Source organism: Vigna angularis (assembly GCF_016808095.1).
Source record: "Vigna angularis mitochondrial DNA, complete sequence".
Taxonomy (NCBI): Eukaryota; Viridiplantae; Streptophyta; class Magnoliopsida; order Fabales; family Fabaceae; genus Vigna; species Vigna angularis.
This window is the reverse complement of record NC_021092.1, coordinates 1-62,500: the sequence shown is the minus strand read 5'-3', so window position 1 is coordinate 62,500 and position 62,500 is coordinate 1. Positions and strand designations below refer to the sequence as shown.

At 44.9% G+C, this 62,500-nt stretch overlaps 2 protein-coding genes, 4 non-coding genes and 1 further gene across 6 annotated transcripts in view.

Annotated features, from left to right (window-relative positions):
- Positions 1 to 71, top strand: part of trnE-TTC — a 72-nt gene extending 1 nt beyond the window's left edge. The window contains exon 1 of the tRNA in view: positions 1 to 71. This exon is cut by the window's left edge and continues 1 nt beyond it. This is a non-coding gene — a tRNA (tRNA-Glu).
- Positions 72 to 956: 885 nt separating this feature from the next.
- On the top strand, positions 957 to 1,029 carry trnM-cp. The gene has a single exon. It is a non-coding gene; the product is annotated as a tRNA-Met (tRNA).
- Positions 1,030 to 20,864: 19,835 nt separating this feature from the next.
- On the bottom strand, positions 20,865 to 20,939 carry trnP-TGG. Its single transcript has one exon. It is a non-coding gene; the product is annotated as a tRNA-Pro (tRNA).
- A 258-nt stretch (positions 20,940 to 21,197) lies between these two features.
- trnF-GAA lies at positions 21,198 to 21,271 on the bottom strand. Its single transcript has one exon. It is a non-coding gene; the product is annotated as a tRNA-Phe (tRNA).
- A 23,618-nt stretch (positions 21,272 to 44,889) lies between these two features.
- Positions 44,890 to 45,507, bottom strand: nad6 (NADH dehydrogenase subunit 6). Its single transcript has one exon. It carries the CDS (start codon positions 45,505 to 45,507, stop codon positions 44,890 to 44,892), a length of 618 nt encoding a protein of 205 aa, YP_007889785.1.
- A 3,330-nt stretch (positions 45,508 to 48,837) lies between these two features.
- On the bottom strand, positions 48,838 to 49,224 carry nad1 (NADH dehydrogenase subunit 1; one part of a trans-spliced gene, as the record gives it).
- A 686-nt stretch (positions 49,225 to 49,910) lies between these two features.
- ccmB (cytochrome c biogenesis B) lies at positions 49,911 to 50,531 on the bottom strand. Its single transcript has one exon. The coding sequence runs from the start codon at positions 50,529 to 50,531 to the stop codon at positions 49,911 to 49,913; it is 621 nt and encodes a 206-aa protein (YP_007889784.1).
- Between the last annotated feature and the right edge of the window lie 11,969 nt (positions 50,532 to 62,500).

The window sequence follows — 62,500 nt, the reverse complement described above, 5'->3', positions numbered from 1 at the left end:
TCCCTTTCGTCCAGTGGTTAGGACACCGTCTTTTCATGTCGAAGACACGGGTTCGATTCCCGTAAGGGATGGCTACTCTTTCCCGGCCGCTTTCAGTTAGTGTTCATTGCTGAGTGATCGCTCGCTATCTGGCTGGAAAAGGTGGTCCGGAAGCTTTCTCTCTCCCAGCAAGCAAGACGAGATCACCACTTCTCTCAGTAATGGACTTCCTTTCATTCTTCCTTAGCCTTAGATGTCCTATCATAGATTATCGAACCTCCGACAGACTCCCCATGCATGCGTTCTTTCTCTCCTCCCCTCAGCCATACATCTCTTTTTTTTCTTTTGGCCGTTTTTGTTAGGCATTGAACCCCACCTTAGGTGCTGAGTGGTGTCCTCCCCTCCCTAATACCTAAAAAAAAGTTCCGTCTATGGAGCCTCAAGCTTAAACCATGGCAGTAAGCAGTAAGTTGGCCTAGTCTCTTGCCCAGCCTTCGCCTTCTTCAGTGGCCAAGTTGAAGCGTTCAACGGTTCTTCGGCCTACAACCTTTCTTTTTCAAGGTTGAGCTTGTTCAATTGAAGCTAATGCTATGCTGCCCTTCCCTTGTTCAAGAGAAGGCGAGGACTTTTAGCTACCGGCCCAAACAAAAGAGATTAGCCTCTTGATCGATCGATTGATTGGATTGCAGTACGAAGGGGTTTAAGAAGGAGGCATTGGAGAGAAGTAGGCATGGTGGCCAACCAAGGCAGTGAAATCGAGACAATCAATCGGAAGAGGGTTTAGTTAGGAGTCCGGGTTCCATCCTATAAGTTGAAGGAAGGGGGCAAAGGAAGTTATCTTTGCCCTGAGTCTTGGGTTCAGTGAATAGGGAAATTAGGTTAGTCTTATTCCCTAGCTGAGTGAATAGGCCGATCTCTCGTATAGTGATAACGCTTTCTCTGATAGGGGTCTATTTTATCTGACTTGACTCAGCTTGACCTACTTGACTCAGCGGTTAGAGTATCGCTTTCATACGGCGAGAGTCATTGGTTCAAATCCAATAGTAGGTAAGGCCGAAAGCCCTGCGCCAGCATGACAGCAAGCACGGACTGGCGGAGTAAACTGAATGACCAAAGCATCGGTTGCTTCCACTTGTGGCCTTCTTCGACCGCCTTGACACCTTAATCTCAGGGAACCCCCTCTCCTCTCTTCTTCTCTTCATGTATGTGGGCTGCCTGCCCCGTCCCGAATAGACGAACAGGAACAAGCTCAAGGCGCGAGAGAGAGTTTATACTCAATGCACCTCCCCTCTTCCACAATTAGGTGAAGACCAGGGGGCCGGAAACCCCAACGGGAAACCTTTCACCGCGCCACACGATTCTTTCGCGAAGCGCTCTCTCAGACGCACTCCTGCCTCCGCAAGCAAAGAGGTAAGATACCAGGCGACCAAGTGAAAGTGAACAGCCCCGAGCAAATCTTATAGAGAGCGTACCCGTTGTAGCCAAAAAAAAAGAAATGAACACATCTATAGTTGTGGACAGTCAAAAAAAGAGGTTCTTCGAAGCTGTGCTAATGGTGGTCAAGGATAAGGTACTAGTTTCAGTGGGAGACATTCAGTCTGCATGAGAAATCTGGGAGACTCCACAGAGAATGTATGAGTCAGTGACAATGGTAAACATGAAGTTTATTCGGCAACGGTTTTTTCCAAGCAAGATGCAAGAGGGGACGAGCGTGTCTCAGCACTTAGACAAGATGGAGAATCTTCTCCAAGAATTTTTAGCAGTGAGAGTCAAAATGACTGATCGTGATTAGTGACCGGGAAGTCTGCTGAAGTCGTTTGAGTCTTTGACAACCACTCTCTCCCGTGAAACTCCTCCTTGAACTATGATTGATCTTACCATTTTCTTTAGGCAGAAGCTGAAAAGAGATTTGAACAGCAGTCTGAAAAGAAAAGACTAATGCTGCGCAAAAGAATATGTTTCAAAAGAAGAATCTATTCATCTCCTTCATTCGAAAGACGACAATCAAAGCATCACGACCGATCTAAAAGTGCTTTCCTTCTAGCTTGACTTGTTCTATTAGGTATGTGGCTTTGTTTGAATCGGACCTACCTATCATCCTCTCCCCCTTTCCCTAAGGGGAAGTGTAGGCATCTGAGAGGCCCCGTGCAGTGCTTGCCTTTCTACCTCTCTCCGTATTGCATTCATCCCCACCTTTTATAGATTAAGTCTCTATCTTCTATGTGATTTCCAGATCCGATGGTGCCTGTGGAACTGTTGTGGCGGGGAATGTCCCTAGTTGTGATGCTTGCTGCTCTGGTTCCCTTTCGCCCGTCGACCGTCGTACACGTGATTGAGACTACTCCGCACCTTGCTCGCTTCCTTGTTGGCCGACAGGCATTCCTCCTACTTGACTCGGAAGCAAGTGCGTGTAAACATGCCCCCCGCCTGGGCATTTCCTATACTGGTAGCAGGATCGGCCACCCCGGCCCCAGCATTGCTCTAATTGGAGCTCTGAGCTGGAGCAGTCTTGCTTTGGCTCCCCTGACCGACCTCAGGCCTCCTGATCAAGTGCGCATTCCCATACTGTAGGATGGGCCTTAGTTGAGGGGAAAGCTCATTGAACTTGATACCTTTTTCTTTATCATGAGACTGAGGCCTCCCTTCCATCAAGCTTATGAACTTATCATGGGCCTTTAGTTAGTGTTGACTCGACAATTGGCTTAAGACCCGTGACCGTCTCGTACATTGGGCTGAGAACAGTAGCCACCTGTTGTATCATCCTAAGCATCATATCGTGATTCTCTTTTCCCACTTGTTGCCTAATCATAGCCACCTCTTGGTTGGTAATTCTTGCAGGTGCCACAGCAGGAAGGGGGTTGGCTGGCGGAGCCACGACAGCGAGATTGGCCTCCGCGGCTATATGCGAAGATCCTTCAGCAGGAGGGTGTCTGGTCCCTTCCGCCGTAGTCTCGTGTTTGCCATGAAGAGTACCATCCAAATGGACCTACGGATGAGATCTCAAACCGCTCTTCCTGGACTAACTGCCAGAAAACTACCTGAGAATGAACCTGGGTACTCACTTTAGAGTAGATTCCTTCCGACTCGGGATACTACCCATTCACTCACTGTGCCATTTCGGCACACCCTTGCGGCTGGTTAACGTAGTCATGTCCTTCCCTGCATTAGTTTAGAGCCTCAGAAGGTCTCCCCTAGGGCCGCTCTACTCCCTGTGTTCTTTCAACTGGTTAAACTGCCTTTCAGAACAGAAGCTGAAGCCTCTTTTATTCTCTTTTAGGTACGGGAATTCTATATCATAAATTGGGAACGAATAGGAACCCGCCCTTGGCGTAGAGTAACCCGTCCTCTAGCCAGTACCTCTGTAGAATTACTTCTTTCACTTGGTGAACCAACATGTGAGTCTCTTTGCTTGCTCATTTCTCCCACCGCCCCTCGATTGGAGCGCTATTCGACCCGTTCTCATTTACTGATTAGACGACTTCTCTTCTGAGAATTTGAGTTATTCGCTGCTTCCTTACTCTGATTTTGACTCTGGTTAGCCAAAGGGCGAATACGATGTCGGAGCTTTCCAATCTCTTTCTTTGTAATGTAATAAAGACATCCATACGTAGGGTGTGGTCGAAGATCAGTGACTGCTTCCTTTGCTGATCAGCGATCATGCCCCCTTATTCTAGCGGAGGAACAGCTTCACATCGGATTCATTTCCACAAGATCTAATGGCAAAGAGCAGTATCCACTTGAAACTCGGCATTACTTACTTATCATACAAACCTAGCCCGTTATGGGGCACTTTCAGCCGGTGGTAGGAGTCCCTAACTTGGAGCTTAGGCCACTAGAACGCTTATTTTATCTAGTTCAGGAAGGAAGTCTGGCACTCATCTCAGTCTCAGGGACATGCCCAGAAGAAACTGCTGGTGTCAGGTTTTCGGGAATTGAATCAGGATTGTCTTGTGCCAGAACTGATTGCACTAGGAGAAGAAAGCCAGTTGTTTATTCCCATTCCCTTTCAGTCAGGGATTCGTTGAAAGCCTTTCGCTAGCATTACAACAGAACAGAAAAAATGGCATCAGATTCATTAGCTGCGGACGCATAGGAATTCTTACTGTAGCCACACAGAGAAAAAATGCGATTGAGAATACAAGAGCGGCGAATGAGCGAAGGGCTTCCCTACGAAGATGCTTTTTGCCCAAGTCCCCCCTGGACAAGAAATGGTTATGAACTTACAAGGTCAATGCACCTCCTTCCCCGGAGCACCTTCTTCAAGAGTGATTGCCCTAGGGGGCCCTCCTAAGCACGAAATGAGACTGTTGTTCTTTCGCTTTTTCATGAGGAAAGTGCCTGGAAGACCATCTTTCAGAGATCAAGTTCCTTGCCGAAAGCAATCCAAGGCTCTCTCAACCCAAGACAAAGAGGTAAAGAGGCGGCAAAATCCGCTCACAGACCGACTACCTTAACTCACTCCCTGACAGGGCACACTGAATTGAACTAGAGCTTCTTTTCTTGTCCTTTGAGAAGGGATCTCTCTCTGTAAAGAAAGAAATCCTTGACTCAGAAGCACGAATCTAAAGATTCCCTCTCAAAGCAGCTATCTGAAATGCATAGAAAGCAGTTGGATGCCTAGCTAAGTTGAGTGCTTTCGCACCTTGCGTGCTCAGACTCGCTGGCAGAAGACAGTCCAACTTCCTGCCGGCTATGCTATCAGTCAAACAGACTCGAAACTGGATCGCTGGTAACCCTATCTTCTATATAATCAAAAAAGATTCGTGCTTTGAAATGGTGTCACTGGCCTGGCTTGCGTAAAGCTAACTTGACAAAGATCTGAACTGATCGATGAATTGACCCTAGCTTCTTGTAAGGGGATGTGAGGGCCCTCCCACTATTTGGATTGGAAAGAGCTGGGAAGCTCCTAGACTATGGGGAAGGCAAAAGCTACTTACTTTCGCCTTGCAACTCGGCTCTGAGCCCGATGCCTTTAGCAGCTCTTATGTCTTGCCTAGTCCTTCCGAGATCGGAGTGGAGAGCTTCAGGCAGCACCACAGCCCTAGGAGCACTAGAATAGGTAGCACGGGTCACAGCAAGACTTCAATCTCTCGATCCAGCAATGAGGAAAGAAAGGTCTCTGTCCCGAAAGAAAAGAAGTGGCATTTCCCTTCCGCTTACTACCTATCACAGAGGTACCTAACTCTATTTGCTGTTGGGCTTGCTGGTTAGATAGGAATTGGTAACAACATAGCTCTTCTTTCAATGCTCTGTAGATTGGGCACTTTTGCCCTAAAGCAGGGAGAAGGAAAGTAGGTGCGCGAAGGGAAGGCACTTTCACGAGGTAAACTGATTGTATGAGCTCTATCATGCTTTTGAAGGCAAGGGTCAACATCCTTTGCCCTCAGCTCAGAATCAGAAGAAGGGTATCCAAAATGCTATAGACGCTTTGTTTTCGGAGCGCACCACGGGATGCTTTGTGAACAGCCCCTTCTGTTGAAGACCTATACCTGTCAGATTCCATGAAGAAGAAAACCATCAATGGCGGTACAAGGCAAGGAGGGACTGATGACTTTCCTGCTTAAATGCTGCCGTAAACTGGATCAATCTCATCTCACACATGAAGGACACTCTTCGGGAGGTTTGTGAAAGAGACTACTGACTTCCTTCCCTTAGTCAGCCTTCCGTCTAGTAAGGCCATACTCTGATTGGCAGAGAAAAGAGAGATGGATTTGTAAGGAAAGGACCGGCTAAGCGCAATCTATCCGTCAACCATGGGGGAGTTCGCCCAAACAAACCCCCGCCTACCTTATCTAAGATAGCTAAGTTGGCCAATGGGGATCTTTAGCTAAAAGAATTGCTAGAAGTCTGCTTTGCTGCATTTGATTGATATTACCTTCTTATCTGAGATAGACAATGGTCTTGATAGTCATACTCTTTAGATCTCAATAGTCAAGATCTTTCCTCTTTTTCATCCAGTTTTCCGGATGAAAAGAAGACCGAATCACGTGCGGCAGAGACTGTCAATGGGGACATAGCGAGAGCGACCTTCCTTGCTGCTGTGGATTCCAACATTTCTCACTTTGCGCACTCTCTGCCATCAATCCGATTCTGAACATGTCCTTGAAGGACAATAGAAAAGCGTATCCTAACAAGAAGCCGGGTACGGCTTTGAAGTGGTCAAAGACCCTAGGAAAAATTCATTCTTGTGGTCAGAAGAGCAAGAGCTTCTTTTTGCTATTTTCCCGCGGGGCATGCTTTCATTCAAAGAAAAGAGAGGTGTCAGCAGGCTAGCTTTCCTAAGCTCATTTTCCGGAGATTCATCATTCAGTAGCTCTGAAGCCGTTGAATGTCTAGCTCAAGAAGGGAGCATTGGGTAATGCGCCCGATTGAGCGAGTTACAGTCAGTTCAGTCTAGCTGAAGGCCCTATTGAGAAGGGGAGGATAGGAGTCTTCTTCAGCCTTTGTGGGAGTTGCTGGGGGACAGGAGAGCCAGCCAGGAGAAAGAGGTAGTCAAAGACTACCCTTCTTTTTTTTGGGAGTTGGTTCTGGAATTCCATGGAGAGTTGCCACTCCTCAATATTCGAAATATAGTATAGTCCAGCGATAGAGGACTTGATACTTATCTTCGACAAGCCTCGATCTGTGCTGAAGACAGATTCTCTTATCGGCTGAGGAAATAGGTAGCCGCCCACCCATTCTTCCTTTCCGACCTTAGCTTAGCTGCTCACGCCAATGCTCATGGGTATGGGGCCATAACTGCTGCTACTGTTATACTCCCACACTCTCAGAGAGTCCTACCGTCGGCTCATCTTCTATCTAAGACCTCCTCAATGAGAGGATGCCTTAAAGTCTTTTCTCAGGTCTAGTTGCGGTCCGCTCTTTTCTTTCACTTATTGGTACAGCAGCTTCACTCCTCTCCCAGCAAGAGGATGCGCGAACCATTGTTCCAAAGATCGGAGAATCTAGGGAACCGGAAAAGCGAAACCTTGTCAGGAAGAAAGTGAAGCAGGTTTCTTTGGTGGGCCAACAGGGCAAGGCCCTGAAAAGCAAAGATTTTAGATGATAAGGCAGAGGCAAAGCAGGCACATCAAAAACTTTATTCGGTTAGTTAAAAGTCTGAAAATGACCTGTTGACTATCTTGTTAGTCTTCCGGTAGGAATACCTAAAATCTTTCATGATGAGCGCCAAAGACTCAAAGGCTCACGCGCGATCTACTGATCAAATAGAGCATCATCACGTTCGGAGACAGGCTTTCTCCCAAAAGCATATTATTGCTTGTTCGCCATAGCTGATCACACTGTGACGCTGAGCACTTCGGATAAAGCAAGATTCGAAACTTTAGTTAGGGTCATCGTTTCATCCGCCCTTCCACTTCTTGAGCTGACCCAGCCTGAGTAAAGGCCATTAAGGACCTCGAGCCGACTCTCGTCTGCGAGGTTCGTGTGTCAAGCAAGTTTTGAAAGAGGGTTCCTAGTTGTCTTAGTTTGAAGTGAGAGCCCAAATATACTCTTTTCGCTCACCAACTAAAGGATTTACCTCTTTTTTGTTTAGCTTCAGGGGGGGAAGACTTTCTCTCCTTTATCGATGCTCTTTTTGTCACGTGGGCGCACTTATTAAATGAGACCACCAAGGCCCCTAGGTAAGACGACATACATAAAGTAGAACGAGATGATCTCGAAGTTCTAAATCCATAATAAAAGGAGAATCTTCTTATCCAGATAAGTACGTAGAGTGAAAAAGGAAAAAGCTCTACGTGCTTTGCTTAGAAGGTTGTTCAATTACATGGCTGCCTTTTGGGAGATAGACTTGCACAGAAAGCTATCCGTTCCAGGAGAAAAAGTAGCTCGAGCAGGAGTTTATTAACAGCTGAAAAACGGAAGACTGGGGCCCTTTACAAAAAGTATGGGGCAACCCTCGGGTGAGAAGTGAGAGCTGCTTGAAGTCACTAGTCTTACTAAAAAGAAGGAACTCCGAGTGAAGAAGAAGCTGTTACAGAAGCCACAGCTAGTTTTCTTTAAGCAGAAAAAGGCCAGCCAGTTTTTGCTGTTGTCAGGTTTGAAAGAACCGCAGCGATTGGCGACGAAAAGGCGAAACTCCCAGCTCTCCGTAAACAGCCCTTATACCCGCCCTAAACTCAATATCAACAAAAGAAAGAAGAAGAAAATGACACTAGCTAAGCGGGAAGAGCTAGCCTTAAGCCTTAGTGAAAGGGGTTAACTAAGATCTCTTCCTTCTTCCCACGGACTGACTCAAGCACAAAGACCTACAGCTCTTCCGGCAACCGATGAAATGGCAGCTAGTTCCAGGGAAGTCAATAGAAGTTGGATTGCCTAGTTTTGAGTTCTATTTGAACTAGTTTCCAAGGCTTGATTCTGGGCTTGGGCTAACTTGAATCTTTCTATTTAGCCCGAAACACGGGTTCTTCTATAAATATAAATAAGGTTCCTAACCAGACCCCGTGTACGGATATATAAGTCAAGTCTATTTTTACAAGAGTCTAGCTAACTCTAACCCGGGATCAATCGTGAAGAGGTTTTTCTTCTTAAGTAGAAGATTCGGATAGTGATAAGTACCCCTCTCGCCACTATTTCGATATAGATCCAATTTAATGGAAGGAAAGGCACGAAACAGCTTAACTTGCTTGCAGGCAAGAATAAAGAGCTGGTGGAAGGTGCAGATGAAAGAAAGAAGAATGAATGAGCTCCTGTCGCAATTGCAGAAGAAGAAGCTGCTAGTCTTTTAACCACAGACGCTCTTGAGTCAATATCAGCTGTGGTCCTATCAGCTCAACCAGTTGCCGGTCTTGTTTGCGTAGTAAATGGTTTTGGCGGAATAAGGTATTTGAGAAGGAGCTACGTGTGTTCTTGTTCGAGAATCCGCATCCCGTCGAATCAGCTGTGAGGGTGAAAAGGGCTTACGACGAATAGGCTCTTTGATGGGGCATTACTGGGTCACTATAAATATCATACATAAGAGAAGAAAAAGGGTAAGTAAAAGAAAGGCATTGCGTCCTCATCTCATTCTTCTATTACCGGTGGTGAGAGTGACTTCCTTCTAGAACTGGCTGATGAACGAGTTGCATTACCAATTTACTTCTATAGAAAGCAATGTAACCTAATTTCTATTTTCAGGTTTATCTTTACTTCACACACTTACTTTGATGGAATTGGTTGTTGGATTTCTTTTAGAAGTACAACTCGATCAAGTAGGAACGGAAGGAATTAGGCTGGGGATACCCCAAAAGAAAGCAGGTAAAGGTACGGTTACCCCATCAGATCAGTACCAGTGACACAAAGCTTACTTCTTATTATTAAGATTAACTTGCTTCTACTTCTGGGACAGGCTGCTAAGCCAGTTAGCTATTCATTTCGGTGTCAAACAAAAGAAAGAGGCATGGCATCCTCTAGCTCAGCCAGTAAAGGAAGCAATTCAGTGGAAGAAAGGAACTACCCCACCATATGGTAAATAAGGATTTAGCTGCTTTGCCGACCCGCTATTCCTTCTTTTCTTTTAGGTTGCAGCGAATTTTTTAATGAACTTGTAGATGTAGAAGGTGGTTACTCATTCTTTTCCTATAAGAGTATTGTAACTCTCTATTTCCTTTTTATCCACCCTTGCCAATCCGGGTATTCCTACTGATCTACTTCTTTCCGTCCCTTGCTGCAGAAAATCTACATGATCAGTAAAGAACTAGAGATGGTACCACTACTACTGACTTTCTTACTGTTGATGCCCCATTCAAAAGAAAGGGGTGAAGCTACGGATGCCATTGTTTCCACTATAGCGGATGTAGTTTGTGTACCTGTACTTATACAATAGCTCATGTAGCGAGGGAAGTTCCAGTAGCTGGAGAGGAACTCCCCGATATCCCAGTAGTTAACGCTTCTCCGCTCGGCAATCCGTTCAATGATAAATAGACTAGACTCTTGAAGCAGAGCACCCACAAGCTTTGAAAAGAGAGGAAGCAATGAGTTACGGAGTCACCAGAAGGGTAATTAGGATCTGCTGCTGAACCAGATATCCCGCCCCTTACGACCAGTCATCGATATCCCTCACTGCGAGCCAACAAAGAATGAAAGAAGGAAAGGGGGACGCGAGGAAAAGAAGCGGGAAATTGCGTAGATACAGACGAAGAGGAAAGCAATCCCTCTTATCACGCTCATGCCCCCTTAGCTTCTTAGTCAAGGTCACTTCGCTCCCTCTTTTCATTTAAGACAGCACTGCGCTTTTAGCTTTAGCTTTTTGGGAATTACCCCGCGGGGTTAAAAGGTTATTCAAAGCCCTAGTAGTTGATCCAATAGTTATAAAATAGCGAATGAACAATCATTCACAAATAGACGAGGAATTCGTCGTTGAACAACCATCACGATTGGAACATCTTTCTTCCTGAATCTCATCGGATCAATCGGCCAGGCGGGAACCCAGAAGATGAATTGGAGTTAGTTAGCCAGCTAAATTGTTAGCAGGTAAAGTAGGAGTCCCATAGCATAGATAAGAACCTTTCACCCCTTTCCATCTAGTACGTAGTAGGGAATCGTCAACCAACCCTCTCCCAAGGGGAAAAGATGGAGTTATCGGTGTGGTCTCTGTCCCTCTTTGTTAGAAGCAACTTCAGGATCAACAGCGTTGAACGGACCAACAAAGATGTGGGTCTTTCTAAAAATAGGACATGCGAGCACAAAAAGCATAAACTGAAACCATTCCACGTGCGGCCTTCGCCGAAGACGAAGGAAAGAAAGGCAAGTACTTCAATGAATTGCTAAAAACCGGCTTGAAAGCCCGGGCTAGCGAAGCTGCTTATCCTTTTTGTATCCGTTTGCGTCAGCATTGGCTTCAGGCATAGGAAGGAGTTGACTGATTCTCGATGGTTGCACCGCTTAATCGTGCTTTCTATTCCTATTCATAAGAAGATGATAAGGAAGGTCAAGCCCTATATTCTATTCACTCAATATCACGTCAAAGAAAGCTTCTAAAACAAGGTTCAAACTTCACGGATTTAATCAGGATTAATAGGAAACAATTCAGGGGTCCAAGCCACAAACACGAATTGGATTAGATTAGTCTTCTTCGGACCTCCGTTTTTCTTTGAAAGGCTATCAATTCAATAGCAAGACTCGTCTGGTTCTTCTATTCTTGAATTGATAGGTTCGGTTTTAGTTCACACCAAAAATGGATCCGGTCGGGTCTGTTTTTCGTCTTTCAGAAAGGAAAGAAGTCGATTCATAAGTCTATTTTCCCTTTTGTTATGTTTGGTTTGAACTATTGACTTGACTGATTGGATCAATAAGTGCTTGGATCTGCTTCTAAGCTAGAAGTCAGATTTCCTCTTCGCTTTCTAGTTCTCGAGTTATAAAAGCTCTTCGATCTCTAATCTGACCGGCCTAGTGAAGCAGTTTTCAACTCAAGGCGAACCGTCAGCCCTTGTTCTTTGCCCGGACAAGTTTTGGGAATAGGAGATATCATAGTAATGAATGGCATTTCCGGGATCGGGATCTCCTACCCATAGTCATAGTGACGTATGTGAGTGATACCAATGCAGGTCCAACATTTCATTCTTTCTGTTAGGGATTCGATTGGAATTGTAGAAATGAAAGAGGAATGCGAACCGAACAATCATATAGTCAAGATTTGATCGCATCAAACTATAGCTATCACCTCGTGGGATTGAGTGAGCTTACGAGCTACCTATTTCTTTCCAATAAGCTTGGATACGCAACTTCATTTCCCCTGATCTTACAACACAAAAAAGAAAAAAGACTATATTCCAAGGGTAGAGACGTCTTCTTCATCTGCACCTGCAAACAGCAGTCCTAACTGCGCATTCATTCGAAAACCTTCCATGAAAGATGTTTAGGTCAAATTCTGTCTATTGGGCCTTAAGGCAATACCTCCCCCACTGCCCCTCCTTACCCCTATCCCCTTTATCGGTCTAAGCCTTCCAAAAGTTTCCAATTTCGATTCAATCCACTCTAGCTCAAGGAAACATATCATATAGATAGAAGGGTCGCGAACTCATATTTTACCCTAAAGGTATATGGACATTACTGTGTACAGGCTCTTCTGTCTTACCGCTACGCCCCTTTATTTACTCTTTTCGATCTTGTATTAATTAAGTATACTGAACACCAACCCAATCTCGATGTTTGAAAGATGTTCTGTTCACATACTCGTTTTCACACATAGGAACAGATAGGCAGGAAAAACGACCCTTTCTAGACTAGAAAGAAGGAGCCTTCTTATTTATATACATGAGAAACTAGTCCAAGAACCTCCTCAGCTTCACTCAGAACGACTAACTGGGTCGATGCCTACTCCTCCTTCCTCTTAATCTAATCGACTCATCCTTCCGTTCATTCTTATTCTTACTTACCAAACGCATTTTTAAATGAAAGATGCAAAGGTAGGTATATAGGAGGTTTTTGTGGATTAAAAGACTAGCGATCAACCCCCAACGAGACTAAATATTCCATTAGATATATACGATGAAATCAGAGGCGACCTGCCCCAGAAGCTTGCAGAATACCAAAGATGGACAATCAGTAGACTGCTGGATAGACTGGCTGGCGAGGCCAGGTAGATCTCTGTGGGGTCCCCTTCTCCGCTTCAAATGGGAAGGCCAACATCCTTTTGTCGCCCGTTAGCAAGACCGAAACTAGATGCGTCGAGCTGCCTAAGGTCTTGACCACCTCCTCTTATTTCAAGGATCCAAAGTTGTACCATCAAGTGCAAACTAGACTCCGCATCTAGATCAAGTTACCTTTCAAACAGCGTATTCTCGGCATCAATGCACCAACCCCTGGCAAGATCCGATCGGAAATCACCCTTGAGGAATTAGAAGAGTGGCTTAAAAGCTCCTTTAAGCCATAAAATTTCCCTTCATTTACACGAGATTCATATTTCTTTTTTGGGATTCCACTAATAGACAGATTGGATAAGAATATGACTCCCGCACCGGAACTCTTGCTTCTTGGCCAAGAGAGGCTTCTCGCTGCAATCGATTCCTAACATCTGATCGGCGATTGTGAAAAAAGAATAGGAGTCCTTTAGCCTTCGGTCAATAGGAGTAATTCTTCCCTCTAGTAGGTCAGTCTTTAAATGTGTTCCATAGAATAGAAGAGAAAGAGTCAGTCTTTACTCCTGAGTCTGCCGCTATCTTTCATCCCTTAATTGCCTTAGATTTGATTTTTCTGTTGTAAATGTAAACCGGCCGTTTGTTAGGATCTTCTCGCCGTAACCAGTAATAGGCTTATCTGCCGTTTCATTCGCATTATCGTGAGCGGGTCTGGTGAACTACCCTTTCACTGGTTCTAGCTACTATTGGATTTGAACCAATAAAGTCTTCCAACTCTGCCTTTTAGGGTAAGATACCCTGGCTTTCAGTTGCAGTACTGGTCATTGGCGACCTTGGGACGCATCTCAAGTGTACTGGGCACCCCCTCTTTGCTTATAGACTCAGCACAGAAAAAGCAAGGCTCTCCCTTGAGATAAGGATGTTCTACCGCTTTTCCCAGGGAAGGCATATACTACTGATAGTAGTCCGCTTTGTGAAAGTCCCATAAAAGCTCACTTCGCGGCAACGACATCCATCCAACGAGATATGCTTCGGGTAACATTCCCTGATCTGAAATTTCGTTAGTGAGCTGGTTCGGTCTATCCCTTCACTTAACCGAAAGCGTACACTCGGGAACTTTGATTATCAAATGGGTTGGTTTATTAGCGCACTCACGCCAAGTGCTACCGCCTCATCCTGGTGAGGCATCCCAAGCCCCTGTAACATTTGGCTTTTTGCGTCCTTCTGCCCTGGGATAGTTGGGCCGGGCCTGGTAACTGCCGCTTCGATCAAGCGTTAAACTACTACTTCTGGCTTCGGTCGAGAAAGGTATGGGCCTATGGGTCGGGTTCGTAGTAGCAGACGGACAATTCAAGTACGTGGGGTCTGCTTGGTGAAGCGAAGTAGACGGGTATCCCCTAGATATCGAACGAACTAGCCACTCGTTATTGTAGCAAGGCGCCGTGGGTCTTGCGAGCTTCTGGGCGTATACGAATCTCCTCGATTCCTCTATATGTAAGGAAATAGCTACATCCAAAAGAAAAGGGGCAATGGTCGCCCTGGACTCTCCCAACAGTCTTTCGCCTTTTTCAGGCTAAGGCTTGAATGGCGCTCTTAGAATGGCTTGTGCTTCAATAAAACCTACATGGCTGGAAAAAGGGGCACAGACAGAGAACCACTCTGAGTCTTTATTCCCCGTTATTGAGAGTCCCTTGCGCCCTAGTCTTCTTTCTTTGAAGACATTTTTGAATTCGCACCTTTGGGCTATGACGGTTCTTAGCTTCCCGGGCCGACTCAAGTAGGAACGAGGGGTATAACTATTACTACTATACGAGAAATGCTTTCCGCCCAACCCCCGTACAAGGCGGCTTACCAAGGCTTACCGAATTGATTCAACGGCCTATGTGCTACGATTAGGACTTGCGGCTTTACCGACACTGCCGCTTCTCCTTTCTCCCCAGCCCCGAAATGAGGCTATTTTCCTTCTCTACGACCACAGACTGAAGTTAGAAGATCCACCGGAGATAGTCCTTTCTTTGACCTACCTTTACTTTAGTGGGTCTACGAATCCGCGGAGGGTTTCAATATTCTTAGGCGTGTAACCGGTCCGGTACCTTCGTGGTACTAACATGGTCTACAAAACCTAAGTGAGTTTGCATCCAGTCATGGATGGATGACAGTCATGCAGCTCACACCTTCGGTCATACCAAGGTGCCCTAATAGGGTTCCCACGCAATGATGGGTTGGTGTCGAAGACCAATCTTGTGAAGGACGCAGAGGGCTAATTCCTTCTCGTCGCTCAATCTGGAGTAAGAAAGAAGCCGGCTACCAGCACGAGTGTACACATCTTGGGATGGTACATCTTGTGACCACCAGCATTGCAGGGCACTGAATGAGAGTTTTCATTCTCCATCCTGAAGCCTTGGCTTCGCACCTTATCTAACCCTAACGGGCTTATGGGTACTGGTGGGAAGAGGGCGTAAGCAAAGTTCTTATGAATCGTTTTGCCTCCTTCCCTGATTCGTCTTTCGCCATTACGGCAGTTCTTCGAAGACTTCTCTCGACTCCTAATCTAAAGCTAGTGGAAGTAGTCCTTTTTAAGCTGTTTATGGCCAAAATCCCGAGAGTCCTCTGGACTTAGCTCCACTTCCAGCTACTCACAACTTTAGTGGAGATGCGGGTGAAGAAAATTAAGAAGTTGCATGAGCGAGAAAATTTCTAAGCAAAAAAAATGAGAAGTATCAAGCTCAAGCTAACAAGCATCGCAAGTTTTCTGAGTTCAAAGAAGGTGATCTGGTGTAGGTTCATCTTCGAAAGGAGCGTTTCCCGCGAGGAAAATTTGCTAAGCTCAAGCCTAGAGCTGATGGACCATTCAAAGTTCTCAAACGCATGGGTGAAAATGCCTACAAGATTGAACTACCAGCTGAGTATGAGGTTTCAGAAACATTGAAAGTTTCTGATCTTTTTCCTTATTATGGTGAAGAAAGCACTAACGACTCGGGGGCGAGTCTTCTTCAACTTGACGGGGAAAACTAGAAATAAAGGAAGTCGTTTTGGCTGTAGTTTTTTTGGGGAAATCTCTTTATAAATGTCATAAAAGAGAGGAGCTTTCTTCAGCATGTGAGGGAAATGCCCCGGGTACCGAAGTTAGCGGATAGAGAGGGCGGCGGGTGGAGGGAGCTTCACTTACCGAGAGGGATGAATTCGAGTAGTAGTTAGGGGAGGATCAAATCCGCTACACCCCTTCTTTTTTACCTTTTTGCTTTTATTAACTTCTTCATTGAAGACATCCATGTAGAAGAACGTCGAATCCATTCTCGATCCAATAGAAGTGGGGGATGGATGGCATGTCTCATTAGCTGGCACTGGCTTTGGACACAGGGGGCAGGCTATTTGGCTATAATATTTTGCCTTTCTATCCCTTGATGTGAGGAAAGGGGGAAGGGAGCGTCATGCAAAAACTAGAAGAGGCTCCTCTCAGAGGTGGTCCTTCCTTCTATTGATCGGTTGAGTCGACGAGAGCTTTCCCAGAGATTCTCATAGATCGGATGATCCTGAGACCTATTGTACCTCACTCAGTTGGGGAATCTTCCAGCGACTAAGCTATTTGTCTGGCCAGGCGCTTCTCTGTGGGCTCTTGGGAAACAGTCTCATCTGGTGGATATCTGGGAATTAGCAAAAAACAGTACCAAAGAGGGACTTAGCGGCAAAGAGGCGATTAGACAACATAGGAAATCTGGAACTTTGTTTACTGCACTTTCTCTTAAGCAGTGCGCGGTGTCACTGCAGCAAGCGTATGCAGGTTCCGAATCTCCGAAGACTCTGTTACCTTTTCCTGTCTCGTTGACGAGGTCAGGTTATCCCATGACTTTCTTATGAGTCCTGTGGCATTTAGGTTTCCTATCTACAATTCATTAAACACCAGAAAAGCATTGGAGTCTTTATTTTTTTATGATCTCCGACCCCGCAAGGCACTACTGGGCGGAGCTTCTCAATCCAATTCCTTACCACAGCTGCTTTAAGCTTTCGTTCCTTTCGTATAGTGGAAAAGGGCTGGCTTTCCCTAGACGGAAGAAATAAGAAATAAACTTACTAAATTAAGAAGACCAAAGAAAGCCATAAGCTACAGCTTCCCCTGCCGGAGTTGTGCTTGGTGGAATTCAGGCCTCAAATCATCACTTTCTCACCGACCTTTACCTATGCTAAACGTGTCCCAGTTTACTAACGAACCGGTGACGTAAAGCTTCTATTCTCAATTGATCCTTTTTTCTTCCCCTCTGCAGCCTCACATCTTTTATTGCCCATCGATAAAGGAATGACTCTTGGTGAGCCAATGAGCTCAAATCAAGCTAGAGAACTTCCTGAACCAGATAGTGTGACGGCGGAACTTATTGCTATCTATCAATTCCCAGAGTTTAGTTCAGAACCTCGTAGGCCGGGAATGCCATCAAGAAGCCTTTTCCTCTCGGTGTCAGTGTCAGCCAAGTTAGCATCGGCTTCGCCAAAGCCATCATTTTAAGCTGATGACATTGATGAGTGATCCAACAGTCTTGAGTGGTAGTTCTCAAAGGAGAAGGGATCCGAGGTACTAAGTAGCTATGGAATGAAGGCGAACTAAAAGCTTTCTCCCATTCTCCTTCGATTCGTGACGTGATTAGCCGGAACAGTCGATTGATCTGATCTACTCATATCAGAGTACCGCGCCAATGTCGTTTAAGACAGCGGAGTTTGACAGACTCTGTACGGGAAGAAGGGCGGGGACACTCATTAAATTCTTCTTTTTTTTGAATCACAGGTATGAGTTTGAGGGCCTACGCCTACTATGAGAAGTGCCCATCCTTCTCTCAGGTATTCTTTCGACCGCGTCTAAAAAAAGAAAAAAACTTTACCTTTTTTAAATACATCCCTCGAGCTCCGCAGCTTTAACACCGGATGGAAGTACGGTCAGATGAATAGAACCTATACTATCTCAGCCACTATAGGCCGGTTGACGGCAAAGAAGGAAGTGAGGTTTTCCCCTATCCTGTATTATTTATAAAAGTAGGTCTGTAGGCAGAATAGCTGCCCTAGGCAAAAGACTCCGAAATAAGTGATTCATTAGATAGAGAAGTCGTGAAAAGTTCTCCGCGAGAAAGGAGGACGCGACTCCTCTCTAGCCTAGCACCCTTTCCCTCAAACCTGAAACAGGCATCTCAGAAGGAAAGTTTTTGAACTTTCGGGCGATGTCCTTACTAAAGGACCGGATAAGCAGCTAGATCGATTCCTAACAGATTGGAAAATCTTTCTTTGCTTAAAACACAGGAGAGCTAACTCGATGATCGACCAAGCCATTCAATGGCATCGGTTTTTCCTAGACCTCAAAGACTGGCACTGATATCGAACACTGAACCGAGAACACTGACTGAAATGAATGTGCTTGGTTGGCATGGAATCAGTCCCAAGAGAGGGACTTATGGAGCTCATTCTTTTGATTGAACCGGCAGTTCGGTATGTCAGAGAAGCCAGGATCCGAGAAGCCTAGCGATACATAGAGAATGGAGCTTCCCGGATCAATGCCATCCTTCTTCTCTAACCAATAGGCCTTATCAAGAAGAGGGATTGTTAGCAGCTAATGTTCGGATTGGTTCTCGATATACGGAATCCATACATATCATAGAAAGGGTAGCTTGTTGTTGATCTCATTGTTGCGAATCTCGAAATAAGGCTCTCATTCTTCAGATTCTCATGAGTGGTTTGCGTCTGAGCCCGGAAAAGAAGAAGATGTGGCATCTCGGCAAAGAGAGCCCTTGAGTGACATGAGTTAGATGACGGAAAGCTTGATAAAGAGAAAGATGCAAAAATAAGGTAAGGCGAGCACAAAAGAACTCAAGGAAAAGCCGCTTACCACAAGAAAGCTTACGATAACAAGAATGGGACTGCTTGCAAGGATCAAATGAATTGGACATTAAGTCGAGTCCGCCCTCCATCAAGGATAGGAAGATGCATTCCCCTAAGGGAAGGGGGCTTCTTTCACTTTCGTATTGGAGAGAGCATTGTGGAGCAGCAAAAGGCATAAATAAGGGGAAGCGGCGGATTCCCCGGAAAGGAAAAACGCCTGAAAATAGCGAAGGTTCTGGAGGAGCTTTCCACAAACCGTGATTACTTGGGAAATGTAAATCAGGGGCAAAAGGCGGCCTACGAATTGATTATCGCCGTGCACGATTGGGAATCCAATCAAAGGGACTAGCGGACGTACCATGAGACTTTATCGTCGTTAGTTTGCTTTGGTTTGGCTTGTTTCCGGGGAGAGGTGAGCCGGTTACGCTTTTAGTGAGGAGACAGGAGCTCTCGAGCTTAGAGAAGTTCCCTAGGCCTGAGAGAGGTCTAGGGGGAGTCCGGATAGAGGACTCTTGAAACCGGTGGGCCCGCAGATGTAGGAAGGCTTCAGCTTTCGAACTGCGTAACAAAAGCGACTCCTTGTTGGTGTAAGATAGGTGTAGGTCCGATTCACCAATGTGAGTTCTAACCTGACGGGTCGTTCGTGTGGAGAATCTCTCTCCTTACTCAGGATTTATTGATCTTCGAGCTACCCAACTAACTCTCTCTAAGTAAGAGCTCGCCCTGACTTAGTATTCTCGATAGGAATGAGATAAAAGGTCAGTCCTTCTCCTGTGAGAGACTCCGAAGTGGGCTGCTTTCAAGGGCTAGAATTTCCCTGTTTCGACGTGAGATTGGCTTAGCTTGGTCTTTCTGTGTACCTATAGTAAGTCTGCCCATAGAGCTTAAAAGATTCTGGTCTGGTTCGAGAAGCTAGCCTTCCTTATAAAGTATGATTTTAGGGATCCTTTTTTTAGTAAAGTACCCGTGGGATTCGATTTGCCAACTGATCCGAGTTGGATTGGGTCAGGAACGGAAAAATACTATCTAAGATAAGGAATTTCTTTTATGTTGAGGCCTCAAGTCCATCCGGAGCAGAAGCACGGCATACTATTTGAGTCTCCAAAATATGTTCTCCATAGAAAGTGGAAGCATACTTTATCACTTGTAAAAGGGATAAAAACGTCCCATCCAACCAAAATCCATTCAGAATCAAAGTTCTTTTCCATTTCCACTGTATTACCTCATTGTTGTCAATGTGATGTGATGGTTTGTTATGCCCATCGCTGGTGGAAGTGAGATGATCAATGTATTATGTGTGAGTTAAGAGTTATGGTTGGTGACTTCCGACTCATAGAATGAGATGAATCAATTCTCTACGGTTAGCATTGGGTAGTTTTTTTCTACGGGCAAAATCGCCTTCATGCCCCAATTGATAACAGATGCTTTTCCACTCGATCCAGTTCCAGCTATTCGCATCACGGGAAAATGGAGTGCTTCCTTCATCGCGGAGGGCGGGGGGCTAGGGAACTGCCAACCTAGGTTTCAATAAGAGCCCCTCCTTGACTTGTAGAATTGAACTTTCTAAGACCTTTAGATCGAAGGCCTTGCACCACCGGTCTATGCCAGCTCGTTTTCAAGCCTTTCAAAAAAGGAGTTTTCCCCTTTCAAGCGCAGTCCCTTAATACAGCCGGAGTGGATTTTGAAGGAAAATCCTAAGCCAGTCTAAGAGGGATAGGGCCAACGTTAATGTTAATAGAGAGAAAAGATGGATGTGTTTTCCCTTGCAAGATTGCTTTCTTCTCCTACTATTTCAACGGAAAGGTTTACCGAGAAAAAGTCTCATAACAGTAATACAATACTGCACATACCAGTCATAATACAGAGGACTCCCAGTGGAATTGTTATGTACACCGCTCCGTAAGTTTGTGTCCAGCTTCACTCTATTGGATTCCCACCGGAGATCCTTGCCAAGATCCTGCTATGGTGTAATCAATGGCTTATGAGTCTGATTTACTTGTATCGTCAGTGATGTGTTTTAATAGCTGGCTTAGGATTCTCATTTCGCTGATGATAAGTAAAGAAAAAGGGCAAGGACTCATCCATATGGGCCACCTCTATTGGGTTTTAATAAAAAGACTCCTCCTGGTCCTATCGAACCAGCTTCTTCAATCCTAGCTTCATGAGGGAGCCTCCTTTTTTTTACATTGACAAAGGTATTCAGACAAGGAAGGCTGTTAAGCATGCAGACTGATTCTCTTTTCTTACGTGAATTAGATACTACTGAAATGCAGTTGAACTCCTAATAATAAGGTAAGAAAGATTACTTACTATAGGCAAGAAAGAATTGAACCTAAGGCTTGCCCCCGAAACATTTGGAATAAATGCTGCTTTAGATCCCGCCCAGATCAAGGGCGGTCTATTTTTTTCTCTTTCTAAAAGAGCGAAAGTTTACTACGGGTGCTCTTTAGGCTGTGCCGGGCTGTGCACTTCACATCAAGGTGACAGGATTCGAACCTATGGCCCTCTGTACCCAAAACAGATGCGCTGACCAGACTGCGCTACACCTCGTCTCACCCCCCTCAGCATATAGATCCACCCGATCGATGAAGACTCGAACCGAACTCGCCCATCCTTTTGGGCATAGGGACGCGAGAACCAATCCGAGTAATCAACCGCTTTTTTTAGAAAATCTGCCTCCAGCAAGATAGGGCGACGCCAAAAAGCCGTATAGTGCAGGAGCGCTCACATTTTTTTTTGCTTCCTCTTTCACTTGAATTAAAAAAAATCCGGCTCGCTCCCGGCTACCTGTCCTTTGGACCCAAAGCCCGCTTAGAAGTGGATTCGAACCACTGACACAAGGATTTTCAGTCCTTTGCTCTAACCAGCTGAGCTACCTGAACCACTTTCCTAAATTCTGTTTTCTTCATCGAATAGCGCCCTACCTGACTTACCACTTTACTAGTAAGGGAAAAGCCCTTGACTAATAACTTCAAAGAAAGGGCTTTTTTCGTTCGTCAAGCTTTCGAGCAGCTCTTTCAACTGCCGCCTAATCTCCTCTCCCAACATGCTCAAGAACCGAGAGCCGCCCAGGGACTGCCGGAGGGAGCTTGCTTATAAAAAGAAGATAGGCCGGTCAAAACAACGCGCAACGGGCTCTCCGCTCACTAAGTAGTGCTTTTCTGTCCTCCGGGGGACTCCACCAACACACACCAAGAGGTTCTCTCTCTCACGTAATTTCGCCCGCCCGTTCCACTTCCGTGCCGGAGGAAATGGGATTCGAACCTACCTTTATTCAGATAAACTGATCGCTCTACCAACTAGCCTTCTGGGTGGGCTTAAGACACGGATTTGCTAGATCTATATACAACCTTCTTGTATCATGGGTTTTCATCCAAGAAGAGCTACATAACCATGTAGCGTTGGGCTTAACCGAGACCAGACATCTGCTTTTACTGCCATTGGTTTTGTTCGTCGTGACGAAGTGACTGCCTCACACCACATTTAAGAATTGGCGCCGCACCCTAACCCTCTGGTCACTTCACTTGGCTTTCATGCCTGACTTGTTGTTATTTATACCCCGGTTTCTAACGGTTCACTTCGCTAGCTGCGGTCCCCTACTTCGGTGACCCTTTCCTTGCGGCTTGGCTTGCTTGCTCGCTAATCATTGGCTTTAGACAGCGATTTCTTTGATGTCTGTAGGATGAGAGTTATTGCTTCATCCGTAGTTCTGCTGATTTAGGAGTAGGTCTTGGCTCTGAAGGCTTTTCTTCTCGATGCTTTGTCCTCTAGTCCCGCTTATTCTAAGTCTATGGTAGAGCTAGAGCCCGGGAAGGTTCTCCATGACAGACGAGAAAGGTTTTTTGGTCCCTTAGTAGTAATAGTAGTGACTCCCAGCCCCTTTCCTTTACAGAAGAACAAAAAAGTTTATTAGTTGCATCCGAGGTTAAAAGCCCTGCTCATAGAAGGGATGGAGACAGCTACTTTGAGAATGAGAGAGGCATGGACCAATGCAATGGTGTCAAAAAAAAGGCATTTATTTTGTCCAATCCAATCACAGCTTATTCCGCCTACACCTTCTTTGCCGAAAGCCCTTGTCTGTGGCTATCTTCTACATTCTCTGCCATCTTCCGTCATCCCCTTGATCGACTGTCCCTAAAGCAAAGAGCCAATGCCAGCGACTCTTCTAAGCCATAAAGCTATGGGCTAAGCGGGTGTCGAACTCATACCTTCTACGCTCCGTTCCTGGGATTGGCTAATGCCTTTATCTTTCCGAGAGGATATCCCGGTTCGTGCCACTTTCACGGCGGGATTTTTTTCCATTTTCTTCGCTCGATAAAGGGCTAGGCTAAACCTAAGGATTTCAAACCTGACCTTAGGCTTACGACTGCTTCGAGAGCATCTAGAGCAGGCCATTCCCCTATCTGTGAATTTCTGATTCAACTCGATCAGTCACCTGAGAAAAATAACACTATTGATAAATAGTAAGTTAGCAACTCATGAATGGAATAAGAGAATAAAGACGAGCTGGATTTACTTACGGAAAAGCTTGGAAACGAAGTCACTTATCAATCGATAACTATATGCGTTACACAACTTCGATTTTCAACAATGTAATAAAAACCTTCAAATTAGAAGTCGAGAGACAAAGAATTTCGAATGGAATGAATTCGTATTCGTTACTGTCCAATTTATGTTATTTGTCGAGATTGGTCTGTAAGAACCATCGAGTCTTCGTCTCACTCGTATCAAATCCTAGCTACTCTAATGCTCGTGCAATTTAGCTTCTAAACCTCATGAACTCAAACTCATTAGTTCGCTCTGGATCTTCTCAATTCATCTTTCAGCTTCATTGCTCTAAAAGCAAGCCTTGAATGAATTTCGAAATTGCTTAACTTAATGGGAGAGAACACCGGGCTTGGTTCCGTACTCCCTCAATCCAAGAAGGAACTCCACAAGCAAGGAACCCTTACTTTCCGAGCATATTAGCGAAAAGGCTCATACAGAGGGAGGCCAAAAGCTTTCTTTATTTGTTAGCTTCCCGAAGAGAGGAGATGCGTCTTCGAATCAACCCTTGAACCTAACCCTCGGAAGGATGGTCTTGGCTTATTCCCCGATCGGATTGAATGGACAACTGGTGACCTCGGGTGAGGGGCACGAAGGGAAGGGTATAATCCGTCTTGCTTTCCAGTCTCACCCAAGAGTCCCCGAAAGGGCCACTTGTAAGTAAGACTCTATCTTATCTTCTATTACTATACTATTTTATTAATTGATGTATGTAGTTTCAGATAATAGAATAATTACGGGAATGGAATTCAGGCTGAAAAGCGCGAGACACAGAGTAAGGGGTTTACAGAAAGTGGAATGGATAAAGAGAAGAGGTCGACTAGGGCGCCCACTCAGGGCAAAAGAGACAAAGAACCACCAGCGGCTCCACCGAGTTTCCCCGGTAGCCTACCAGTGATAACTACTAGGCGGTAAGGGATCTAGTCGAATTAAAGCAAAAGAATACGTCGAACCCATGCATGCTACAAGAAAGCTTGTATTTCCGTCTGGTCCAATAGATGTAACTGGCACCTTTCAGGTCGAGTCTGAAGCCATCTCTCATGCCGGACGCTTCCTCTTTTGTGCTATTCCTCATCTTTAAATCCATGCTGAACACATGGAATTCGATGCTTGACTTCCTCATTCTAAGTCCATGTGGACCTCCAAGGAACGTAAGCCAGAAAAAGGTTCAGCACGACCCTGGTTCAGGTGGAAATACTTTCAAACTACGCATCCACTCACACTAGGATCGTCAAAGTGAAGAAAGCTTCTTTTCAGCCTTGTTCTCTGTTTCGTGGTCAAAGTTCGGAGCTGCGGAAATCTTGCCTCCTGTTCATAGGGAAGATCCTTGTGTGCTGGTATCAACCGAGAAAGAAAATATCGAGCTTGAGAGCTCCCCTATTTGAATGCAAGGACCGACTCCGGTTGGTGCGCAACCATGCCTGTTGTTGTGTGTGATGCGAGGTTATGCAAATCAAGAAAGAGGACTTATAACACTATAATAGATTCAGGGCCTAGGGTCCCATACCCGGGATAAGACTCACTGCAATTGTCTATCTCAAGTCCTTTATCGAATGAAAAGTCCTCATCCTCAAGGAAGGAAATAAAAAAAAGGAGTGAACCTTAGCTAGGTTGGCTCCTAGGCTAAAGCAACTGTACAACAGGCGATGCCTCGCAGCGGTGACCAACAAAGCATTATTGAAAGAAGACAACAATCGTCCGGTGGAGTAGCCCTTTAGTAGACCTCCCCTCAGCCTCTCTACTCATACAGAGGGAGGGGAAAGAGACGGATGCTACTACCAATACCAGGTACCGGGTGAATCATACATATCTAGCTGGAACCCTTATCCTCATTTCAAGTCGAATCCGAGGCTTGGCACCTTTAGTTATCGAGATATCCACTTGGTGATTGAATTCTAATTTGTTGTTTTCAACTAGAAATGGAACTACTAATACATCTGCTCTCAAAGTCTCACAGGGAGTCATTCAGATTGGCCAATCTTCCTTACTCAAATGGCACTGGAACTTCAGCTGCCAAAGGAAACAAATGCTAAACACATGCCTCCTATTGGAGAAGCTTCTTTCATTCATTTCCCTTACCAGCCGGGACATCTGCTCCTAAAATGGTAACTTCACTCTGCCCCTCAAGCTCCGTTTGGTTCATCATGTGGACAATTCCTCCACAATCAATCTTCTTGTCTGGAAATGCATGCTTTTATGAAGGGGTTATTTACCCCGTGGCTTACCCGCATTTCTCTTGGTATACCTACCTGTGTGCCTCCTAATTCCGTGAAGTCCTTGGAGCATGTGCGATTTCTTCAGCGGACGATCAGGCGAGATGCTAATTGGAGAAGGACTAACCGGACCAGCCTTCCCGGAAAGCACGAGCATACAGATTCGAAGTGTTCGTTCGGAGATTCCACTATACCTTTTTTTCACTCGGGAAAGCCACTCTAGCCTATACTCTTTGTCTTGAATCACAGAGGAAGGACAACAACTATAAAAACTGGAAATGCACCTGGAACCACACTCTATGGCACACACCCCTAGTTGTAGTAGACGAAGATGGTCACCTAGGATAGGCAGACAAACCTGAACCTTAGAAAGTTGCCGGTAGAGACGCTACGGGAGAACCGCCTAGGATGGCAGACTCGATCATCTCTTTAAAAAATGTGGGTTTGTTCATTTCGAATCGGTCAAGGGTTCAGACAGGAGATGTGCTTTAGCAAAAGAAGCTTGGGCACATCCTCCAATAAAGCTAAAAGGACTATATAAAGTGTGGGCACCAGATCCACTCAGTGAGGCCGGGAAAGACTTTTCGTCCGATATAGTAGTGTTTCAGACTTCAGCTGTGGGATAGACTCCTTCAAATGGAAAGATAGGTTCTATATAAAGAATTAGCCAGTACAAGCTGTGGCACCCATCCCGACTGGGAGTGGAGTAGCCAGGAAGAGGCACCGAGGAGGTTCTGAAAGAACAGAAGCTGAGAACCTGCAGGGACTCCGGTCTAAGGCCTTGGCTGACGTACGATCCCCGCGAAGCTCCACCGGAGCTATTTAGACAGATTTTTTTGTCTTCACTTTGGAGTAGGTAAACTGTGAGGCAAGGAGATGGCTTTTTAGCCAAAACAGTGTGGGTAGCCTGCCCCAATCAAGCGTAGCGATCACTGAACGATTGATTCCTCTTCTTATTGAATTCTATTCTTCATCTGTAGGTTGCAATCCGTATTCTTTCTTTTCTCGATCTACTGCTTGCTTTCGCTTACCTAGATTGAAGAAGCGCACTCACACCCAACTACTTAAACTGGGTCGGGACCAATCATGTTGATTGCCTATCCGACCCAGCTCTAACAACTGGTTTGGTTTTTGAATCACAGACTTTATCCTCTCAATCGGAGAGGCCTCTAGTCCCCAGTTCTATTATTCAATACTTTTTTTTTCTTACCAAGGTAGTTGACTTGCTTACTTGTTAGAGTCAGGAAAGCAGACATTGCGGATCTTCACTTCAATCATAGGAAGCAGAGAGGACTGGATCTGGATACCGTAAGGCACATGCAACAACACGAAAAGCGTCGGATAAGGGGATGTGACCATGAAGAGGTTGGGCTGGTTTTGAGCTGCACTTAGACCGATTCTCTCTTTCGGTAGCAGACACCGGGATAGGCTAGGATGGGAAACCTTAGTCGATACGATAGGACTGGTTTCTTTGAAAAGCAAGGCCTGGGTCGAGAGCCCATTTCATATTATCCGGTTCCATTCCAGATCGAGCGAACCAATTGATCTTTCACCGGGGGGAAAGCTGCAGGAACTGCAAACGGAGAGATCGGATTCGGAAAGGGTTGTAAATGAAAAGAGCTTGGCCGGCCAGGAAGAAGGTATGGTATAATATATAGTTACGAAAGGCACTGCGCTTACGCATTCACCAGGTTCTATCTCTGGTTCACAAGCCTACTTTCTTCCAGTTGAGAAGATGCATTTGCTTCTCGGGAGCAGAGCCTGTTTTTCACTTTCCTGGAGTGTTGAAAAATGAGCTTCCAGATGGATGAAAGATGGGAGAGATAAAGAATTTATATCGAAAGGAGTCAGATGGTACCGGTCTTTCTTTTGTCGATCCGTTGTCTCAGTAACGACTTTCATCCCCATGGCTTAAGTGCCATTCGGTTTCAATATACCGTACAGAGGTTAATATATGACCTTCTGTAGGATTGGAGGGGTAGGATAGTTGTCTCTTGGTCGATTGTCAAATCGCCGTTCTCCCAGTCTTGATAGGAAATGGTTTATTTGGCTGCGCCCGTCTTTACCCATTGATTTATGGCTGGGACGAGGAATGCCTTTCAATCCATATCTCCGAGGTTATTTGTTCCACTTTTGTTTCTCAAAAGTCGGCTTTGACGGCGCCTCAACGAGAGACCTTACCTTCTTCATAAAGACTGAACCCGATCCACAAATAACCTAAGGATGACAAAGGGCTCGCCAAAGAAGTGGCAGATTTGGATGGCAATAAATAAAAAAAGATTCTGTATTCAATGCTCAAATTCCAGCTTCAAGCGTTCTGCAGCTCATAATCATATTCTGAAAAATGAGGCGTGGAAAAAGGGCAACAATTCTGTCCAATAACACCAAAAACATCATTCAAGTCGAATCTTAGTTAGACTCGTTAACCAGCCCCTTTCTTTTTCTATGAGATTTCGTTAGCTGCCCACCGAGGTAAAGGAAATAGGCAGGAAAGAAAAGAGAATTTGACTGGGCTCTATTGAAATTCAAATACTATAACTATAGCTTTCAAACTTCCTTAGCTTGCGTTTGTATTTGATGGACCCGAAATAGAATCCTTATTTTAGGCTTTCAAAGCTACTGGCCCGGGAACGACAACTTCCACTGGATTAGATGTAGGGGGAGGCCCAATGGAACTGGCTCTTATAAGGTCTCACACAGACTCAGAGATTGCCATTTGATTTCCTCCTTTCCTGCCGGATTTATTTTATCAGCTTGAAAACTTGTTAGCCTTACCTTAGGGCTGTAATTGGATTAAGTGAACTCCCTATTCTAGTATTCCTCCAAGTAAAGTATATGATACTCCTTCTAGTATACAAGCCCGAAAGAGGTAGAAGGAAAGGAAACTCCCACTTATACTCCATGGGCAGGGATGGCGTCCAGGTTTCTGATAAGGGGTGCATCGCATACGGACTTTGACGCCTTTCCAAGAATAGTGGAACTCGATTTCTTCGATCCTCTCTTTTTCCATCATCTTGGTTTCGAGTTCTTTACGATCTTTTCGGTGCAAGATCAAGGCGTAACAGAGATAGACGATGTATAAGAAACCCAGGAATAGCCACCATCTTTGATTGTCTTGAAATACGCTATCCAACCAGTTCCACATTGATTGCTATGAGAAATCCAAATTCCCTCCATCAAGAGAGTCTTTCTTGCACGGAGTAGTTATTATAGAACTAACTATAGATGTGGTTGGTTGTTGACCAACAGAGAAAGCATGGGAGAAAGATGCACAAAAGAAACTGGAACTTACCAGCTGGATTGATGGAAGTGAGTGGGGTATTGGGCATAATCCCGACCAACGAGGAGATCTTACTTAAATGGGAGGCGGAGCACGGTATATGTTGAATCTCGAACCGATTGAGGTGGGGATAGACACCTGATTGAAACCTTCTTGACGACCTCGTTCCTGTTCTGTAGACAGGCACGGAAATCGAACACTGTCACTGGGCGCATTGTGAAGCGCTTAGCCGGGTCAGCCATTCAAAGACAGCATTTTCCTGACAAGCACTGGTCACTGAATCTGAACTAAGCACCGGACAAGTACGAACAACCAGAGAAGAGCGGCCGGGCCGGTTGGCTGCTTTCTTCTATAATGTAATTACTCGATCCATCTGAACTAACCCGGACGGGAACGGAACAGTCAGAAGCTTTGAAAACTGAACTACTATAGCTAGAGCTTGCCCTACGGAGAGCGGAAAGGACTCAGTTGGTATCCGAATTTGATTGACCAAGGGAAAGGTGCTACACCCGTTCTTCCTTCCCTCTGATGCTGCCCCCTAGATGGGCCAAGCATGGGATTAAGATGATGTATGGGTGTTCTGTCTTTCTGCTCATCCCCATACACCCTTATATATGACAATATAGATTATTTGAATCATTTGATTGATGAGAGTGGCAATGACATCAAATGTGAAAATGCTTTGGCTTTGTGACCTCGTTCCTTTGTCTCACGCACTGCTACTGCTTATCGAACTCAAAGAAAGACCATCCTCCCACTCCTTCTACAGGCTACAGGCAACGACACATTATCTATGTGAATCTCTACATACAACAGAAGATCTCGTTTTGAAAGCATATGAGCCCTTCCTAAGGTCATTCAAGGAAACGGACTGCTTTTGATGGGTATCAAGATTGTTGAACAACAAGGTAAAGTGCTGTGAACCTCCTGTCTTTGACACTACGAACCTAGCTAGATTCTCTTTCAGCTGGAAAGAGTAAAGAAAGGCTGATCTCCTGTGGTTGTTTATTCACTCACCGGCTATATATAGGGAAAGGGAGACTCCTATCCTACAAGTTACTTCCCTCTTCGACCTGGTCAGCCTTTAGTTGTTTTGGGGTGTTATCCATCTCCACCTCCCAGCAGTGAGATCTTTCTTTATCGTATCTGTCTATTGAGGGAAGAACAACCAATGCATATCCTAAGCGATTCAAAGACTAGCTTTCTGCTTTCTTCTCGGAAGGGCGTAACTCATACACACATTCTTATTGAATGATGTCTGCTTCTGTTCTTTCTTTGACTGCTTCAGATTGTTGACCAAGGTTCACGTGCTTCACCCTCCCTTACTTTGAAACTACGAACCAAGCAATCTGATCTTTCAGCGTAACAAGTAATGGAAGGTTGTCCCTGATGTTTGGGATGATGAACCAGCTGTGGTAAAAGGAAAAGATTAGATTTCATCCATCTGGCTCAGCCCATTAAACCCTACTATACCATACCATCTTATTGGAATCTGAGTGAACCGGAACATCCGATACGAGAACAGATCAAAGAAGGTCTCTCACTGAGAGGCGCTAGCAGGGTGTGATCATATCAGTTTGTGTTGTTTTCGTACTTGATTGAAGAAGGACGGGCTCAAAAGCCTTGCCTACCCTTCTTCTTTATTCTCGAATTCAATCTGCTTCTGTCCGTTAATGAATTGACAAAAGGGCTAGTGCATAGAGTGTGATGAATCTCCATCGAGGGAGTGAAATCAGTCTGTCTTGTCGACTGTCAGTGATTCGGTATTCTATGGACCAATGGAAGTGCTAAACCCTTTCTTTGACACTAGTTAGCGAACTGAGAACCCAGAGCTAGAGACGGAGATGCTCGATAGACGAACAGAACAAGTCCTCATTTCCTTTATGTCCTAGGAGCCTAGATTCCATAGATGAGTTCCCTAGGTTAGGATGCCCTAGATCGGTGACCATTAGCGATAGAAGCTCTTTCCCGGCTAAGCGCCCTCTTCTTCTTCTACTGGAACAGAGATTGAAGCCAAGGAAGAGGGCAAAGCCATTCAATCAAGTGGGTATAGCGCGTAGAAGGCATGCCGCAGGCTCATTTCAAACAAAAAAGAATTAGTTAGTGGGCATAGACCGATCCATCCTATTCTTCATCTACGGGAAAGCATCCCAAGATAGATCAATTGGCTTCGTAGCTTGGTGCCGAGGGAAAGTAGGACTCCATTCTCATTCTAGTGGTTAGAGCACCTCCCCTCCATTCCATTCTCATGATATTAACATCAATACCCTTTGTTAGCCATCTCTGTGAGTTCAATCCGGGGAAATACCTCTATTTGGTAGTTCATCTAAGGCTTTTTCATTCTCTATCTAGCTATCTCGCATCAGTCCAATCAACAAGCATTCCTTTTCCTCTTCGCTAGCTGTAAGCAGATCCAGAAAGGTTCCTTGGTGTTCTATTCATGGAAGGCTGCTCATTCTTGTTCTCTCTATCCTCGCTACCAACACGCAGTGAACTCATCAATGCTTCCTTCTTCTAATTACCCCCGGGAGAGATAGATTGGTTCTCTATTCCCAGCAATCAATCAAGGTAGCTATCTCATCCATCTGTAATTACTTTAACAACCCAAGGGGGCATGGATCAGACGATGATCCGCACATAGAGATGAGTGAGTCCTCATCATCGTGATTGACTTGAAGAGATAGCAAGTCAGGTATCTTGAGATCGCTACGTTCCATGAGTGCCCGCTCCCCGAGAGCCACTCTCTCCACTGCGCTTACTGTAAGTTGATGAAGATGGATGCCATGTTTCATTCCAATGAGCTTTCTTATTGATTCTATCGAGATTCTCTTTTGACATATGTCTGGGGCATTCCATTAGCACTACCAAGCATTCCTTCTTCAACTACGGTGAGTTAAGATAGGAGTCCTTTTGCTCCCGTTAGACAAGCAAGGGCGAAATAGAAAAATCAAAAAGCTCCGTCTGGAAAATCAGAGTAGGCTAGGGCGAGAACCAATATAATATAACGAACAAAGGAATGGGTCTTCACCACAGGCTGGAAAGCAAATCCATCAGGTACCCTAGAGCAATGAGTCTTCGATGCCGAGTTCTTGATGGGCCGAGAAAGAACGATGTCCGGCATGGATGCCTTCTCTTCCCCGAGCTACAAGGACAAGGAAGCATTCTTTCCATGTGTCCTATGGGAAAATGAAGATGGATCATTTGATTCCACTTCTCCGTTCTAGGACATCCTTTTAGCAGAATGAGTGGGAGGCTAGATCGATGCTTTCCCAGTAGATCGATATAGAGAATCAGAGGACTCACTCTATCCAATAAACCGGTAGAAGTCCCACTAATAGAGTGGTGATCTTCCCCTTCCCTTAGGGGTTAACAATACAAAGATTCCACAGAAGCAGAATAACAAGTCTATAGGTCATGAAGGCATCTGGGATGCTGGCTTTGACGAGTAAAGGCAGTTCCTCTTTCAACAAGGGTTGCGGACAATGCCTGTTCTTCTTCTTTGATGATTCAATTTGTAGATGTCCCAGTGGACAGATCAAACAACGAAGCTCTTTCTCGATGTAAAGAGCATAGATGACATCTTTCTTTCTGGTTTGCTTTGCAGTTAGGCCTCTTTGTTTGGTTACGGGTCTCTCCCCTCAGAATGGTATCTGATTAAGGATAGCCTTTGGCCTGGCCGGTTTCCCAACCTCTTCCCACGCCCGGAGGCTTTGAGCTTCTTTCTCTTTACTTTAGTAGCTCGTGCTGATCTGGCTCAGCGAGGCCTTGATCCATATATCATTGAAAAAGGGTAGCTCACCCAACCGGAAAGCACCCCGTAAAGGCTGCTAGGGCTAGGGAGAAAACATACGAAGAATCGAAGGAAGAACTCCCAATGGAAGGGTATAAATCTTAGCTATACAGCAAAGCAACTACTCTTCCATAATGATGGGAAGAGAGTGAAGAACAAACTCAAGTCAAACACACTCTTATGTTTCAATTAGGACTGTCCCGGGCAAGGATGTGAGCCGGTTGCCCTTTTCTGTAGACACTGATATGGAACCGAAGACTGACTCTGTGGTCACTGAATCTGAACTATAACCAACCGGCAAGGACGAACCAGAGAGATGAGCCTGATTACATTCAATAGAAGCCTAATGGAAAGAAGTCCCTTGACCTTATAGATAATGCTTTCTCTTTGTTTCATAATGGTATAGAGATCCATCCCGTGTTGAGAAACTGACTCCGTCAGAGCTATAGTGAGAATCATAGTTGATACCATTATCACATAGTGTTTCTTTTTTTCTACATTATGAAGTTTGAGTGGGTCAAAGGATGATAGGGGAAAGAGAATGCCCCAAAGATGAGCATGGGCAGGTGCCCAGCCACTGGGAAATGAAAATGAATCCAATTCAGATGCCAGTTTCGGGCTCAATCCTTCCATAAGCCTTTTCGTCGGAAATCGGATTCGAGACTGATTCCAGAGTCATAGACATCTGCAAAGGCATCAAGCCAGTCTGTCCTTTCCGCTAATTGCTTCACGAACTGCCTTAGGAAGAGTCAAAGCCAGGCAACGATTCCATCTGGTCTAGTGACTTAGATTCCCAGGCTATCAGCCTACTCATTTGGCATGGGAACTAGCCTTAGGGTACCAATATCGCTCCTGTCTCTTCCGTCTAGGGGAAAACAAGGAGGACTCATGATTGGCATTACTGATTGGAGAATGAAGAATGCTTGGCATGGGCCTACTACTTCTATTGACTTGGATTCCTTTTCTATTGCTTCTCTCGCTTCCTATGGAGTCAAAAAGGCTGTCAATCAGGCTACTTTTTACTGCCATATGAATGCACGCACACCCAAGGGAAAGAGCTTCCAATCTTGTTGCTACTCTTCCATAAATGGTAGTTCAATAGATGCTTCGTCACTTCCATTCTACTACGTAAGGGGAAAGTCACATCTATGGGAATCTCGCTACGAAGGAGCACATCTCAATCTGTCTATTCCAATCTATGTTCTTGCATCTCCGATCTAGCTACGGAGATTGATGGTAGGTACTCTGACTTCTTCTTATTCTATTTAGAGTGCATAATAAGGGTATAAAGTGAGCCTGTGAAAGAGCTTCTCTGAGTGATCTAGCTTCTGTGAGTTCCCTTCTTCTTTCTTTTTTTGTATAAGGTCTTGACTCGAAGAGGGAGTCGATTCACGTACTTCACCATTTCCCGGGTCGTTATCGCCTTTCCCCGGTTCAGGGTATGGGTTCTTTCTCTATTACGAAAGTCCCGGTGTGAACTCCCCTACTGATCTGACTCCAGCAGATTCTCTAGAAGCAAATTCTCTCTCTCGATCTACTTTACCGACAAGAGCTCTGAATGAATGAGCAATGAGTTTGATTCTAACTATTCAAAGCAGAGGAAATGGAATCTTATATAGCCTATAGCTATAGGGCTAGGCTCCGCTCCTCGCTCGAGCTACCAGCTTTCTTAGATTTCATTCCTGTTGACTAATCCGAGTCCTTGAGAGCTTAGACGTCAGCGGGGAAGAACTCCTCATTTCATCGGCTCCTCCTCTCTTGCCCTCTTGCTTGATGGTATCCAGTTGAAATGGTTGCTGGATTGCCCCTAGTTCAAGCTCTAAGTCAAGCATTCACGCACCAAAGACCTCTGACTACGCTCCTGAGCTCTATCTTTCTCTGTTATATTGATGGAGATAGAATCAGGAAACGCAGCCCGAAAGAGTTCATTGGCTGAGGCGTAAAACCGGCCTCTTCCTTTTCAATCAGAGGTTCCCATCCCACGGCCTCAAAGAAGGAGGCCAGTTAGCCGCAAAGTCGTCAGAAAAGAAAGAATAAGAATCGAGCTATTGAGATATGCCTCCCACCCGAAAGAGAAGAAGACGGAAAAACATAAGGGGATCTTTTTTTTTTTATTTGGCTTCCATTGTCTTGCTGAACTGCTTTTCCTGTTGAAGCTTTTACGGGGGCTTTTGCTCATGCCGATTCTGAATGCTTTCTCAGGAGAATATGAAATATCTCTTTTGTGTCCATTCACCGAGACGAGCACAAGACAGTGGAGATTCGATCTTGTCTTCTTTCGCTTGGTTTCCCCAGGTGGTGCGGTTGGGGAGTAGAGAAGGCTCGTCGAGACCTCGATGCCGGGTCGTTCCAAAGTGACTTGCTATTGCTGCTGCAGTGCATCTTGTTCATCATCCAGGAATTTCTTTATAATCTTTGCCTTCCTTACCAGGAATTGGATTCGAACCAAGTATAAGATATTATAAATGTCGGAGAATACCGGGTATTAGAGTTTTTAGCATTAACACGATTCAATCTTCTTTTTTCCTAGCCGATTCTTCCCTTCCTTCTCTTCTCACTCCCCGGGTTTAGCTCCCGACTGGAGGGAGAGGGGCAAGGCATTAGGGATAGCTGCTTTCGTCTCCAGTAATGGATGGATAAGGTGGTAGTGCAAAATTGAATAGTAGCCGTAATGGAAGAACTTTTTGCTTGGTTGTCCGACCCTCTTCACCGATCTCCTAGCCCTACGAATCAAACATCTCCGGGCATCTGGTTTCAAAGATAGATTGGTTAGTCGCCTTCTGTTCATTCTTACCCCTGACTACCGGACCCCATTGGTTAAGTTGGGGCAGGAATAGCTATCGGACTACGATCACAGGCCGGGCCGACCTTCCTTTATTCTAGTCCAGTTGGAGAGGGAAAAGCCCCATCCGTTCCAGAAGTCGCAGAGAAATGGAAGGCTTAAATACCAAAAACTACGGAGGCATGATCTAAAAATGGGTAAGCCCGGTGGTTCAAGTTGAGCCTAGCCAACAACCAACATCAGCTTCTAGGGATAGTAGGAGCTCCAGTTGCTCCAACCATTCTAGTGAACCGGTCGAGACCAGCAGCTATGAATACCCTGTGCCGGTTGTGCGAAGGCAGCCTCAATCAAAATCAATAAAAACGTCCTCCTAAGGAAAGAAAGCTGATTCACCTCTACCCAGTTAATCCCGAAGGAAGCTTCCCTGAGAGAGCTGCTATAAGATAAGCTCTTTTTCCATTTAGTTTAGAGAGAGTAGCTTGCTTTCCACGGTCTGCTATTCCTTTCCTCTAATGACTAAATTGAAAACCTACCGAAATGGCTCTTTAAAGAAGGGCTTTATTCACAGGAAAATTTGGAGAGGGTCGACCAGTCCATTTATCATCCCACCACTCACCCAAGCAAGCTCAGGAGTTCAGGTGCTTTAGCTGCTTGAAGCCCGATCGTCAGGAACTTACACCTAAGAGATCTTGTTTTTGTCCTTCTCGGGTTCCAGTCCAATCTTCTGCTGCAACCTTTGCCTCTATCTCTACTTCTGGGTCTCGATCTCGAACTCAAACTGATGCCTAGCTCTTCTAGATGCTGAGACGCGGGGACATGATACTGACGGCCGGGGACCGCTGAAAGATCAGATGATCTATCTTCCTTTGACTTCCCCCCTTCATGAAGGAGTATAGTAAGGCCCCCAACAGGGTCAATGCCATGCAGCCGAGCAGGCACCGGTCAGAACTCAGCACCAAGCCGAGCATTCGCCGCCGCCCGATCGCTTGAATCTATTCCCACCTTCACATGCTTGCTGGATTAGAGGTGGGCTTGCTAGCGTCTTGCTATTGGCTTTCTAGATAAGACGGCTTGGCTTGGAGCTAAGGTGAAATTGAACAATCTGAACAACTACCTTTAAGACTTGAAGAGAGAAGAGACCTCCGCCCACCCACCATGCTACGCGAAAGCTGAACTTCAATAAGTAGAGCCTTTACGCCTTTAGTAGCCCATTTATCTGTGGAAGGGTTTTGGCGGCCCCGGGCCACAAGTTGAATGACTTTATTTCAGCAAGCAATTAGGCCTCCCAGAAAGGAAAGGACATGTACCAGCTGTACGAGAGGAGAGCCGTGAGCACTTTTTCCTAATTAAGATGAGTGGGCCTACCTATCTGATGTTGCATGCTCGGATTGTTCAGCCTACCCTTTCTTTCTTCTTCTTATGCCAAGGCTTCAGAATCATCGAATTCCTTTCCTGATGCCGAAGCCTTTCTTTCGCCTCCTTCCCTGCTGCTTAGTCTGTTGATTAAGATGTGGGCAGATGATGATTTTGATTGAACTTCTACTTATACGCCCACCAACTTCCACCTTAGCTTTCACCAACTAAACGAAAGGGAACTGCTGGCACAAGTCAGATTTTCACTGCGAACTTAATAAAGACTTCCTTACCGGCTACGCACTAGGATCCCCGGTACCAGATCGTACCATCATAAGCGACTACCCTTTTTGGTTGTGGTGTTGTATTTCCACAAGGAATAACTTTATTTGAAAGTTCTTTCCCTCAGGTACTTTAAGCTTTCGAGAGAGATAGAGATGGCCTGCTTTATTGGAACTTCCTACGTGAGAAGGCATTCCCCTTTTTTGTTATAGAAAGAAGGTAAAAAGAGAAATTAAATTATGGAACAACTCATTGCGGATTTCATTTCTAGGATGGGTTTGGCTCTGCCTGTGACTATTCTGGTGGCCGTTAGCGCTGGGAAAGTTATCCATCCATACTATAAACTCACTCAATTTGGAAACGCAAATCACAAATTGAACTGTGGATGTAATAAAAGAGAGAATTGTGGATAAACTCGATATTATTTATCGCGTATATAGGGATACTACTCCGGATGTTAACTTACCAGCTGCGTTGAATTTACATTCAGTAGCCGAACGAGTTCTTTTTAGTGTGGACAACATTCACTGGCAAAACCATATCTATCTGGATCTCGTCAATCGGGGAACGCAAAGTGAATACTTTCTCCAAGTTATACAATTGATTGGGTAGTTTGAATTGTTTTGTTTCAGTTGTATGCCGATTTGCTTGACAAGCTGCTCTATTCTTATGGTTATGCCGGCGATGATTGGAAAACAGGTTACTTCTTCCTTAGGTAGTTTGAAAAAAAAAAAAGAAACTTTCAATGCGATTCTTTCCAGTTTCTTATATCAGAGGGCCACCACATATCGTATCAAGCTATAGCAGTGTTTGTCTCTTTCTTTGTTGGGTCGGTCGATTCCTGCATAAAGGTAGGGCTGGGCAGTAGCTTTACCCGTTGTCAGAATCGAATGTAACCTTCCGGTGAGGCCACCCCATCTATTATTCATTTTCCTCTGAAGGGTGGGGTGGGAAAGGAGAGAGGGAAAGCGGGCTCCTTTCGACCAGATTACTAGCTTGAATTCATTCAAAGTCAAGGAACTGGTTTATCAAAAGGGGTCAAGAACTCTAGTGATCTGATACCTTCTTCCCTTGGTCTGGTAGGTAGGTGATGTAGGCGTACAACTCTTCCTGGGTTGTATTCGATCACGAATGGCCAAAGAATCGATTAGTAGTATGCCTTCTATTGCCAGAAGACCTCCCCCCGTTGACGGGATTTCAACACGGGCTAGCTCTCTAACTTCGTTTCTACCAATAAGTCAGAAAAAAACTAAACCAAAACAAAAGAAAACACACACGAAATAAAACGGAGCAAAACTCAAAAAAATCCAATTGTTTCAAATTGAAATGAAACTTGCAACTACATAGAACACCGCCCACTAGACACCAAGCCAAACTCACCAGAGAGGTAGTTCACACCAACTCACTTCGATTAACCCGGACTTCACGGATGCAGCCTTTCCGGTTAACCTAGTTATTAGCTGCGCCCAATCATTATTGCGACATTTTGAGTTCTTGCTGCTGTGATAATTGGTTTCCGTGCTAGGTTGCATGCCCGTCCGAATCTTATTCAATAACTGGGTTCTGCTCCTTCCTATCGTTACATAGGCTTAGGCTACTTCTTATGCCGGAGCAGAATTAAGGCTTTCGTCTTCGCATTTTCTCTAAGGCCTATTGAACGGACTGCTACATAAGGCTATATTTACCCGCCGCTGATCTGATCCCGCTTTAACCTGGCCTATCGTGAAGAAAGAAAGTCACCTCAAAATGGGCCCCGACCCCTATGCCAAAGCAGTTGAGTGCAAGGAGGTCAAGCAGGGCTTCTTTAACCTTGGGGAGTTCTTCTGAAGCTATGTCCGCTGACGAAGTTGGGGAGCTTGGCCAGTCTCTCTATCGCCCTGACCTTCGAAAGAGGATCCTCTTTTCTGGCACTAAGTTATCCTTCGCCCGATTCGACATCGGAAGAAGCCCCACTATACTAGATTGAAGCAATTCGGGTGTGGATCCATCAATGGCTAGACGCACTTCACTTTCTATCGGACGTCCGCGCAAGGAAAGCAGTTATATGTTGTTATCCTTTATATTTCCAGTTTTCTGTCATAGTGGACCAGGCGAATTCCCTGGATGGAAGAAAATTACTTTGGATAGCAGGTTGGAGATGTGTTTATAGTGAGATAAGCTAAAAGTCATCTGCCGCCGAATCCCGTATGGATAGCTACTCCGACCTAAGATCCGTTCTTGCTGATCGTCTCACAGAAGCATTCCGCTTTGGCTTTGGAGCAAGTGACGTGAGCTATCTTTCTCATGAGGGTAAGTCCGCTAGCGGGGCAAGGGAAGGAACTTGGAGACTCGTCTGCTTGAAATCGATAGAGTTGAGAAACGTCTGCTAATCATGGTACGAATTCTCTGTTTAGGTAACAAACAGAAGACAATGCCTGCTGGAGGTATGATTCCGATCTTTGCGCAATCATACAATAGCAGATATGTATTGGATTTTACATTTTGTGGGCTTTGCTTCAGGAGGTCGGTCTCGGTCAAATACTAAAAACACCAGGAACTTACATGACATCTAATAGTAGACGAATAGGAAAAGAATCCCCTGCACATGAAAAGGGCTCCTATTTGAGTAAAGTTTTTGAGGTTGCTTGTGATGCATCTGGAATAGAGGAGGTTTATTAAGTAAGGAAGGACATCCCATAGCATTCTTTAGTTAGTTAAAAACTCAATGAGGCTAAACAGAAGTCTTCTACATATGATAAGGAGTTTTATGCTGTGGTCCAGTCCCTTCGCCGTTGGAGGTATTCTTTTTTTATTACCAAAAAAGTTTTTTCTGTTTTCCGACCACCTGAGATATCTGTACTCTCAAAATAAATTCAAATCTAGGCATGCTAGGTGGGTTGAGTTCATTAACGAGTACTCTTTTTTTCTCAAACATCGTTCTGGTGTAGAGAATAAGGTAGCTGATGCTCTTATCTTAGTAGGGTACTTACTGTCCTTAAGATGATGAGTGCACAGGTGATAGGTTTTGATAGGATGAAGGATGAGTATTCTACTTGTCCTGATTTTGGTCTAATTTCTAAGGAGGTTAGGGATGCGTATAGACTATGTTGACTTTGTTATTCGTGAGGGTTCTCTGTTTAGAGCGACTAAGTTATGCACTCCTCGTACGTCACTTAGAGATTTTCTAGTTTGGGAAATGCATGCAGGTGGACTTGCTGGTCATTATGGAAGGGATTTTACTATCGTTCTAGTTGAAGATAGGTTTGATTGGCCATCTCTATCTCTAAAGAAGGATGTTTCTAGGATTGTTTCACAGTGTCGCACCTGTCAGTTGGCTAAGGCCAAGAAAAACAACACTGCTTTGTACACCCCTCTGCTTATTCCACACACACCCTGGAGAGATGTGAGTATGAACGCTACGCACCTTGCTCTTCTCTGTTTAGGAGTTGCATTGGAGGTAAGAAAGCCGACGCTTCTTCTTATTTTCTCTTTTGTTTCGCCTGGCCGCTGGTCCATGGGAACCAATCCCCGGTCCTGCACCCATCGACTCGCCTCAATCTTTGACTCACTCTAATCAAGAGTGGCTCAGCGCATTATTCTCTGAGGAGGGCACAACGGTTGAACAAGAGCCGGGGGCTCCGGAGGCGATGCCGCAGGCGCCAGCAACCCAAATTCCAATTATGAAAACTTCAATCATACAAAGGATGCGGGAGCTTTACCCCAAGGGATCCACTAAATCCCCTTATAAAAGCTTCACTATTCCCCGGTGGGAAGGGGAAAACTCAGAAAAGGCCCATGACCCTAGAGGAATTACTCCATATAGAGCAGCATTTACTTCGCAACGGTCAAAAGTCCCACTGGGCTAAGGAATTACACCGAAGGATTCACAGCTGGGATTGGGAACATCCACCTTACCCTCCTTTCGCAACAAGGTAGCCGTAGGGAAACCCGCGGCTGGATTGAATCCTTTGCGAACTACGAATGACTTGATCCAAGCTAGGAAGGTACGTAGGCAAGCTCGATCGAATAGAGCCCAAAGTAAGCTTCAATGCTTTTCTTACATAGGAAACGAGGATTCAATTAAAAGGAAAGCTGAAAAGAAGCAAGGAAAGTAAGAAAGTGAAAAGCGTGTTCTCTTAAAAAAGCCTAATTCGTATTCCATATTTATCTTATATTAGTTGTCTTAAACTATGTGGTGTCCTTTTCTATGTCAGTTCCTTGATTTTCTTTCTTGAAATAGAGTAAAAAGAAAACGTAGTCAAAGAGTATGCTTTTTTTTTCGCATAATAAAAGAAATATTCCATTTCTGTCTTGCTTTGCTTACTAGTTATCTAATTGAAAGAGCTAAGCGCATATATCCTTGTGTTTTTCTTTGCTTCATCTGTCTCTATCCCCGTGGATTTCCTTTTCTCTTAATTTGAATTGGATTTTTTTTTATTTTTATAATAAATTCAAATGGATGGGCATCTACTCGCTGACATTTCTAGAATGTCCGATAGGCATGTTTTACGCCGAAAGCTATATGAAATTTTAGCTGGGAAGAGACAAGCTGATCTTCTATCTTAGAATGCACATGCTCTATTACTCGTTAGTCGTCGGTTGCTCAACCGCTTATCCTTTAATATGAGTTGCATCCCGAATGCAAAGAACAAGACAAGATCGATTCAATGAGGAGTAGAAAGAAAGCAGTCCTCAATAAGAAGAATTCCCTACTTGCAACCTACTCGTAGACAAGCGATAAACTCACCTGCTGTCTCTTTATTCTTCTTAGACTCGCCTTGCTGAAAGTATTCCGATCGCTAACTCTCAACAGGATTTTTATCCTCTATCTCAATCGAACTAGCTTGCTTGACAACCTTTGTCCACAGCAAACCCCGCTCCTTGCAGAAGCTGAGAGTAGACTGACTTAATGGAAAACTCCCCTTTAGACGAGTACTTCCACAGAAGTTTGTCTTGAGTTTCGCTGTGGACAAAATGCCGCTAAGCTTCGGCAGGGTTGCGTCTGGCAAATATTGCCGAAGCACCCCCCAGTCCCAGTCATTGGTCTGAAGCCAGTAGTCGTGAATGGTTTTCCCCGGTTCCGCTTGATCCAAAGGACGGACCACACAGGAAGCCAAAGGAGCATCTTCGAGCCATTTATCCTTCAAACAAAAAGGAAGCTGCCTTACCGTTACCAATCCTCCATATCAGTCCCTCCTCCGGGGCTTTGTACCCAAAGAAAATGCTCCGCCATGTGTACGAGGAGGATGCTGCCATACTTGGCCGTAAGGACCCGAACCCAGTTCGGCTCTTGTAACAAAGGCCATGCCAGCTTTGCAATAGAAGCCTTATTCATTCATGGAGAAAGCGGCACCAACTTTAGATTCGAAAGTTGATGCGCAGGAAGGGGAAGACCCTGTAAAAGACATTTGCACCGTACTTTCCTGTCCTGCTTGACCTGACCCCTGGACAGTTCGAAACCAAAGCTTTGCACGATTTATAGCTTTACTGACCTTGCTCTCTTAGACCTACCGCTTATCCCTGGGATTAGGTGAAAGAGCGCTTTATCTGTCTTTATAGACATAGACAGGCGGGACTACTTTGGTAATAATAAAATCTTATTCGCGGGGATTGCTTAGCTTGGTGCGCTTGCTTCCCTCTAAAGAAGCAGAACCTTAATTCAAGTCTTAGGTCAATCACTCAATTATTTTTGTAACGACCTCTCTCTAAGCAGTATTTACCTCACCAGCCTATCTTGTTTAGTCCGAACTAAGATATCAAGTTTCTCCCTGAACAAAAGAAAAGACCAGAGTTGGAGGTTTAGTTAGATTGCATTCTAGCAGCTATGGTTCCTTCTGACTTTTCTTGTGGATATCCCGTGTTATGAGCACCCAATCCTTCTGAAAAGAGAGATAAGCAGGGACATCTGTGAACTCGGATAGCCTTGTGGCATACCTTTCATCCAAACTAGGCTACCATCTTTCCTCTATTATGAAATATCATTTATCTTTTTTATAAAGAAGCCCTTCCTATCGAGCAACTTCTGGTTCGTAGCACTGGAACCAGGTATCCCAACCCCGGACCTGATCGGGTATGCTAATCTACCCGTAGAAAGCGCTACTTCTGTAGTCTATGGTCCCGCTAATCCTAAGCGGAGAAATTCGCCAAGAAGAGATCCTGGAATCAGTCTATTCTTTTTATTTATTCTAGTAGGATGGGAATCCATTTCTGACTTACCAGGCTGGGATATAATCTAAGGTAAGGTTGCTTTCTATGTAGGTAGGAGAGCCTAATCTCTGTACTAGCGCTATCTATCAGGGAAGAAGGGACGACCCTCTAGGAGAACGTAATCTTAACCCATAAATTCAGTCTTACTCAAGCTAAGTAGCTGAACCAAAAATAAGACCGAGAGTTATATTTGTGGAAAGGATCCACTCCCTTCAAAAAAGGAAGGGCAATCCAACTATTCCTTTATTGAAAGGTAGGTTTCGGGGGAAAGACACCATGTCCAGATATGCATTCGCGTAGACGCACCCTCAGAGCAGAGGAAAAGGCCGACTTTACTATAGAAGAAAAAAGGGCAACTGCCCGAAGATATACATGGAAGGAATAAGAGTCTGTAGCTGAAGATGCGGAAACCCCGAGTACGATGCTGAAGTGTTCATCGATGGGTTGGGGAAGCAGGCTATTCGTTGGTGCTTAGCTTTCCCTCTAAAAGAGAAGGCTATGGGTCCTTCTGCTATCGAGTGAGGGTAGAGGTCTCTATCCTCAGGTCCTCCTTTCAAGGGCTATGGCTCCGCTCCAACGGATAGATTTAGAGAAAAGAAATCTTTGGTCTCCTCCTTTAGACATGAGAAGGAGGCTTTGACCTATACCTAGACTCTTTCTTATTACGGTCAGAGGGCCTCTCTTTAAGCATCTTTAGAAGAGTGTGAGTTCTAAGGTTCCAAGGCCAGAGGCGAGTACCGATCCTAACCTAAATATAGCTATGGGGGTATTGACTTGAATAGCTTTCCATTCCCTAGCTTATTATTAGAAGAGTTCCCTTTCGTTAAGGCGAGGGTGCCTCTCCCTTGCTTTAAGATAGTTTCGGTGATCATATACTACATTATTACTGTTGCTAATTGATTAGAGAAGAGGGCCCGGGGAGTCCGCCGGGAGTTTGAGTTTGACTTCCTCTCCCCGAAATCGCCAGAAGGAGGTATTCTGTCTATAGAAAGAAGGCTTGCGGACATTCAGATAAAGCCCTTTGACGGAGTTATCATTAAGACAAGAAGGGCCTATCGATGGACTTATTGTATTTACAAAATATTAGTCTTTCAAGAAAAGCTACCTAGACAATGAATTAGCCTACGCCCTTATACTATGGAGCTCCCTTCTCCTGCTTTCTTTTATTTGTTGGCACGGAACTTGAGATGTTAAGAGATTGAATCTTTCTCTAATTCTAGTCTACGCGAAAGAGAACATAGAAAGGAACTTCAAGTAAAGGGATTGGGCCTATCCTATCTAATTAGTGAGTATTTGTATAGCCTTTTGCCGCGCTTCTTTATGTTTATCTTGAGGGGACGTCTTTTTATTTGGTTTTGAATCCGGAGAAAATTCAAAACACGTACATGAAGTGGATTGAGAGATGAGTCTAAGGTTCAAATAAAGGCTTTAGCGCCTGAGATCAAATCCCTCCTAATCACTATAACCACATTTGACCGAGGGGAATTGAAATCCTCATTCTAATTTTTTTTTTTCTTTTTCTATCTATGGTTAGTGCTTTCTTATCCGAAGGGGAAAGCCCCGGCCTACAGCACCGCTATGATCAATCCCAACCCAGAGAAGATAAAGGAATTGAACCTCTGATAGCCCTTTCATTTCATTAAATGGAAATAGGGCGGCTCAAAATAGCTAGTATGAAATAACTTACTTTCTTCTTGAAAAAGTAAATATGATTCCATAGTAAAGGCTGAGACAAATTCTGTGTTTACTTCGCGATAGCCTTAACTTGACATTATCAAGCCATACTATCTACCAAAATGGATTTGAAACTGACATTCTTTATTTCTATCCTATATATCGGAGATATAAGGGTTGCACTTCCGCTTATGGTAACCAAACAAACTCTTTCCCGGCAAGAAGATCCAACATTTCCTTCGGGCAAGTTCAGCTATAGTTGGGAACGACTTTATGGGGATGCCCGTCTTGAACTTCTAATTGATGTATGATAGAGCCTCCAGCATATAGGCCTATCTCACTTGGATTCTTCTCACGAATTGGATTTGAACCAATATCTCCGGGCGACTTTCCTTTTAGTCGATCGTGAGTGGGTCTGTCGTCCTCCTCATTATAGTCCTCCTAAAATCAATAGCATTTCGTCGGAAAACATCCTGTCTTTTTACCTGAGTAGTCCTATGCATAGTAAGTACTATAGCCCCTATCATGGCAACTAATAAAATTAGACTAGGAACCAAAAACCAGACGAAATAGTAGGTATAAAGTAAATTGCCCAATGTTTCCAAATTAGTCCAACTTCGTACCTTTCCGGCATAAACCGTATATATAAGAGAGTTCGTATTTATTTGGGTTGGTAGTAATGGAATGGTTTCATTATCTAAAATGAAGAACATTTCCCACCAAAGGATCAGTCCAATAATACCACTCACTGGTAAATAGCGCAATACTTCTTCGTGAATCTCCGCTATTTGAATATGGAACATCATAACAACGAATAGGAATGATACGGCTATAGCTCCTATATGAACTACTGGGAAGATCATAGCGGAGAAGTCGAGACCTAACAAAAGAAGTAAACCTGAAGTGTCGCGAAAGACTGGGATGGGAAACAAAACGGAATGTACCGGATTTTTAGCACGTGCAACCATCAAACCAGAGACCAAAGCAGGGCTCGACAAAACAGAAAGTATCATGGCATTGAGAATAAAATCTTCCCTCCAGACAGACTGAACCCCGTCAAGCCTGTAGGACTAGTGTTTTGATTGTTTGTTGTGGTTGGTTGTTGACCAACAGAAAGAAAGCATGGCGGCATAAACCGTATATCTCGGAGAGGCCCCCTCAGAGGAGCGTAGAAGGAGGAGAGTAGGCTGGGGTTGCTCCTTATGTGTAAAATCCAGTCAGCAATCTCGGAGTTGGAATAGCTTTCTATCTCCAAATCCATGACCATGATAGCGTAGGCAAATCTATTATAAGTAGTATCCGTGGGGGTGGTGGAAGCCACATAAAGCTTTCATGGACACAGGAGAGAGGTTAACCCTCATATCCTTGACCAGAAATTGTTTGGCAAACTCTACAGCACCAGTTGAGGATATCAAAGACTTGTGTGTGGATATCTTAACACCAAGCCGTTGTAAGCCTAGCCGGTACTGTTCCGCCACAAGTGGATCGGTGATGAGAACATCATCACCTAATATAGCATACCTGTCGAACAGGATCCCAGGTCTAACCTGTTCCGCAGCCCACCACACCAAAACATGATGGGTGAACGCGAACAAAGGCCAATAACCATAATAGCCTAACGGTTGACCGGTCACAAAGGACACTTGAGACAGAGCCCTCTTAACGAAGGGTACCTCAAAGACATTCGTCCCTAATGTTGTATTCATAACACTTGAAGCAAATGACCTGTCAAACAATAGCGCAAGCCTTTCAAACAGAAACACAAGAGGCCACCCATCGGTAGCACTCTTGAGGTCATAGCTTAAACATGTTTTACTAGGAACTAAACGAATGAGAGGTGCTGTTTGATCATCCATTGGGATGCGGCGGAGGACCTCCGCAAACCAATGGTGGATGGGTTTCAGCAACCTCTCACATAGTTTCCTATTGCGAATATACGACGCTTGCCAGCACCCTCACACGTGCAACCTAGTTTGCCTGGGGATCCCTATATCGTCGCAGGATGGTAGAAAGGGCCCTATACGGCGCTCAAACCAATCCATCGGGTGTGAAGGTTTTATTCCTCACATCAAAGGCGTAACGAATACGGGGAGGCCACAAGCAGCCATGTGACCATTGGGTACCCTGTGAGTGCCCAACGACCAACAGCCATTGAAAAGCGCCCAACTCATGAGAAAACGATGTGAATGAAGAGCGAAAGTTCCGAATCTTACGATCAGGAAGTTTCCTTCTCTCAACCCACACCCTTTTCGTCAATGAGTGTGTCGGCAAGGCTTTCCAGGTTGGTTCAAACCGTAACCCTTGTTCATCAAGGGGTATACGTTTTATCCAGGGAGCATAGCGACTGATAAGTCGATTAAAGTTCTCCTTAATCGAACCAACCAGCCCCACCACCTCGTCAATATTATTGGGTGGGGATATTCTACTAGAAAACGTTGATTTATCAACCTTCTTTGCCAAAGTAATGATCTTTGACAGAGAGAATCTTTTTTAATAAAACTTCACCAGCATGTCCGCTTTCTCATCCTTCTTCAGAATAATACGCCTATGATGAGACGGAATGATCCGAGGGTAACCGGACCGAGTGAGAGAAACTGGTACCGCATTGTCAGGATGAACGAATTCATCACCACCATAGGCCATCATCAAGGATGAAGCTGCTTGCTTAAAATAGAAAGCGCAGAACAACCACCCAGATTTCCGACCAAGGTGAACAATGCGAATAACAACAAGATGGATCCCCACACAGAGTTCCTTGTTCAGACCATCAAAGATCACTAAAGCACCTTTTGGTATGTATTGCCCCCTAATCAGATCCACCAGACGAGAAACTCCATTCCGCACTGCTGCTGAGTCGTCGGACTTATCCACCAAGGGATTCGTGGGATTTCTATGGATTGCGTTGGGGGAAATCTACCAAAGCTAAGCAGATAGATAGACTCCTTTCCCGCTGCTAAGGGAGAGTAAGAAATCAAATCAATCAAATGATTGTTTTTTAATTGAATCAGCGCCTCCTTTTCTTTTGGGTATGCAGGTACTACGAGTCCTCTCACTACCAACCAGCAGACATCATCTGGCTGGTCTTGCCGGTATCAACAACAAGAAAAAAACAACCAACCAAACCAAATGGAAACAGCAATGAACTATGGCTCTTGGCCCAGACAACGTCCTAGGCGTCGGGGAGATCGTAGCAACAAGGAACGCCTAGACGACGTTTTTATTCCTGGGCTGCAGTAAGCAGATCGAGAGGTCGTTCCGCCCCTTGTCCCCGAATATGGGTAATATGTTCTCAAAAATTATTGCTCCAATCTGACCTAGCTGGCGAGCGATCCCAGTTCGCGGCAGAGAACAAGACAGCAAGCGAGCGTACCTTTGTTCGCTTCTTCTCCACCAAGCACGGAAGTTTCAGGATAACTGTAGGTCGGTGGCTACCTAAGGAAACTCCGATTCGATCCGCCCCCCAGCTGGGAGGCATCTACCTCATCCCGATCACAAGGAGAGGTTCACCATGATGGGGGTACTTGTTTTTTTTTCCCTTCCGGAAAGAAATGCATAGGGGACCATCCTTTTGTTGTGTTGCGGCATGCTCCTCAGATTGACGGATTCGCAGGGGGCCTCAGGCCCTACTTAGTTGACTGACAATGACAAAGGCTTGCGAAACTAAGTAGGGCCTTTTGAATGAATTGAATCTTTAGTAGTCTATCAGTGGTGCAAAGCGGCTTTGTGCCCCTTTTCAGTAGGGGAGCTAAGGGTTAGACCTTCCTTAGAAAGTCAGCGAACAGCGGTTCTTGTAGGTATGGCCTTCCCCCTTGACTCTCCTAACGTCGAGCTAAGTGACTTCGTAACCTTTGCGTAGCGTAGTAGAATGAAGGCTACGCACTGACGCTCTCTTATCTATTAGCCTAAGCGTCTTCGCTAACTCGCTCGCCTACTATACTATACCCTACTATACAATACATAGGGTAGGCTAACCCATAGGTCCTTAGTAGCGTTGACAAAGAAGAACAGCCGGTTAAAAGACAGTGAATCTTTATAAATAGATTTAGAAAAGATTCTAGAATAATGAAAAAGATATTTTATATAGGCCAGCTTGACAAGCTACCCTTCCTCTGGATCTTAGGTGCGAAGATCAAGATCTCTTTTTTATGACTTCCACTTATCTATCGATCCCGGCCCGGAAAAGTGACCGACCAGGGCCCTCTTTTTGAATGAAAGAAAGGCTTTATGAGCCCTAGCCCTGTAAGCCCACACCTGTGTAGAGTAGATCGTTCAACACCTGCGGCACAAACCCATTTTTGACCTATTGGTCCTAGTATCATAGGCGACCGAACGGCCGCCCCCTAATTACTAGACCAACCCGCTGTAATAATTCCATAAACACCTAACGAAGATATGGCAAACAAATAAAGTAGCCCTATGTTCGAATCTGACAATACCATACCATAATCAAAAGGTACAACGGCCCGAGCGACCAGACTTAACATAAATGTAGCCACTGGAGCCATTCTAAAAAGGGAGAAATTAGCACTACTTGGTGAAATAGGTTCTTTTAGAATCAATTTCAAACCATCTGCTAGAGGTTGTAACAATCCGAACGATCCCACTACATCAGGACCCTTTCGACGTTGCACAAAAGCCATTACTTTACGTTCAGCTAGCACTAAAAAGGCTACTCCTAGTAGAAGTGGTAGAATTATTCCAAGTATTTCAGCTGGAACAGCTATGTACGTTTTCGATTTTCTATTCACTCATGATCTGGCCTGGTCGACCCAATCATGATATTGAAGGATGGGACCTTTTCTCGAAAAACTTTTGTTTCACATTTTCGGAACTAGAAGACATAGTTGATTAGATCTCAAAAGTTAAAAATTTCTTCGCATAACCAAGCATTTTGGCCATGTAACATGACATCATAATAGTCATTTGTAAGAAAGCCCGGACTGTCAATCCGATCGTCGGAAATAACAGCCCGAACAAGGTCGGGCATCGTCCACTCCGGCGGTACTTGTCTATTTGACAGTAGAACTAAGTCTTCGCATTTATCGCATATTTGATTAAATAACCGCTCTACCTCAGGTGGAGCGCTTTGCGCGTCCGACCTAGTTGAAGTTGAAGAAAGAGTGGACGAGGTACTCGACAGACTATCAAAAGACATAGTCCTAGTATCTGATAGCATAAATTGGACATCACTGGACGTTGGATTTCCAAAGAGTAAAAGTGGATTGTTATTCAATCTAGGCTCCTTTGTAAAATAGCTCTGCTCCCCTTAAAAAAAGAAAGAGAGACTTGTTTGTTGTAAATCGCTGGTTGGGTTTACCAACCAAGAAAGACATGGGGAGCCCCGCAACAAATAGATGGGGGTAGGGGATCTTTATCATTCAGCGCAGTTGTCGCTTAAATGCAGAGAATTGGCCATTCAATCTTGTAAACTCATTGAGACCGCAATTGGAAAAAGAGAGACGAACGGAGAGGAATAACCAATCGATGAAATAACATGAAACCATTCTGTTTCAATAGAGGTACGAGAAACGGTTGGGGGCAATGAAGTAGGTGAAGTGGTTGGATTTTGCGAGCTGTTCCCACCACTGCCGGATGTGATTCCAAGAGCCAAACGAGAATGAATACCACACAGAAGAGTAAAGACCAGGCTCCCTGATGGAATGTTTAACCGATCCATTCCGGATCGACCGAATTGGTACGGAAGTTGTAACATGGGAAAACCACAGAAAACACAACTGATTTGAATAACCCGGTGACCTACCAATTGTAGAAGTAGGATCTTTGGCAAGCAATAAGCACTTAAATAATACAATTCGAGTGTACCATCTTCTTTCTCATTTCGAGGAAAAGGCGCGGGAGGGAAAGAAAACAACGAAGGGATCCGAATCGGACCTAAATGGGAATGACATGAAAAGTCTTTTTCAAAACCTAGTATTAAGGGCGTTACGACGATATACGAGAGGAATGGAGAAAAACTCGTGATTGGTGTGGAGGGGAAGATCTTTTTATTATATAGTTCAAGAAAGAGTCGTCTCATTTCCTTACATTAGCAATGGGAGATAAAAAAAAAGTCAATATCTGTTGTTTTTTTCACTTAAACTTAATAAGAGGTCCCCTCTTTTTTAAATTGAGTTCATTAACTTTCAATCGCATTTGGGCGTTCTTTCTCTCGAGAGCCCTCCACCGATCACAGTCGTGATCCATTTCTGCCCGTAGCCGAGCACGTTCGTTGTCACGAACCCGATCTATTTCTCGGGCTTGATCCAACCGGCTGTCGATCTCGTCAAGAACCGTCTTGAGGCGCTGGAACCTTTCTTGTCTGGCCTCCTTACCCTCGGTGGGGGATTCACTCAAGTGGCGAATCTCCCTAAACCATAAGTCGCCAATCTAGGCGTATGGTCTTTGTTCATTCCAAAGAAAGAAGGTAGTGTTCGGTAACTAACTGTTCGCCGGTTGGCTCGTTTCCTATCCCCTATCCAAAAAAGGTGGAAGGCGACCCCCTAGCCAAACACTTATTTTCCCTTTTCCGTAACCTTCAACTAAGCTTCAAGACCGATTCTCCCCTGTACAAACTCCTAACTTGGATCTTCCTACCGCTGATGAGAGGCCATCCCCTCCCTACCACCATATATTCAATATGCCTTTTTTTTTTCAATCCTCCCTTCAACAGATCCGTAAGGGCAGATCTGGTAGCAAGAGATCAATTATCAGATTCAGTAAAGGGATTGCCTAGCTAGCGCATATCGAAGAGTTTGAGCAGTGGCCTTTGTTCACATCCTGATTGGGTTCCATCGAGGTATCTTCTTCTCCTCTTGTTGCGACAAATCGAGTTGCAGCACATGACGAGTGCCCATCTTTCCCGAAGCTCCACTTTCATAAACACCCATCGGTACAACAATTGATCACAACGGAAAGTAATTAAGCTTGATCCCGTTTTCCATCGAATCCTATTCTCAACCTCGAGTCAGGAGTTGTTGCCCTAACTTCGTTAGCCTAGAAAGGCTTTGTTTGAAAGCTGTCTTTTCAAGAAGAAAGTCACACCGCTACTACTATTATAATATAATAGCTACCGATTCTCATCCGAGGAGAACGGAACTACCTTTAGAGTAGACCTAACTGCTGCGGTTACGCCTCCAACAGATGAAATCGCACCGTCGTCTTCCCAGCGTAGAGCAAAGCAAACAAGTCAGCCTGAGTTCCAGAAGTCTCTTTAGTTAGTAGCAAAAAGGCTAATCGGTAATAAGCCTTCAGTCGACCATCGGGAGATACGCCTCCAGGCCAAACAGATAAGGGAAGCGAGAACATGATCTTCTTCCTTTGCCTTTGATATGATTACCTCTTCAGCGAGCGAGTACTCATATTATGCCTTCCTTTCAGTCCTCTGATCTTACCTTATACCCTCCATGCTATGCGGGGAAGCGAGGTCAGGGCTAGCTTCTAATCTCCGATGATGCCCAGCGAGTTACATACTTTCAGCGAGCATAAATAACCAGTACATAAGAGCAAACGAGCTACATAGTTATCGCGAGTATAAAAGGGATTAGCAGGTAAAATATTTTTCCGCTTATTCCCGGGAGTCACGCAGGTTAGGGATTAGCCGTGACTCTTTATTACCTAACGTCGTCTTGCGCCATATGTTATGTACTGATCTTTGGTTGGCTCGTAAAGGCCATCAAGGGTCGACAGAGTTGAACCCTTGAGTAGATCGCAGGAGACTTGCTGTGAGACGAACGAGACCTTACTTGAGATATCGCACCTATCGCTCGGCTTAAGTTGGGAAGCGAATGGCTTCTTTCTTTTTGATCGCCTTAAAAAAATGGGTACAGCGGATAGATTGTATAAGCTTGACTTAGGAGATTCATTACCAATGATACCAATAAGTCTGATTTTGGATAAGGTTAAGCTTTTTGTTGGAGATGTCAATTTATTTTATATAGGCTGATATCAGATTTTCTTAACATTCCTATCTATGATGCGTAGGTTTGATGTTAGTATGCCTCCTATTGGTGAGCTCACAAGGGTGGGTCATATTCAACATAGTTTTGATGTCTTCGATCGTGAGTTTACTAAAAGGTTCCCTGGAATTGAAATTGATAGATTCGTGAATGAAGTCTTTATTTCGACTAGAGAGAATGATCAAGTTACATTCGATGTGGATGCTTTATATAAGCTATTGAATGATCTCCAACTGGTTGGAACGATCCATTCTATTGGTCCTGGCGATGATTGCCATATCATTTATAACCGGCGTGTGGTTCTTGTGGACAATACTGGTAAGGTAGTAGTTCTATAAGAGTACGGTAATTGTAAAACCTTTCTACTTACCAGCTATTCCAGAATGGAATGAGCCCGTACCGTAATGAGTGAAGGCTGTTCTAAGATAAAATCCAGAGGCCAAGAGTTCCGACTATCGAATCAAAGAAGCGCGAGCTCTACTGTATCTACGCTATTGCCCGATCATAACTCTACTGTATGAGATTAGTTATCCGTCTCCCCTGCCCTGTTAGAACAGTCTGGTCTTTAACAACACAACCTGAAAGGAAGCCATTCCTTTTAGTAAGTTTCTAGCCGTCTTGATGAGGGCAAGACTAAAATACGGAATAAGGAAATGGCACAGCTGAGTGCTAGAATCTTAGTCGATGGAAGTTAGATTCACTAAATGAATATTCGTTCCATTGAAATATCATAACTGTCAAACTCTTTGTTCTCATAACAGAGAACCCTATCATAGGCCCTTAGCCTTAGTTGGAAGCTAAACCAAAGCTAAGCTTGTAGGCTCGTAGAGAAAGCTATTGTGCAGTTATACCCACAATCCATGTTCCTGAACAGTCTCGTTCGAACATCTGATTCACCTTAGGGCGGACACTTCACTTCAAGCTTAAACCTCCGTCTATGATCGGCTTGCTTTCTCGGTATCGTGAGTCTAAACTCTTTAAGCCGGCTAACTAATAGATAGAGATATAGCTCAGTAAACACGGGAATCACTATCGCCTTCGGCTTAAACACGGCTACGCTTCGCTCTTTTTAACTATCGCTAGTCTGTAGTCTGTGAAAGAAGATTGCAATTTCTGGTCACTTTCAGTCTAACCCGGATTTACTTAGTTAGTCGGGACTTGCTTCTTAGCGTGTAGTGGATCAACCAGGCTAGCTTTCCTGTAGTAGAGCGCGGGGAGAGTGACCATCAGGGCCTTGAATAGGGTGTGCCTTTTTTTTCTTTCTTTTTTTTAGGAGTACTATGGAATGTACTCTACAGTAGGTTCTCAGTGCCCTAAGATCCCAATCCCAGATCGAGTTCCAATCGCAGAATTGTTCTCAAGCGAATGGCTTTTACTCAACCTCAATTCATTCAGTTAGGACCTCCCTTTATGTATGTCATTTCTATCCTTGCCAGCGTGAGGAGTCAGATCGGATTCTAGCACTTGCATGGAATCTGGGATAGTGGCTATTGGCAGCCTCTCTTGGCATGAGCACTAGCATCTTGCTAACATCGGCTTTTTCCTCCGACTAGAAGGGGATCTTGTTCACGGCGGATTCAAGATCCTCAAATGTGGCTTTGGCTTCAGCTATCTCATTCGTTCTTTTTTATATTTTGATTGGTAAGTAGCCCTTTTCGGGTTAGTTGAAAGACCAAGAATGGCCTCTTTGAAAGAAGACGACAGACATGCTGGGAAGGAAAAGGAAGGAGATGTGGCCTAAGTAGGTACAACAAAAGGTACTAGTATGGGCGCAATATGCGATTGGAAGCTCTTCTTTGGCAGGTTTCATGATTTGCTAATCCGATCTTGTAAGTTGGCTTATCTTAGGCCACCGACTGAGACGATGGCTTGAAACCCGGGTAGAAAGAAGACCAATCGAAAACCTTGGAAGCAACAAATCGCGGGGCGTAAGCTGTTGAATAAGCTGTGGGTCTTGAGGCAGATGTGGCATCTTCTGAACCACCGTAGTTAGGGGGAAAAAGCTCATATTTTTTCAATGCAACCAGAGGGCTCTTAGTACGCTAACGCTACTACCTGCCCGAGGATGTTTTTTGGTTTATGTCGGCCAAAGAAAGGGCTTCCCTATCAGCACAAAGAATAAATTAAATAAGAGAGGATTGGATTTCAAAAAGAAAAGACAAAAACCGCATTGAGTGGGGCCTGCCCTAAAATGGCCCTTACAGAGCTTCTCTATCAAGAGCTGCTAGTTGGTGGTTGAGGAGTAATAGGTTCCGCATAAGCTACATTTCGTGGGGGAGGCACCTATCCAGTACTTCCGAACTCGTCTTTCATCTACAGACATTGGGTCGCTAAAGCCAATAGTTCGGTGTTCGGGCAACAGCCACTCATCTTTGGTTGCAGCTTCGGCGGAAGCCTATGCTTTCAGTTCAGTTCCATTCCTTGGTTCTCCGGTTGATTGCCCAACCCGCGTCACACCTTAAAAAGCTTTGGAACGGCAGTTTCACTGACTTCTCACGGACATTGGACCTTCTTCAAACTGGCCTTTGAACTTGAGCAAAGAGTCTATGGGATCTAATCTAAAGGGGAGCTATTTGCTAATCGAGGGCTTCACTTCCCTGCTCTGGTTCAAGACTAGCTAGGTATCCTCCTCAGTATCGTTACCACGCTAGCTTGAATAGTCTCAGAGCTTGGCTACGATTGCCTCGAAGGAATGAATGCAGAGCTGTCTTATAGTAGCGAGCACCCCCTTATGAACCTTAAACCAGAGGACAGAAAGAAAGCAAAAGGAGAAGGAAGAGAAGGGACTAATAGATGTATGTTATCCTACTAGCAGTGACTAGAAGGAAGGGAGCCAAGTCACTAACTAGAGGAAGGGTCTACGATTGCCGGGTCGTGTTCGTGAACCTATAAAGAACTTAAAAAATGGCTGACACTCCTCGGAAATGACTGAAAGACTGGCCTACGACCCCTAACTGAAAAAGGTCTCTCTCTGCTTAAAGGAATTAAAAGTCTTTGGGCGTACTTTGACGAGGGGTGACAACTCCTTCTTTCTATTCTATATAAGTGCCAATAGCCGAAAAAAAATCTTACTATTAAAATAGAGGGATTCTTAGTCTAGCGCGTAGTTTAAAAGAATGAAATTCAGAGAATCAGCGATCTATGCCTTACGAACGTCAACCACCTCCCTCTTTAAGGTCTTAAGTAGTTAGGGGGCGCGGAGCCGCTGTTATCCCCTCTTAGCGAGTATGGTACCCACTCCTCTTATTGGCTGGGGATGTACACAGCAGTCGAAGCAACGTATAAGAAGCGTCGATCGCGATACGCCTTCGATCACCCGGATAGATTGAGTCAAGTAATGGCATCCACGGAGAGCTTACCTTAACTGGCATGACATTTAAAGAAGGCTACGTCTAGACCTGAATGAAGAATCCCTGAGTCTTCCGGTCGAGGCATATTATCTAAGCGACTCTCCTTTCAGTCTCACTTCCTACGTACCAAAGCTTTAGAGAGGGAATTCTTTATCTAAGGCAAAGTGTCCCTAGGGTTTCATTAATAAGATATATTCCTTACAAGCAAGGGTGCAGATGAAGCAGCGCTCAAGCCTATAGCTAACGATTAGATCTTAATCTTTCCCGTAGGACAGTTCAGTGAGCCTTAAACCATAGGATAGGAAAGGAAACAAGCAACGGACCAGTTCAGTAATATAATGAATTCCTTCAGTTCCGTAATAAGATAATAATAGGCGAAGGTATTGACTCGAGCTGCTATCTGCTCACCGCTCCTCTGTTCGAGCTACAAATCCACGAGAATCATGGACTATTGAGAATCGAGGTTTCTCACCGGGTCTTCCTACCCGTGAAAAAACGAGTTTTTGCTTAGTGACATCGAGGTCCTGGTTCTATTCAAAAGCAGCAAGAAAGCGTAGCGAGGTAGGTTTGAAATCTCACTTCCTACGTTCCTTGATTCTCCGGTACTAAAAAGAAAGTCTCATTCGACAGCTGTTACAGTCCTTCCCTTGGGACTGCTACCTTTAAGACAGCATTCTCTGGAGAGGTCTTGATAGAGCCTGTGCTAACGCCTTGATTCTGCAACTGAAATTCGATTTCTTCGCTCACAGGAAGTTTACTTGTAGCAAGCGTAACGTAAGCGCTTACAGCCAAGTCAGCTCAGTATTTCAAGAAAGAGAGAAAGATGGAGTCTCCCGCGGGAAAGAAGCGCAGGACTGACTTTGATTGCTCGTTAGAAGAAGGAACGGAGTAGCTCTCCCGATAGTACGTATTCTTTTTCTAGTCTTGGGGAAGGAAATTAAATCCTATAGCTTAGCTTGAGTAAAGCCCATTAGTAGTAATGCCTAGGGCAACATTAAGAATTATATTCCATTCCTCCTACCGTCCCTCTCCTTTCAGTCGAGCTCACATCCCTCTCACTTCGTTCGAGCGATTTCATACCGGTCGAGCATCTTCAATCTTCATAGCAAGAGTTCCTTCGTACCTTGCTTGAAAGCGATATTATGTCTTTCAGTGCAAGGAATGAAGAAGTTTGAGTTCATCTCTGCCGTAACTCGCCTCTCGATATTCTCGGTGAAAGCATTTACATGTGGTGGGTTGCTTATGGTGAAAAGATTTATGAAGTAATCCACTAAAATTGACTTTTCCTGGATCCGTCTGCCACTCTCCCGAAGCATCCCGAATGCCATGTATACTATTACGTTTTTGTCGCTGGGAGGCTTCTTTATGGAAGTCTTCAGTCTTTCTGTCACCTGCCTTAAGCCAGACCGCCCTTGAACGTTGTCTCCACATCAATTCTTCTTGCTCCAACAGGTGATTAATTTCCCTCGACAACTGCCTCTCCTTCTCTTGGGTATCTGTTGAGTCTGCCCTGTGCCGAACTGAAGCCAACTCTTGCTTCTTCTGTTATAAAGAACGTTGAATATGTCCAAACGAGTGTTTGTTCCAGAGTCGAAGATTAAGATTAGTACGACACGATTGAATCTTTTGACTGACTCGATAAAGGGCTGATCCATTAACTAGGCTATTCCAAGCTGTAGTGACAACCTCCTCGCACTCGCTGTGGCTCAGCCACATCGACTCGAATCGAAATCACTTCTTCTGGGGCCTGGATACCCTTGGTTGACCTTGACTATTCAGTAGTATAGGATCATGATCTGAAGTAGAGGCTACCAGATGTTTGACCACAGCTAGGGAAAATAACTCACACCAACCCAGAAGCCGTAGCTCGATCTACGCGCTCTCGTACTTCTCCGCCGGCCTTTCTTCGATTTGACCATTTGAAAGCATGTCCCATATACCCAAGATCATGTAGGGTACAGTCTACCAACGCCTCTCTGAAGGCTCGCATTCAACTCGGGGCTCGATCTTCCGACCCTGTCGTTTCACTAATGTGCAGAATCTCATTAGAATCACCGATAAAGAGAGAGCCATGGGAGGTTTGACTGGTTGCTTAGTCTTCGAGTTGCCAATAATGTTTTCTCTGCGAGGCTTGGGGATGTCCATAGAATCCAGTTAAAGGCCAACGCTTAGCCGGATCGTGACTCTCAATCACAGCATCCACAAAGCCAGTGGAATACTCAAAAATGCGTAAGTAAACCTCGTCTTTCCAAAACAATGCTAGACCCCCCTTCTTGCCACAAGGGTCAACACATAAACCATTCTTAAACTTCGTTATTCTTCTGACGTCATCTACCTTTCGGGACCGGATCCGAGTCTCCATAAGGAAAACAACGTCGGGATCTTCAAGTCTCACCAGATCGATGAGAGATTGAACTGTCCGGGGGTTCCCAAGCCCCCGGCAGTTTCAACTTAATGTTTTCATGGCGCTCGACGGGACTGGGAACCAGTCGCCGCCGTTTCAGTAGTGTTTGGAGTATCCAGATCCATTGCCTCATATCTACTTTTCTTTGGACCATCTACAGGTTGAACCCGAGAGGAGCGCTCAGTTTGTTCCCATTTCTGACTTGTGCACCAGCCACTCCTAGCGCTAAGCATAGAAAGCTCTCACGCGCGAAATAGGCGGCTTATAAAGCCCAATTATTAGATTATATTACACCTCCATAATTTAGATAATGAGGTGGGTGTAATGGAAGGCTAATTGAATCGTGTACCGTGAGTGAGCTATTGGCCCTTCCCGGAATCTTCTTGCTATGCGTCCCGCCTAAAGTGGTAAGAAAGCCAAAGGGCGCCCTTCAAGCGAAAACGGACAACCCATGGGATCCAGGCTTCGCCGACTGAGGATACTTGCTGTGGGATCTAGCGGCTCCAGCTGCGTTGACGATATTCCTTCATTGCGACTTATCTTGCACGATCAAGATCAAAGTGTCCGTCCGTTCGGTAAGTAAGCCAGTCGTCATCTTATCTTGCACGAGCATCGTCGTCCCCATCACTTCCTCATCCTCTAGAGGAGTTGAAGATACTTCTTTGTTCCTCTTGTTCTTCCTTTTGCTCTTACTTCTTCTCATCTAAGCATTTGCTTCGGCCTACACTCGGCCGAGCGGGGAATATCAAAAACAACTCGAACAAGACCGGGGTCAACCGACTTAGAAGAAGACACAGATACAGATGGGTCAACAGATTCAGAGGTAGACTTTTCAAGCGACACAGAGACACGGGTACATAAGGAATCACATCATCGCCTCCTCCTTGCTTCTTCGCGGACTTCTTTTTTCTCGGCTAAGGATGTGGATCAAAGGCCACTGATGCAGTATATAATAACGAACCTCGTGGCCAATGGGAGCCTGTGACTTTCCCAAATGGAAGTAGACCGCCAACAGCACGCACTTGCAGCCTTGGTTGATAGGAATCAGTGGAAAGCCCAATTGAGCATTTCGAGAGCCAGGAGTGAAGTTAAGACTCGGTCAGCAACAAGATCACCTCCTTTTGCATCTGTCTCCCAAGTGAAGCTTCCCAGTAAGTTGGTCATAAACAACTAAAGGGATAAAAACCTTCAGCCACAGAATCGAAAGAAAAAAGCTACACTTATCGCAAGCAGCAAGCCATAAAGGGGAGGGGGAAATTCTAGTTCATTATGAGCAAGTAGGGGGCGACAACTAAAGAGGTAGCGAGACTAACCGCGCAGGAATATATTGAGGGAATATTTTACAATCAGACCTGGAGCTTAGTCTGTCGACTCTATGAGGGGAAGAAAGAATTCTGATCGGCCATCATCAAAGAGAAAAAGTGCATCCCTCCTGGGATGAAATTTAGCTAATTCAGTAAGAGCCATGCCATGCGCCTATCTAGCGCATGATAGTTGTTAGGGATCCGCTTCCTTCTTAACTCCGGATAGCAACTCTACGATGTAGTAGTCTAGGAGATATCAATAGCTATAGTTTGCATTGGGTGCATATAAATCCGCGTTTTTCTACCTGCATTTTACAGTGAAGCTGAACCAACTTTCGAATCGACTGACTTGAAGATAGGGCCGGCTGGATAAGTTCCCAAAGGCCCCCTGAGTGACCAGCTAAGTATCTGATTGGAGGAGTCTCTGGCATAGTTTTGAATAAGAAACAGGTGGTTGAAAGCTGGAAATAATTCTAAAGATCGGATTCGTCTTTAACCGCGGAACGTACTGACTCATCTTATCAAGTTTGATAAAAAGCCAATAGCCTGAGAAGACAAAAAAGAGATCATATACGAAATGATCGCTATCTAGCGAATAAACCATCTTTTCACTAAAAAGGGGCGGTGAAAAGAATAGGAACTGGTTAGACTTTCTAAATAATACCTGTGGAGTAAAGCTCAGAAAAATTATCATTTCCGGGAACGGGTGAAACCCTTTCGTTCGTGCATAAAGATATGGATAGGGATGCCGTTACCAACCCATAGTAGTAGTAAGAAAGAAGCCTGTATATACGCTCAAGCAAGAAGGAGCAGGGTTTGATCAAAGTAGAATGCCTTTTTTGAATAAAAGCACCGGTGTGAAAATAATATATATCTACTCTACCGGCTGGCCTTTTTCAAGGCAAGGGGAGCTCATCTATTCATTTCCCTCTTACGAGCCTATGCTCAGGATGTTCTTCGATCCCAGCAAGTTCTTCGCTCGTGGGCTACCCTCTGAGCCCGTTCTAAGCTTAGATCAATACCTAATGATACATGTTCCGTCAATTTCATTTACTCGGCCTTTCGCCAGTTGGAAATAGAGGCAAGAGGGAGCCAAGCCAGCAACTGTGGTTGTGCCATTTGGGGGGCTAAAGTAGTCTAGCGGCGGTGAAGAGACGATAGTAGACCAGACGGGGACACCACCAGAACACCCGAACAAGGATCCATTTTCGTTTGCAGCTATAGTACATATGCGCACTTTCTATTTCTGTCTAACTAATAATATTCCTTAGCGTACTGCAAGACAGGTCAAATTCCATTTCACGGTTCTCTTAGAGGTCAAGATCGGCGATTCCAGAAGCCTTCCCCAATTTTATGTGATCGACGCCCCAGTGCAGTACAACGTACTCTTGGGAAGAGAATGGATACACAGGAAGATGTGTGTACCATCGAGCCTCAACCAGTGCATCATGCTATGGCATAACAATTACGTTCAAGTTTTCCCCGCGGACCCAAGGCCCTTTGAATACGAAGCCAAGGCAGCGGAAGTCTACGCTGATGCTTATTACTATTAAAAGGGCGATCTTCAAATCAGGTTTTTCGGTCTGATCGACCGATCGCCGCTATTGAAGCCCCGTCGAAGACACCAGTCGATCGGGCCTCGACGACACAAACAAGTCAGTGATGCTAGACTGGTATGGAGATGGAGTGCCGAACAACCAGTAAAATGAAGAAGAAAGCATTTGGTTCGGCTGTAGTTTCATAGATCTACATGGGAATCCTCTTGAGATCGATCATGCAGTTACGGCCAATCAAGCAGAGATTCGATTGGCCTTCCAGAGAGCTGACATTAGAGGACTTACACCCAAAGCACCAGAAAAGCTGTACGACATACGATCAGAAGTTCAAGATGATGTGATCGAAGTCAACCTATAGGCAAAAGCAGAACCTCGGCCCACATATGTAAGTAAGAACCTATCTAGTGAAATGGCCGAAGCGATTGTCAATCTTTGCAAGAATACAAAGACTGCTTTACTTGGGAGTCTTCATAAATGCCTGGCCTTGATAGGAATCTGGTCGAGCACCGGTTACCGATCAAGCAAGGCTTCAAACCTTACAAGCAACCACCCACAATAGAATTTCATCTGCTCTTTTCAGCAAGTCTGATCTATAGGTAGGGGGCGGCACCCTTGGACCCCAAAAAAGGCTTTGACCTGCTGGCTATTGGAAAGTCTCCGTTTACCGCGAAGTGAATAAAGTTGGGGGGCAGAAAGGGATGCCAGGGACAGAGTAACCTCAGGGTTCATTTCATGCCCACGGAAGGAAAGCAAGAAAAGGTTACGAAGTGAAGCCCTTTGACCCAGTGCTATCTATGTTAGGGGACTGGTGGAATGAAACCATATCGAATAGGGAACTCGTTCCAGTACCGCTACCGCTTCGACTGCGAGAAGGAAGCCTGATGAAGAAGATGAATGACTCGACTCGCGTCTGGGAAAACCTGATCTGGTAGGGAAGACAGACCTTAGATGGCTCAGCTTCGACCCATTTGGTGAAGTAATCGGTAGCTACCAAAAGAAAGGCATTCTCTTGGTAGAAGAAGGAGATTACAGGCTCGGGATCTTCTAGATTAGGGATCCAAGTACCAAGCGGGCAAGAACGCACGGATCTGTAGTACGCCATTCTAGCCTCAGGAGTCGGCGGAGAAGAGTTCCAACTAGGCAAGTCGTTCCTAGCAAAAAAAAAGTAGGTAGCCCCACGAAACCTCTTATTCCGGTCCTTAGGCTAACTACGACTACTCCGGAATTGCGGCGTTTCCGCTGTTGGAAGAAAAAAAGGGATAATCGCCTGTTGTCTCTTTCCTGACCTACTCAATCGAAAGATGCCCACAATCGGATGCTAGTCTCTAAGTCCCTGCTTTGACTGTGCCTTATCTTAGGGCACGTTACCTTAGTTTAAATCCATAGTTGACCGCTTTACCTTGCAAAGACAAAGACCATATTTGTCCCACCCGGGGA